Source organism: Mytilus trossulus, chromosome 11, assembly GCF_036588685.1.
Source record: "Mytilus trossulus isolate FHL-02 chromosome 11, PNRI_Mtr1.1.1.hap1, whole genome shotgun sequence".
In the NCBI taxonomy this organism is placed as follows: Eukaryota; Metazoa; Mollusca; class Bivalvia; order Mytilida; family Mytilidae; genus Mytilus; species Mytilus trossulus.
The window spans coordinates 639,386-711,474 of record NC_086383.1 but is presented as its reverse complement, the minus strand read 5'-3'; the positions used below and the strand labels follow the sequence as shown (position 1 = coordinate 711,474).

At 34.3% G+C, this 72,089-nt stretch overlaps 2 protein-coding genes across 2 annotated transcripts in view; both read left to right on the top strand.

The window, feature by feature from the left end:
- Positions 1–39,541: 39,541 nt before the first annotated feature.
- On the top strand, positions 39,542–65,998 carry LOC134691546 (C-type mannose receptor 2-like). The gene is made up of 9 exons (XM_063552113.1): positions 39,542–39,662; positions 40,005–40,090; positions 40,960–41,053; positions 43,373–43,545; positions 45,109–45,140; positions 62,363–62,457; positions 63,546–63,625; positions 64,209–64,302; positions 65,877–65,998. Exons 1-9 carry the CDS (start codon positions 39,542–39,544, stop codon positions 65,996–65,998), a joined length of 897 nt encoding a protein of 298 aa, XP_063408183.1.
- Positions 65,999–71,948: 5,950 nt separating this feature from the next.
- LOC134691545 (uncharacterized) overlaps positions 71,949–72,089 on the top strand; it is a 2,124-nt gene continuing 1,983 nt past the window's right edge. Inside the window, exon 1 of the mRNA XM_063552112.1 lies at positions 71,949–72,089. This exon is cut by the window's right edge and continues 841 nt beyond it. Within this exon, the coding sequence (XP_063408182.1) occupies positions 71,949–72,089 (141 nt within the window).

Below are 72,089 nucleotides of genomic sequence, written 5' to 3'. Positions count from 1 at the left end.
TTAATCCATTCAAAGTCACCGGTCGGTGGATAGCTACTCATATCCCATTCATACATGTTATCGGTATCCGCATATATCAAGTAGTTGGTGGAATTGTCGGCATTGATTCCTTCGACATAAGGGTTGTTGACTTTGGCAAACCGCTGCGTCGCGACTGTTATCCCACCTCTGATCCCTTTTCAAGCATCAGAAGCATATCAGGGTACGAGATAATTTTAGGTTTCACAACTGTTACGGTAGTTTTCAATGTCGCATCATAGGCAAGTATTGGTGCTGTTAGGTACCACGCGGGATTAAGTTCCTAATACTTCAAGTATACATCTCTGAAGTTCTCAAACACATTGCACAGCAGGAGTACATCCATATTTAGATACTAGTACAAGTCATGATACTCTCTCATGCTTGTGATATCCATCTCTTTTCACACACTTGCTGTGCGTATTAGTTCATAGTCTGCATGGCTTACTCCCTCACCGGTGATGGTATTGTAGAATTCTTACTGGTTGGCAACTCGGTCTCCTGGAGATTTTCAAACCCATCCACATAGTCATAAGGGTACACACCCTTTCGCAAGAGTAAACATTCATCAAGAGACTTCCCCGGCGCGTCAACAGCTTTATCATTACCTTCATCCATGACTTTATTGACTCTATGTGAGCACATTGTCCTGGTTGATAGTGCTGCCATTGACCTCCAGCGATCCAAATTTAATACATTGTCTTGTCAGCGAATCGAACGCTGCCATCAATGCTTTTTCGTCTTGCTCGGATTACTCAAGTTGCTTGAACCCCATCCATATAATCAACAGGGTACACACTCGCAAGAGTAAACTTTCGTCCATGGCCGTCAACTGGTATATCATATGTCTGGTGAAGGTGATTTTACATCACTTGACCTCCTTGACATTCTATGAACAAACGGCGAGCACCCATGAACATATTTTTGGTGGCACATTGTCCTTGTAAAGCATGATACCGTCAATTACAAGTGTTTCAACTTCAATATCCTGTTTTGTCAAGTAATCAAACGCCACCGTAAGTGCCTTGTTCTTCAAACTACAAATTACATACTAGTAGTTCACCGTACTTCCATCGATGTTGTAGTCGGTGCCCTTACATTTCTTACATTCCTTTGAGTTTTTCGCCTGCTCATAAAGGTACGGCTGCAATTCAACAATATAGTCTGTGATATGTCTCACTCCTGATACCATTTCGGATCCTTTAGTGCAACCTTGGCCTGCCTCCCACTCAGTCCCATTAATGATGGCCGAAAGATGTGCCTTGGCATAGTCCCAGACATTTCCCGTGTATACAATCTTATCTGCCATGTACCTTTCGCAATGCAGGCGTCGAGCCCGGCGCAGTTAATACCATTGTCGTGACATTACCAGGATAGCTATGTAGGTTGGACACTTCTGCGCAAGGTAGCCCTGCATGAGTGTCAGATGTGCGTTCTTGTCCAGCTTCTTCCCTTTGATAAGCCTGCTTTCCAGCCCACAATATACGCGGCATGACATAATGTATTCTAGATAACGCCTGTTTGTGACCTCGCGCAGTGTGATTTTTCCAACCGTTTTTGGACTCCGCGGGTATCACCCGGTACAATTCGGGATCAAACGCTCCTCTACCAAAAACCTTCCGATAATTCTTGAAGGCTGCTGTTGGGCTTGATTTAACCATGCTATTCAGACTCGCAATTATAAATTTGAGACTGTCCAAACCTCAAACTCTGATGGAGGGGTTTCATTTCCCCGTCTTTGATCTTGTACTCGCTCACCTGGAATGTCTTCCTAAACGAAATTTACTTTTCCTCCGAATTTGGAATGCATGTGAGCTGCCCCGGTGTCGATTCCAGGTTCTTAATGAACAGATAACTATCATACCCGGCCAAATTTTGAAAAATACAGGTATACACTTTGACATTTTGTACTTCAGGTTACACTTGTTAGGTGTTGCGCCCCTGTATTTCGGTAAAGTCGCAGTTATCCCTCATCTTGTCATCACCAAGCGAACACAACCAGCGCTGCGTGGCCACCTGGTGGTTTTCTTGTCCTCTTTCGTCAAGACCATATGCTTCATAATATAGTTTAATGTGTAAAGGCCTTGATTTTCTTTCTCAATGCATTCAATAAAGACCTGTGCCACATCTCGCCCGGCTTTTGCATGATATACAGAACTGGTGCCTTGGTATACACGTTGTCGTCAAAGCATTGGATGTGGTAGCAGAAACACGAAGGCGTGTGCTTTTGGTAGGCTTTCGTATGCATGTGGTTTATCAATCCTAGTTTCAACCTTCTCGGTTAAATACTAAAATACCACGACAGGGACTCCTCTCAAGTGAGTGTTGTCAAATGCCTGGTAGGTCCCTTCCTTGATTAGCTTGGACAACTCGATCTTAACCGCCTTGTGGTTGACGCAACACTCTTTGTGGGCCTCCAGGACTTCTTTAATGTAAACTGGTTCATGCACCTGTAGCACAGGTGGGTCTCACAAGTGTGGACCGAAGTCTGGCTCAACACTAGCCAAGACTTTTTTATCAGCAGCAAGTTGATGTCTCTCTCCCGCTGTTCGCTAACGTCTGATATGCGCAGCGGGTATACTTCATTGTCGTTAATTTATAATGCATTGACTGTCAGGGTTGAATTGAAATTCTAGAACTTATCACCACCCTTGAGGCTGACCGAGAACTACATCTTTTAGGTATTAAATGCTTCTTTCAATGCTTTCGTTGGCGGATATCGACAGCCTGCTAATACCTTTCAACCCAAGTTTTTTTGTCTGGGGTTTCGGACGACGCTGATATCTAAGGTTGGTTTCTTTTGTTAAAATCAACTCAACCAACTGATCTTTCCTAAACCGGAAGTACCATCAAAGGTGGTTCCTTGTGGTAATACCTCACAGGGCTTTGACATTTTCAACAACTTACTCCTTGTCCGCTATTGGATCCATTTCTTCAATCCAACAATAAAAAAGATCAATTTAGGTTACCCCAACCACCGTCCCTAATTCAATTTATTAGACACAATTTTTTCGGTCCTAAAAATCATATCTTAACCCTGTGAATCCTACCGTCGGTGAAAGTCGTGGTAATCATACCCAGTGCGCCAGGATTTTTCATACTATAGCTTTCAATTTGCAAAGTTCGATTGGTAACGTTGCCAAGACGGTGGACTAAAATACCTACCCTAATCTTAAAAAAGCTGTCAAAATTCCCTACGGCAATACTTTTTTTACTCACTAGAAGCAAATGATAGGTTATGGTAAAATGGACCAAAAAGGTCCAGATGGGACATCTCATGGTGTGTTTTAAGCATGGGTCCAAAGTTAGATTTAAAAAAAAATGCTTACCCCAATTTTTAAAAGTGTGTAAAAATTCCCTACGGCAATACTTTTTTAGCCACTAGGTGGAAATGGTAAGTAATGGACTAGGGTCCAATGGGCCAAAAGGTCCAGGTGGGACAACTCATAGTTTGTCTTCACCATGGGTCCAAAGTTAGATTTTTTAAAAATGCCGTACCCCAATTTTTAAAAGAGTGTAAAAAATTCCCTACGGCAATACTTTTTCAGCCACTAGGTGGAAATGGTAGGTAATGGGCTAGGTTCCAATGGGCCAAAAGGTCCAGGTGGGACAACTCATAGTTTGTCTTCACCATAGGTCCGAACTTAGGTCTTAAGGGTCATTATGCCTTCCCCAAATTTTCAAAAGTCTGTCAAAATTTCCCTACGGCAATACTTTTTTACCCACTAGGTGCAAATGATAGGTAAGGGTCTAAGGTCCAATGGGTTAAAAGGTCCAGTTGGGACAACTCATGGTTTGTCCTCACCATGGGTCCAAAGTTAGATTTTAAAAAAATGCCGTACCCCAATTTTTAAAAGAGTGTAAAAAATTCCCTACGGCAATACTTTTTCAGCCACTAGGTGGCAATGGTAGGTAATGGACTAGGTTCCAATGGGCCAAAAGGTCCAGGTGGGACAACTCATAGTTTGTCTTCACCATAAGTCCGAACGTCTTAAGGGTCATTATGCCTACCCCAAATTTTCAAAAGCCTGTCAAAATTTCCCTACAGCAATACTTTTTTACAAACTAGGTGCAAATGATAGGTAAGGGTCTAAGGTCCAATGGGTTAAAAGGTCCAGGTGGGACAACTCATGGTTTGTCCTCACCATGGGTCCAAAGTTAGATTTAAAAAAAATGCCGTACCCCAATTTTTAAGAGTGTAAAAAATTCCGTACGGCAATAATTTTTCAGACATTAAGTGGAAATGGTAGGTAATGGGCTAGGTTCCAATGGGCCAAAAGGTCCAGTTGGGACAACTCATAGTTTGTCTTCACCATAGGTCCGAACTTAGGTCTTAAGGGTCATTATGCCTACCCCAAATTTTCAAAAGTCTGTCAAATTTTCCCTACGGCAATACTTTTTTACCCACTAGATGCAAATGATAGGTAAGGGTCTAAGGTCCAATGGGTTAAAAGGTCCAGGTGGGACAACTCATGGTTTGTCCTCACCATGGGTCCAAAGTTAGACTTTAAAAAAATGCCGTACCCCAATTTTTAAAAGAGTGTAAACAATTCCCTACGGCAATACTTTTTCAGCCACTAGGTGGAAATGGTAGGTAATGGGCTAGGTTCCAATGGGCCAAAAGGTCCAGGTGGGACAACTCATAGTTTGTCTTCACCATAGGTCCGAACTTAGGTCTTAAGGGTCATTATGCCGACCCCAAATGTTCAAAAGTCTGTCAAAATTTCCCTACGGCAATACTTTTTTACCCACTAGGTGCAAATGATATGTAAGGGTCTAAGGTCCAATGGGTTAAAAGGTCCAGGTGGGACAACTCATGGTTTGTCCTCACCATGGGTCCAAAGTTAGATTTTTAAAAAATGCCGTACCCCAATTTTTAAAAGAGTGTAAAAAATTCCCTACGGCAATACTTTTTCAGCCACTAGGTGGAAATGGTAGGTAATGGGCTAGGTTCCAATGGGCCAAAAGGTCCAGGTGGGACAACTCATAGTTTGTCTTCACCATAGGTCCGAACTTAGGTCTTAAGGGTCATTATGCCTACCCCAAATTTTCAAAAGTCTGTCAAAATTTCCCTACGGCAATACTTTTTTACCCACTAGGTGCAAATGATAGTTAAGGGTCTAAGGTCCAATGGGTTAAACGGTCCAGGTGGGACAACTCATGGTTTGTCCTCACCATGGGTCCAAAGTTAGATTTTAAAAAAATGCCGTACCCCAATTTTTAAAAGAGTGTAAAAAATTCCCTACGGCAATACTTTTTCAGCCACTAGGTGGAAATGGTAGGTAATGGACTAGGTTCCAATGAGCCAAAAGGTCCAGGTGGGACAACTCATAGTTTGTCTTCACCATAGGTCCGAACTTAGGTCTTAAGGGTCATTATGCCGACCCCAAATGTTCAAAAGTCTGTCAAAATTTCCCTACGGCAATACTTTTTTACCCACTAGGTGCAAATGATATGTAAGGGTCTAAGGTCCAATGGGTTAAAAGGTCCAGGTGGGACAACTCATGGTTTGTCCTCACCATGGGTCCAAAGTTAGATTTTTAAAAAATGCCGTACCCCAATTTTTAAAAGAGTGTAAAAAATTCCCTACGGCAATACTTTTTCAGCCACTAGGTGGAAATGGTAGGTAATGGGCTAGGTTCCAATGGGCCAAAAGGTCCAGGTGGGACAACTCATAGTTTGTCTTCACCATAGGTCCGAACTTAGGTCTTAAGGGTCATTATGCCTACCCCAAATTTTCAAAAGTCTGTCAAAATTTCCCTACGGCAATACTTTTTTACCCACTAGGTGCAAATGATAGTTAAGGGTCTAAGGTCCAATGGTTTAAACGGTCCAGGTGGGACAACTCATGGTTTGTCCTCACCATGGGTCCAAAGTTAGATTTTTAAAAAATGCCGTACCCCAATTTTTAAAAGAGTGTAAAAAATTCCCTACGGCAATACTTTTTCAGCCACTAGGTTGAAATGGTAGGTAATGGGCTAGGTTCCAATGGGCCAAAAGGTCCAGGTGGGACAACTCATAGTTTGTCTTCACCATAGGTCCGAACTTAGGTCTTAAGGGTCATTATGCCTACCCCAAATTTTCAAAAGTCTGTCAAAATTTCCCTACGGCAATACTTTTTTACAAACTAGGTGCAAATGATAGTTAAGTGTCTAAGGTCCAATGGGTTAAAAGGTCCAGGTGGGACAACTCATGGTTTGTCCTCACCATGGGTCCAAAGTTAGATTTTTAAAAAATGCCGTACCCCAATTTTTAAGAGTGTAAAAAATTCCGTACGGCAATAATTTTTCAGACACTAAGTGGAAATGGTAGGTAATGGGCTAGGTTCCAATGGGCCAAAAGGTCCAGGTGGGACAACTCATAGTTTGTCTTCACCATAGGTCCGAACTTAGGTCTTAAGGGTCATTATGCCTACCCCAAATTTTCAAAAGTCTGTCAAAATTTCCCTACGGCATTACTTTTTTACCCATTAGGTGCAAATGATAGGTAAGGGTCTAAGGTCCAATGGGTTGAAAGGTCCAGGTGGGACAACTCATGGTTTGTCCTCACCATGGGTCCAAAGTTAGATTTTAAAAAAAATGCCGTACCCCAATTTTTAAGAGTGTAAAAAATTCCCTACGGCAATACTTTTTCAGCCACTAGGTGGAAATGGTAGGTAATGGGCTAGGTTCCAATGGGCCAAAAGGTCCAGGTGGGACAACTCATAGTTTGTCTTCACCATAGGTCCGAACTTAGGTCTTAAGGGTCATTATGCCTACCCCAAATTTTCAAAAGTCTGTCAAAATTTCCCTACGGCAATACTTTTTTACCCACTAGGTGCAAATGATAGGTAAGGGTCTAAGGTCCAATGGGTTAAACGGTCCAGGTGGGACAACTCATGGTTTGTCCTCACCATGGGTCCAAAGTTAGATTTTTAAAAAATGCCGTACCCCAATTTTTAAAAGAGTGTAAAAAATTCCCTACGGCAATACTTTTTCAGCCACTAGGTTGAAATGGTAGGTAATGGGCTAGGTTCCAATGGGCCAAAAGGTCCAGGTGGGACAACTCATAGTTTGTCTTCACCATAGGTCCGAACTTAGGTCTTAAGGGTCATTATGCCTACCCCAAATTTTCAAAAGTCTGTCAAAATTTCCCTACGGCAATACTTTTTTACCCATTAAGTGCAAATGATAGGTAAGGGTCTAAGGTCCAATGGGTTAAACGGTCCAGGTGGGACAACTCATGGTTTGTCCTCACCATGGGTCCAAAGTTAGATTTTTAAAAAATGCCGTACCCCAATTTTTAAAAGAGTGTAAAAATTTCCCTACGGCAATACTTTTTTACCCACTAGGTGCAAATGATAGGTAAGGGTCTAAGGTCCAATGGGTTAAACGGTCCAGGTGGGACAACTCATGGTTTGTCCTCACCATGGGTCCAAAGTTAGATTTTTAAAAAATGCCGTACCCCAATTTTTAAAAGAGTGTAAAAAATTCCCTACGGCAATACTTTTTCAGCCACTAGGTTGAAATGGTAGGTAATGGGCTAGGTTCCAATGGGCCAAAAGGTCCAGGTGGGACAACTCATAGTTTGTCTTCACCATATGTCCGAACTTAGGTCTTAAGGGTCATTATGCCTACCCCAAATTTTCAAAAGTCTGTCAAAATTTCCCTACGTCAATACTTTTTTACCCATTAGGTGCAAATGATAGGTAAGGGTCTAAGGTCCAATGGGTTAAACGGTTCAGGTGGGACAACTCATGGTTTGTCCTCACCATGGGTCCAAAGTTAGATTTTTAAAAAATGCCGTACCCCAATTTTTAAAAGAGTGTAAAAAATTCCCTACGGCAATACTTTTTCAGCCACTAGGTTGAAATGGTAGGTAATGGGCTAGGTTCCAATGGGCCAAAAGGTCCAGGTGGGACAACTCATAGTTTGTCTTCACCATAGGTCCGAACTTAGGTCTTAAGGGTCATTATGCCTACCCCAAATTTTCAAAAGTCTGTCAAAATTTCCCTACGGCAATACTTTTTTACAAACTAGGTGCAAATGATAGTTAAGGGTCTAAGGTCCAATGGGTTAAAAGGTCCAGGTGGGACAACTCATGGTTTGTCCTCACCATGGGTCCAAAGTTAGATTTTTAAAAAATGCCGTACCCCAATTTTTAAGAGTGTAAAAAATTCCGTACGGCAATAATTTTTCAGACACTAAGTGGAAATGGTAGGTAATGGGCTAGGTTCCAATGGGCCAAAAGGTCCAGGTGGGACAACTCATAGTTTGTCTTCACCATAGGTCCGAACTTAGGTCTTAAGGGTCATTATGCCTACCCCAAATTTTCAAAAGTCTGTCAAAATTTCCCTACGGCAATACTTTTTTACCCATTAGGTGCAAATGATAGGTAAGGGTCTAAGGTCCAATGGGTTGAAAGGTCCAGGTGGGACAACTCATGGTTTGTCCTCACCATGGGTCCAAAGTTAGATTTTAAAAAAAATGCCGTACCCCAATTTTTAAGAGTGTAAAAAATTCCCTACGGCAATACTTTTTCAGCCACTAGGTGGAAATGGTAGGTAATGGGCTAGGTTCCAATGGGCCAAAAGGTCCAGGTGGGACAACTCATAGTTTGTCTTCACCATAGGTCCGAACTTAGGTCTTAAGGGTCATTATGCCTACCCCAAATTTTCAAAAGTCTGTCAAAATTTCCCTACGGCAATACTTTTTTACCCACTAGGTGCAAATGATAGGTAAGGGTCTAAGGTCCAATGGGTTAAAAGGTCCAGGTGGGACAACTAATGGTTTGTCCTCACCATGGGTCCAAAGTTAGATTTTAAAAAAATGCCGTACCCCAATTTTTAAAAGAGTGTAAAAAATTCCCTACGGCAATACCTTTTCAGCCACTAGGTGGAAATGGTAGGTAATGGACTAGGTTCCAATGGGCCAAAAGGTCCAGGTGGGACAACTCATAGTTTGTCTTCACCATAGGTCCGAACTTAGGTCTTAAGGGTCATTATGCCGACCCCAAATGTTCAAAAGTCTGTCAAAATTTCCCTACGGCAATACTTTTTTACCCACTAGGTGCAAATGATATGTAAGGGTCTAAGGTCCAATGGGTTAAAAGGTCCAGGTGGGACAACTCATGGTTTGTCCTCACCATGGGTCCAAAGTTAGATTTTTAAAAAATGCCGTACCCCAATTTTTAAAAGAGTGTAAAAAATTCCCTACGGCAATACTTTTTCAGCCACTAGGTGGAAATGGTAGGTAATGGGCTAGGTTCCAATGGGCCAAAAGGTCCAGGTGGGACAACTCATAGTTTGTCTTTACCATAGGTCCGAACTTAGGTCTTAAGGGTCATTATGCCTACCCCAAATTTTCAAAAGTCTGTCAAAATTTCCCTACGGCAATACTTTTTTACCCACTAGGTGCAAATGATAGTTAAGGGTCTAAGGTCCAATGGGTTAAACGGTCCAGGTGGGACAACTCATGGTTTGTCCTCACCATGGGTCCAAAGTTAGATTTTAAAAAAAATGCCGTACCCCAATTTTTAAGAGTGTAAAAAATTCCCTACGGCAATAATTTTTCAGACACTAAGTGGAAATGGTAGGTAATGGGCTAGGTTCCAATGGGCCAAAAGGTCCAGGTGGGACAACTCATAGTTTGTCTTCACCATAGGTCCGAACTTAGGTCTTAAGGGTCATTATGCCTACCCCAAATTTTCAAAAGTCTGTCAAAATTTCCCTACGGCAATACTTTTTTACCCATTAGGTGCAAATGATAGGTAAGGGTCTAAGGTCCAATGGGTTGAAAGGTCCAGGTGGGACAACTCATGGTTTGTCCTCACCATGGGTCCAAAGTTAGATTTTAAAAAAAATGCCGTACCCCAATTTTTAAGAGTGTAAAAAATTCCCTACGGCAATACTTTTTCAGCCACTAGGTGGAAATGGTAGGTAATGGGCTAGGTTCCAATGGGCCAAAAGGTCCAGGTGGGACAACTCATAGTTTGTCTTCACCATAGGTCCGAACTTAGGTCTTAAGGGTCATTATGCCTACCCCAAATTTTCAAAAGTCTGTCAAAATTTCCCTACGGCAATACTTTTTTACCCACTAGGTGCAAATGATAGGTAAGGGTCTAAGGTCCAATGGGTTAAAAGGTCCAGGTGGGACAACTAATGGTTTGTCCTCACCATGGGTCCAAAGTTAGATTTTAAAAAAATGCCGTACCCCAATTTTTAAAAGAGTGTAAAAAATTCCCTACGGCAATACCTTTTCAGCCACTAGGTGGAAATGGTAGGTAATGGACTAGGTTCCAATGGGCCAAAAGGTCCAGGTGGGACAACTCATAGTTTGTCTTCACCATAGGTCCGAACTTAGGTCTTAAGGGTCATTATGCCGACCCCAAATGTTCAAAAGTCTGTCAAAATTTCCCTACGGCAATACTTTTTTACCCACTAGGTGCAAATGATATGTAAGGGTCTAAGGTCCAATGGGTTAAAAGGTCCAGGTGGGACAACTCATGGTTTGTCCTCACCATGGGTCCAAAGTTAGATTTTTAAAAAATGCCGTACCCCAATTTTTAAAAGAGTGTTAAAAATTCCCTACGGCAATACTTTTTCAGCCACTAGGTGGAAATGGTAGGTAATGGGCTAGGTTCCAATGGGCCAAAAGGTCCAGGTGGGACAACTCATAGTTTGTCTTTACCATAGGTCCGAACTTAGGTCTTAAGGGTCATTATGCCTACCCCAAATTTTCAAAAGTCTGTCAAAATTTCCCTACGGCAATACTTTTTTACCCACTAGGTGCAAATGATAGTTAAGGGTCTAAGGTCCAATGGGTTAAACGGTCCAGGTGGGACAACTCATGGTTTGTCCTCACCATGGGTCCAAAGTTAGATTTTTAAAAAATGCCGTACCCCAATTTTTAAAAGAGTGTAAAAAATTCCCTACGGCAATACTTTTTTAGCCACTAGGTGGAAATGGTAGGTAATGGGCTAGGTTCTAATGGGCCAAAAGGGCCAGGTGGGACAACTCATAGTTTGTCTTCACCATAGGTCCGAACTTAGGTCTTAAGGGTCATTATGCCTACCCCAAATTTTCAAAAGTCTGTCAAAATTTCCCTACGGCAATACTTTTTTACCCATTAGGTGCAAATGATAGGTAAGGGTCTAAGGTCCAATGGGTTGAAAGGTCCAGGTGGGACAACTCATGGTTTGTCCTCACCATGGGTCCAAAGTTAGATTTTAAAAAAAATGCCGTACCCCAATTTTTAAGAGTGTAAAAAATTCCCTACGGCAATACTTTTTCAGCCACTAGGTGGAAATGGTAGGTAATGGGCTAGGTTCCAATGGGCCAAAAGGTCCAGGTGGGACAACTCATAGTTTGTCTTCACCATAGGTCCGAACTTAGGTCTTAAGGGTCATTATGCCTACCCCAAATTTTCAAAAGTCTGTCAAAATTTCCCTACGGCAATACTTTTTTACCCACTAGGTGCAAATGATAGGTAAGGGTCTAAGGTCCAATGGGTTAAAAGGTCCAGGTGGGACAACTAATGGTTTGTCCTCACCATGGGTCCAAAGTTAGATTTTAAAAAAATGCCGTACCCCAATTTTTAAAAGAGTGTAAAAAATTCCCTACGGCAATACCTTTTCAGCCACTAGGTGGAAATGGTAGGTAATGGACTAGGTTCCAATGGGCCAAAAGGTCCAGGTGGGACAACTCATAGTTTGTCTTCACCATAGGTCCGAACTTAGGTCTTAAGGGTCATTATGCCGACCCCAAATGTTCAAAAGTCTGTCAAAATTTCCCTACGGCAATACTTTTTTACCCACTAGGTGCAAATGATATGTAAGGGTCTAAGGTCCAATGGGTTAAAAGGTCCAGGTGGGACAACTCATGGTTTGTCCTCACCATGGGTCCAAAGTTAGATTTTAAAAAAATGCCGTACCCCAATTTTTAAAAGAGTGTAAAAAATTCCCTACGGCAATACTTTTTCAGCCACTAGGTGGAAATGGTAGGTAATGGGCTAGGTTCCAATGGGCCAAAAGGTCCAGGTGGGACAACTCATAGTTTGTCTTTACCATAGGTCCGAACTTAGGTCTTAAGGGTCATTATGCCTACCCCAAATTTTCAAAAGTCTGTCAAAATTTCCCTACGGCAATACTTTTTTACCCACTAGGTGCAAATGATAGTTAAGGGTCTAAGGTCCAATGGGTTAAACGGTCCAGGTGGGACAACTCATGGTTTGTCCTCACCATGGGTCCAAAGTTAGATTTTAAAAAAAATGCCGTACCCCAATTTTTAAGAGTGTAAAAAATTCCCTACGGCAATAATTTTTCAGACACTAAGTGGAAATGGTAGGTAATGGGCTAGGTTCCAATGGGCCAAAAGGTCCAGGTGGGACAACTCATAGTTTGTCTTCACCATAGGTCCGAACTTAGGTCTTAAGGGTCATTATGCCTACCCCAAATTTTCAAAAGTCTGTCAAAATTTCCCTACGGCAATACTTTTTTACCCACTAGGTGCAAATGATAGGTAAGGGTCTAAGGTCCAATGGGTTGAAAGGTCCAGGTGGGACAACTCATGGTTTGTCCTCACCATGGGTCCAAAGTTAGATTTTTAAAAAAATGCCGTACCCCAATTTTTAAGAGTGTAAAAAATTCCCTACGGCAATACTTTTTCAGCCACTAGGTGGAAATGGTAGGTAATGGGCTAGGTTCCAATGGGCCAAAAGGTCCAGGTGGGACAACTCATAGTTTGTCTTCACCATAGGTCCGAACTTAGGTCTTAAGGGTCATTATGCCTACCCCAAATTTTCAAAAGTCTGTCAAAATTTCCCTACGGCAATACTTTTTTACCCACTAGGTGCAAATGATAGGTAAGGGTCTAAGGTCCAATGGGTTAAAAGGTCCAGGTGGGACAACTAATGGTTTGTCCTCACCATGGGTCCAAAGTTAGATTTAAAAAAAATGCCGTACCCCAATTTTTAAAAGAGTGTAAAAAATTCCCTACGGCAATACCTTTTCAGCCACTAGGTGGAAATGGTAGGTAATGGACTAGGTTCCAATGGGCCAAAAGGTCCAGGTGGGACAACTCATAGTTTGTCTTCACCATAGGTCCGAACTTAGGTCTTAAGGGTCATTATGCCGACCCCAAATTTTCAAAAGTCTGTCAAAATTTCCCTACGGCAATACTTTTTTACCCACTAGGTGCAAATGATATGTAAGGGTCTAAGGTCCAATGGGTTAAAAGGTCCAGGTGGGACAACTCATGGTTTGTCCTCACCATGGGTCCAAAGTTAGATTTTTAAAAAATGCCGTACCCCAATTTTTAAGTGTAAAAAATTCCGTACGGCAATACTTTTTCAGCCACTAGGTGGAAATGGTAGGTAATGGGCTAGGTTACAATGAGCCAAAAGGTCCAGGTTGGACAACTCATAGTTTGTCTTCACCATAGGTCCGAACTTAGGTCTTAAGGGTCATTATGCCTACCCCAAATTTTCAAAAGTCTGTCAAAATTTCCCTACGGCAATACTTTTTTACCCACTAGGTGCAAATGATAGGTAAGGGTCTAAGGTCCAATGGGTTAAAAGGTCCAGGTGGGACAACTAATGGTTTGTCCTCACCATGGGTCCAAAGTTAGATTTTAAAAAAATGCCGTACCCCAATTTTTAAAAGAGTGTAAAAAATTCCCTACGGCAATACCTTTTCAGCCACTAGGTGGAAATGGTAGGTAATGGACTAGGTTCCAATGGGCCAAAAGGTCCAGGTGGGACAACTCATAGTTTGTCTTCACCATAGGTCCGAACTTAGGTCTTAAGGGTCATTATGCCGACCCCAAATGTTCAAAAGTCTGTCAAAATTTCCCTACGGCAATACTTTTTTACCCACTAGGTGCAAATGATATGTAAGGGTCTAAGGTCCAATGGGTTAAAAGGTCCAGGTGGGACAACTCATGGTTTGTCCTCACCATGGGTCCAAAGTTAGATTTTTAAAAAATGCCGTACCCCAATTTTTAAAAGAGTGTAAAAAATTCCCTACGGCAATACTTTTTCAGCCACTAGGTGGAAATGGTAGGTAATGGGCTAGGTTCCAATGGGCCAAAAGGTCCAGGTGGGACAACTCATAGTTTGTCTTTACCATAGGTCCGAACTTAGGTCTTAAGGGTCATTATGCCTACCCCAAATTTTCAAAAGTCTGTCAAAATTTCCCTACGGCAATACTTTTTTACCCACTAGGTGCAAATGATAGTTAAGGGTCTAAGGTCCAATGGGTTAAACGGTCCAGGTGGGACAACTCATGGTTTGTCCTCACCATGGGTCCAAAGTTAGATTTTAAAAAAAATGCCGTACCCCAATTTTTAAGAGTGTAAAAAATTCCCTACGGCAATAATTTTTCAGACACTAAGTGGAAATGGTAGGTAATGGGCTAGGTTCCAATGGGCCAAAAGGTCCAGGTGGGACAACTCATAGTTTGTCTTCACCATAGGTCCGAACTTAGGTCTTAAGGGTCATTATGCCTACCCCAAATTTTCAAAAGTCTGTCAAAATTTCCCTACGGCAATACTTTTTTACCCACTAGGTGCAAATGATAGGTAAGGGTCTAAGGTCCAATGGGTTGAAAGGTCCAGGTGGGACAACTCATGGTTTGTCCTCACCATGGGTCCAAAGTTAGATTTTTAAAAAAATGCCGTACCCCAATTTTTAAGAGTGTAAAAAATTCCCTACGGCAATACTTTTTCAGCCACTAGGTGGAAATGGTAGGTAATGGGCTAGGTTCCAATGGGCCAAAAGGTCCAGGTGGGACAACTCATAGTTTGTCTTCACCATAGGTCCGAACTTAGGTCTTAAGGGTCATTATGCCTACCCCAAATTTTCAAAAGTCTGTCAAAATTTCCCTACGGCAATACTTTTTTACCCACTAGGTGCAAATGATAGGTAAGGGTCTAAGGTCCAATGGGTTAAAAGGTCCAGGTGGGACAACTAATGGTTTGTCCTCACCATGGGTCCAAAGTTAGATTTAAAAAAAATGCCGTACCCCAATTTTTAAAAGAGTGTAAAAAATTCCCTACGGCAATACCTTTTCAGCCACTAGGTGGAAATGGTAGGTAATGGACTAGGTTCCAATGGGCCAAAAGGTCCAGGTGGGACAACTCATAGTTTGTCTTCACCATAGGTCCGAACTTAGGTCTTAAGGGTCATTATGCCGACCCCAAATTTTCAAAAGTCTGTCAAAATTTCCCTACGGCAATACTTTTTTACCCACTAGGTGCAAATGATATGTAAGGGTCTAAGGTCCAATGGGTTAAAAGGTCCAGGTGGGACAACTCATGGTTTGTCCTCACCATGGGTCCAAAGTTAGATTTTTAAAAAATGCCGTACCCCAATTTTTAAGTGTAAAAAATTCCGTACGGCAATACTTTTTCAGCCACTAGGTGGAAATGGTAGGTAATGGGCTAGGTTACAATGAGCCAAAAGGTCCAGGTTGGACAACTCATAGTTTGTCTTCACCATAGGTCCGAACTTAGGTCTTAAGGGTCATTATGCCTACCCCAAATTTTCAAAAGTCTGTCAAAATTTCCCTACGGCAATACTTTTTTACCCACTAGATGCAAATGATAGGTAAGGGTCTAAGGTCCAATGGGTTAAAAGGTCCAGGTGGGACAACTAATGGTTTGTCCTCACCATGGGTCCAAAGTTAGATTTAAAAAAAATGCCGTACCCCAATTTTTAAAAGAGTGTAAAAAATTCCCTACGGCAATACCTTTTCAGCCACTAGGTGGAAATGGTAGGTAATGGACTAGGTTCCAATGGGCCAAAAGGTCCAGGTGGGACAACTCATAGTTTGTCTTCACCATAGGTCCGAACTTAGGTCTTAAGGGTCATTATGCCGACCCCAAATTTTCAAAAGTCTGTCAAAATTTCCCTACGGCAATACTTTTTTACCCACTAGGTGCAAATGATATGTAAGGGTCTAAGGTCCAATGGGTTGAAAGGTCCAGGTGGGACAACTCATGGTTTGTCCTCACCATGGGTCCAAAGTTAGATTTTAAAAAAATGCCGTATCCCAATTTTTAAGAGTGTAAAAAATTCCCTACGACAATACTTTTTCAGCCACTAGATGGAAATGGTAGGTAATGGGCTAGGTTCCTATGGGCCAAAAGTTGCATAAGATTCAATGGGCCAAAAGGTCCAGGTGGGACAACTCATAGTTTGTCTTCACCATAGGTCCGAACTTAGGTCTTAAGGGTCATTATGCCGACCCCAAATTTTCAAAAGTCTGTCAAAATTTCCCTACGGCAATACTTTTTTACCCACTAGGTGCAAATGATATGTAAGGGTCTAAGGTCCAATGGGTTAAAAGGTCCAGGTGGGACAACTCATGGTTTGTCCTCACCATGGGTCCAAAGTTAGATTTAAAAAAAATGCCGTATCCCAATTTTTAAGAGTGTAAAAAATTCCCTACGACAATACTTTTTCAGCCACTAGATGGAAATGGTAGGTAATGGGCTAGGTTCCTATGGGCCAAAAGGTCCAACTGGGACAACTCATAGTTTGTCTTCACCATAGGTCGGAACTTAGGTCTGAAGGGTCATTATGCCTACCCCAAATTTTCAAAAGTCTGTCAAAATTTCCTTACGGCAATACTTGTTTACCCACTAAATGATAGGTAAGGGTCTAAGGTCCAATGGGTCAAAAGGTCCAGGTGGGAAAATTTCACCATATGTCCAAAGGTAGGTTTCTTTTATAAATTGTTGATTTTTATTTTCCGTGCACACCATACATTAAGTACAACAAATAAACCTTTCGTATAATCAACTGTGAGCGAATTCCGCTTGTTCAGAAGAAGAATCTTTTGTCAAAACAAATTTGTCTGACAAAAAAATTGCAAAGCACGAGTGCAATTTTCTATTCTTGTAATGCAAAACTATTGATACTTTTTAGGAACTACTTGACAGTATGCCGAGACTATGGAAAGCTATTTCTTACAATGTCACAAAATTGATTTCTTATCGAAAAGTCGATGTCATGTAACAACAATTTTGCCAGCATTTAAATAAGTACATAGCTATTGTTCATACACTATTTAAAAGTGCGCGCAGCACGCTGTTTGGTATATGAAAATTGAATTAAGTAATGAACAGGAAATTACATATTAATTTGAAATAAAAAAACATTAAATAGTGTCGTCGGCTGCTCATTCTTATATAAAAACAGATTATATTGTGATTATATGATTGATAAAAACATTTAAAGTACGTTTGAATCTTATGCAACTTTTGGGTTTATAGACATATCTGAAAACTGGCTGCTAGCGAAGTGGCTGCTAGCGAGTGGCTGCTAGCTTGAGCCTGGTTTCAATGTTTGAACGTAGTTTTCAATTTAGACTTGTTAATATGTTTCGTTTGGGCTTGTATCATATTTTCCCTCCAGTATATATGACCCGTTTATCCTATTGACTCTTAAAATTCAAGAGTCTATCTAATAAGGAGGGTACATTCTATAAGGCCTTCCAAATACCGTTTCGATCCCTAACATCACTAAAGAGACATTTATTGTCGAAATCCGGATCGCATTCGTTCGTTGATAGATAAAGGAAGATGCGGTATGAGACAACTCTCCATCCAAATAACAATTTATGTTTGCACCTGTCCTAAGTCAGGAATCTGATGTACAGTAGTTGTCGTTTTTTTATGTAATATATACGTGTTTCTCGTTTCTCGTTTTTTTATATAGATTAGACCGTTGGTTTTCTCGTTTGAATGGTTTTACACTGGTAATTTTTGGGCCCTTTTTAGCTTGTTGTTCGATGTGAGCCAAAGCTCCGTGTTGAAAACCGTACATTGACATATAATGGTTTACTTTTTTAAAATTGTTATTTGGATGGAGAGTTGTCTCATTGGCACTCACACCACATCTTCCTATATCCATTATAGGTTAATGAATGCATTCTTTCAGTTATTTATTCATTCAGTCTATCAATTTTTGTTACATTTGCAATTCGAAGCTGAAACCACAAGTTTTGCTTAAATCAGACAAACAGGTATTCTCGTTTTGTTATATTTGTCATTCAATTAAACGTATCTGTTTTATAACTATAACAATTTACTGTATTTGTGATCAAACTTGATAATACCTTTGTTGTAAAAAGTAAAATCACAAAAATACTGAACTCAGAGGAAAGTCAATACGGAAAGTCCATAATCAAATGGCAAAATCAAATAACACAACGCGTCAAAAACGAATAGACAAGAACTGTCATATTCCTGACTAGGTACAGGCATTTTCAAATGTAGAAAATGGTGGATTAAACCTGGTTCTATAGCGCTAACCCTCTCTCTTTAATAACAGTCTCATCAAATTCCGTTATATTTACATGATGCGTTAAATAAACAGTCACAATAAATAAAATAGTCAAAATATGGGTACATCAGTCATCATAGAGTTTTCAATACTGTTTCATTGTGGAATTCTTCTAAAGAGGTCCACAAACGATAAAGATGACGGTTTGTCTCCTCTTTGATCAGGTTTGTTGCCTCTTTGTCACATTTCTCAATTTCATTAGTAGTAAGTAAGAGAAAGACGACAACAGGGAATATTTCATCTAAGTATTTTGAACTAAATTCAGAATTATTCACTGGACGTTAAGCAACCAAAAATCAATCAATCAATCAGAATTATTTAAAAAAAAGACTAGAGAGACTATTAACAATTTAAACTAATTATAGATAAAGTCTATCAGGTGGTATTTCCTTTGAGTTTTGTGAAAAGTAAATAAAAATCTACAGTTTCAAGAGCGGCTCAATTAATCATTAAATATAGATTTGCATATGGAAGGTTTTGGGATGATATGCATAACACCACTCAAGTTAAGATATCTATTCGTAATACTAATCAAGCGTAGGAAAAGAGGTAAAATCTGTTCTTTCGGGACAAATCTTAACTGCGTACGGACCAATAGCTCTTAGTAAATGTGAATACACTTCACCCAGCACTCGGATCATTAAAAACAGATTCTTTTTTTTTTTTACATTTGTTGATTTCTGACAAAAGTTATCGATTTTTTTATGAACGAAAGTCCGGAACTTTAGATAACACATTTGATATCGATTTTTTGAAATATTCAAATAACTGGTATTTCGTGTTACAGGTGGAAGGACAGATATTGAATGGACAGATTGAATGTTATTCTTCAGAAAATATGAATGACAAAAGAACTATAGCTTGAATATTGTTTGGTTAAACTTTCGAATTCAGTGAGGGAGTACCGCACATTGTACCTCTTTGTTTTTCCTATTAAATTCAGATACATTGTTATCCATAGTCAGGTTCGGATGGATATCTATAGTAGATTATATTGACATGGTGATATATAACACCTGTTATGATTGGATATATATTTCCCGCCTTTAACACTCGAGGAATCCTTGGTTGTGGCAGGGTTCCTAGATATCGACTCGATATCACAAATGTTTTGACGTCAATCCAATCAAATTTGAATGTTCACATATTCAGAGTAGGGGCCTTGTTCTTCCATTAATCTAGAGACCTTACTCTGCAAAATTATTTAACGTTCATATGGAACTCTAGTCAGAACTCGAGTTCCATCCGATCTTGGCCCATAAAGAGTTCATGTCAAGATATGTATTAATACGCTGACTGGTGAAGCGTTGACTTTGATTCTCAGTTCTGGTTGCTCAGTCAATTTTTGTCAGTATATAACATGTATAAGTCAACTATCGTACACTTTTGAGGTTTGGCAAGGTATAGAACAACGTATAAACTTTTTTTTCTTTCGGAAAATGCTTGCACCAAGTGAGGAATATGACAGCTCTATTAACTTGTTCCGTTGATTATACACGTAACGTTATAATTTCTATTCTATATATATGCGACAATATATTACTTTGTTAGCTTAATATATATTTTATGAGCTCCCAAGTGTGGACACAGGTCAGATTGGATAGTATGTTTGGATGCTGTGTGGTCTTATACACATTTTTTTGCGCACACAATACTATTTTTGAGATTCTTTGTCGTTGTGCTGTGTAATAATGTCTGCAATTCAGAGTGACACATCAGTCATAATAGATTTTGTAAGGCTTTATTTTTGACATGAGGTTAGATTACATGAAAAGTATTTCAATTCTTGCAAATATCATCAATTATGTATAGTTTTGTTTTATTGACATTTGACGTGATAGGCAGGAAGCATCGTTTTAATCATCGTTCGAAAACACTGTAGTCCACATGAGGATTTCATTGCATTCATTAAAGGAAAACAAATGATTCATAAATTTTCTTCACATAAAAAATATTCTTAATCATTGTTTCGTTAATGCTGAATTACGTTGTGGTTCTTTGAAAATATATAATTGAACATGTGTTATACTCAGTTTTATCATAATTGTTATTGGTCAAACTTGAATATCTTCTGTAGATACGAAAGACTTTTACTGTTGCTTTGTACCATTTTTCTGATTTCTAAATCAATTGATCCGGAAGTATATCGATTTTAATTTTCGTAATTGTAAGCTAATTCTAGTTTTAAAATTGCCTCAGGGATTGGGTTTTGGTGAGCAATTGTTTGTAATCAAGGTAGGTATAGTGTCCGACTAGAATCATGTTTTTTTCGAGTGATTTGATGGGGCTTTTTTCAGTGTGACCACTTTTTTTCGAGTGAATATGATTAAAAAATGTAAACAAACATACTTCTTTTCTATCAAGACGGGATATAGAAGCTTGCGTTTGATCTGCAAGGTTATACAAGATATGTTAGTATTTGAGATATAAAAATAGTGTCCTTCTGACATTGCTTTTCGTTTAAAAAGTTAAATTTAGCCTTAAAATGCTTTTATTTCAAATAAAGTCATTTTCTTACACATACCAATGCAAATGTCGACGGAAATGCATACATGGAATCTATATATCCTTAGATAAACATATTATCCTTAGATAAACAGATACTTTACAAAAACTATTGTGATTGCATTGAAAACAACATGTTGAGATAAATTGAGTTTGTCATGTCCGGGTTTTTTCAAGAGCAGTCGGGCTTCTTCGAGTGTTTCCTTTTTTATCGAGTGATTATACACATTTCGTATAGCTAAAGATGTTATGTGTTCACGTTTAAAAACAATTAGTCCAGTCAATATAGCATAAATTGATCCCAACCTTAAAGTAGTTGCAACAGAATATTTTAAAGTTTTCATCTTTATCATTATACCCCAAACATACACACAAAAAAGTCCGATGAAATATTACTTCAGGAAGTCTTAAAAAATATGATTGAAAATTGCTATGGAGATTTGCATTGAAAAAGGGAGATAACTCTGCAAAAAAGGCAAAAACATCAATAAAAATTGAAACAAAATTACAACTTTTACCGTTTCTAATTAACAGAATGCATTGATTGTTGATATTTTATAGCCATCTTTAAACGCTTAAGGCGTTTTCATATCTTTTATCAAGCATCAAACTAAATATCGTATTTCCATACAATTTATGTAAACGTCATTGTTATAGATAAGTTTATTGTATGATTGAATCGTTTCTTATGTATACCTATATGGTCCAAAATTGGGTTGCCCTGGGTCAATTTATTTTCGCCACCTCTTTCGCCAAAATAATATTTTTTTTTCGCTACTTTATTACTTTTTTCGCCAAGTAACATAAATATATCTTTCGTTTAAAATTTCTACCAACACCGGTATCCCACAACTAAACCGTTAGTGTTCACGTTTGAATGGTTTTGAACTAGTTATGTTGGGGTCGTTATAGCTTGTTGTTCGATGTGAACCAAGGTGCAGAGTTAAAAGGCCTTTACCTATAATAGTTTACTTTTATAAATTGTTATTTAGATGGCAAGTTGTCACATTTGCACTCAAACCACATCTTCCTATATCTATCATATGGTCTGACCATACGCGTACAGTTTGACCATATGCGTATACGCATATGATCGTGACCATACGCGTATGGTCCAAATACTCATATGGTCCGGAACATAAGCATAGATAATTTGAATTGAGACGTGCATACATATATAGTAAAAGATGAGATGTATGTTTGTTCTTAAAAGAGTATACATCTTAGATATCTTATTAATTATTAAATAACAACTGTTATATCCCTGAAGAGGTACATGCATTTCCTGATGTAGAAAATGATGGATTGAACCGGGTTAAACAGCTAGCTTAATATCTATTTTGTATGACAGTCAATTAACATTACAGTATATGAGTTATTTTTATTTGTTCTGTTGATTAAGAAGGTTTAATTTATAAGCCGATATTTAAAAAGCCTGTTTCTGGATATATACAGAAATAAAATATATATCTTACGACGCTATACTATTTTGTAAACTCAATATATTATGTGTGGGCTTAATAGACATTTGTGCGCAAACATCAATACTGTTTGCGCATACATTAATATTTTGAGTGCTTTATGTCAAAACATTGTGGGGTAAAAATAGAATTAATGCGCTAGCTTTAAATACAGTGTGTGCACAAATTCATATGGAGTTACATTAAATTTCTTTTCGTTGAGACTTGGGGTTTTCCCCTGTGATACTATTTATAAGTTCAAGGTTGGTTAGTGAGAGTAGTTGTATAACAAGTTCTTGTTTTGGTTATTTATAATATGTTGGGTTATAATGTTATTAAACATTGCTTACTAGAAAAGAGCACCGAAGTTACTGCGAGCAACTAAACCTAAATCTAGAGTTTTGTTTTATTTATTATACCAAGGATTTAGTAAAAAAATGTTTTAAATTCGAACGAGCATGGCGAGGGAGAATTTAATGTTCCATATACATGTGGGAATGCTTTCTAGTGGATCCAGTTTAGCTGGAATCCTCAGTCATGATGTGTCTTACATAATTTTATTTTGACACGAAGTTAGATTACAGGAAAAATATTTCAATTTCAGCAAAACATCATTAATAATGTATAGTTTTTTAATCGACACCTGAAACGATATTCTAGAAACTTCGTTTTAATCATCGTTTTAAAACATGATGTCCCACGTGAAGTTTTCGTTGTATTCATGGAAGAAAATAAAATGAATATTGATAATAAAATCCGCCTTTTAAAAAATATACATTATTGCTGAATTAAGTTCAGAAAAAGTAAAACTAAATGAAAATCTTTTGTTCAGAACTGTTATACTCACTCAAATCAAAACAGCTACACATCAAGTTTGAGTTTCTTTTGAAGGAATGTTTCTTGTTTATCTTGAAATAGCTACAAATCAAAGTTGAGTTTCTTTTGAAGGAAGTTTCTTGTTTATCTTGAATCAGCTAAAAATCAAGATTGAGTTTCTTTTGAAGAAAGTTTCTTGTTTATCTATAAACAGCTACAAATCAAGTTTGAGTTTCTTTTGAAGAAAGTTTCTTGTTTATCTTAAAACAGCTACAAATCAAGTTTGAGTTTCTTTTGAAGGAAGTCTCTTGTTTATCTTTAAACAGCCACAAATCAAGTTTGAGTTTCTTTTGAGGGAAGTTTCTTGTTTATCTTAAAACAGCTACAAATCAAGTTTGAGTTTCTTTTGAAGGAAGTGTCTTGTTTATCTTAAAACAGCTACAAATCAAGTTTGAGTTTCTTTTGATGGAAGTTTCTTGTTTATCTTAAAACAGCTACAAATCAAGTTTGGGTTTCTTTTGAAGAAAGTTTCTTGTTTATCTTAAAACAGCTACAAATCAAGTTTGAGTTTCTTTTGAAGGAAGTGTCTTGTTTATCTTAAAACAGCTACAAATCAAGTGTGAGTGTCTTTTAAAGGAAGTTTCTTGATTGGATTAAAACAGCAACAAATCAAGTTTGGGTTTCTTTTGAAGAAAGTTTCTTGTTTATCTTAAAACAGCTACAAATCAAGTTTGAGTTTCTTTTGAAGGAAGTGTCTTGTTTATCTTAAAACAGCTACAAATCAAGTTTGAGTTTCTTTTGATGGAAGTTTCTTGTTTATCTTAAAACAGCTACAAATCAAGTTTGAGATTCTTTTGAGGGAAGTTTCTTGTTTATCTTAAAACAGCTAAAAATCAAGTTTGAGTTTCTTTTGAGGGAAGTTTCTTGTTTATCTTGAAACAGCTTTAAATCAAGACTGAGTTTTCTTTGAAGCAAGTTTCTTGTTTATCTTGAATCAGCTAAAAATCAAGATTGAGTTTCTTTTGAAGAAAGTTTCTTGTTTATCTTTAAACAGCTACACATCAAGTTTGAGTTTCTTTTGAAGGAATGTTTCTTGTTTATCTTAAAACAGCTACAAATCAAGTTTGAGTGTCTTTTGAAGGAAGTTTCTTGTTTATCTTGAAATAGGTACAAATCACAGTTGAGTTTCTTTTGAGGGAAGTTTCTTTTTTTTTTTTTTTTTATCTCGAAACAGCTTTAAATCAAGTTTGAGTTTCCTTTAAAGAAAGTTTCTTGTTTATCTTGAAACAGCTACAAATCAAAGTTTAGTTTCTTTTGGAGGAAGTTTCTTGTTTATCTTAAAACAGCTACAAATCAAGTGTGAGTGTCTTTTGAAGGAAGTTTCTTGTTTATCTTCAAACAGCTACAAATCAAGTTTGAGTTTCTTTTGAAGAAAGTTTCTTGTTTATCTTGAAACAGCTACAAATCAAAGTTTAGTTTCTTTTGGAGGAAGTTTCTTGTTTATCTTAAAACAGCTACAAATCAAGTGTGAGTGTCTTTTGAAGGAAGTTTCTTGTTTATCTTCAAACAGCTACAAATCAAGTTTGGGTTTCTTTTGAAGAAAGTTTCTTGTTTATCTTAAAACAGCTACAAATCAAGTTTGAGTTTCTTTTGAAGGAAGTGTCTTGTTTATCTTAAAACAGCTACAAATCAAGTTTGAGTTTCTTTTGATGGAAGTTTCTTGTTTATCTTAAAACAGCTACAAATCAAGTTTGAGATTCTTTTGAGGGAAGTTTCTTGTTTATCTTAAAACAGCTAAAAATCAAGTTTGAGTTTCTTTTGAGGGAAGTTTCTTGTTTATCTTGAAACAGCTTTAAATCAAGACTGAGTTTTCTTTGAAGCAAGTTTCTTGTTTATCTTGAATCAGCTAAAAATCAAGATTGAGTTTCTTTTGAAGAAAGTTTCTTGTTTATCTTTAAACAGCTACACATCAAGTTTGAGTTTCTTTTGAAGGAATGTTTCTTGTTTATCTTAAAACAGCTACAAATCAAGTTTGAGTGTCTTTTGAAGGAAGTTTCTTGTTTATCTTGAAATAGGTACAAATCACAGTTGAGTTTCTTTTGAGGGAAGTTTCTTTTTTTTTTTTTTTTTATCTCGAAACAGCTTTAAATCAAGTTTGAGTTTCCTTTAAAGAAAGTTTCTTGTTTATCTTGAAACAGCTACAAATCAAAGTTTAGTTTCTTTTGGAGGAAGTTTCTTGTTTATCTTAAAACAGCTACAAATCAAGTGTGAGTGTCTTTTGAAGGAAGTTTCTTGTTTATCTTCAAACAGCTACAAATCAAGTTTGAGTTTCTTTTGAAGAAAGTTTCTTGTTTATCTTGAAACAGCTACAAATCAAAGTTTAGTTTCTTTTGGAGGAAGTTTCTTGTTTATCTTAAAACAGCTACAAATCAAGTGTGAGTGTCTTTTGAAGGAAGTTTCTTGTTTAATTTGAAACAGCTACAAATCAAGTTTGAGTGTCTTTTGAAGGAAGTTTCTTGTTTATCTTAAAACAGCTACAGATCAAGTTTGAGTGTCTTTTGAGGGAAGTTTCTTGATTGTCTTAAAATAGCTACATTTCAAGGTTGAGTTTCTTTTGAAGGAAGTTTCTTGTCTATCTTGAAACATCTACAAATCAAGTTTGAGTTTCCTTTGAAGAAAGTTTCTTGTTTATCTTGAAACAGCTACAAATCAAGTTTTAGTTTCTTTTGCAGGAAGTTTCTTGTTTATCTTGAAACATCTACAAATCAAGTTTGAGTGTCTTTTGAAGGAAGTTTCTTGTTTATCTTAAAACAGCTACAAATCAAGTTTGAGATTCTTTTGAGGGAAGTTTCTTGCTTATCTTAAAACAGCTAAAAATCAAGTTTGAGTTTCTTTTGAAGGAAGTTTCTTGTCTATCTTGAAACATCTACAAATCAAGTTTGAGTTTCCTTTGAAGAAAGTTTCTTGTTTATCTTGAAACAGCTACAAATCAAGTTTTAGTTTCTTTTGAAGGAAGTTTCTTGTTTATCTTGAAACATCTACAAATCAAGTTTGAGTTTCTTTTGAAGGAAGTTACTTGTCTATCTTGAAACATCTACAAATCAAGTTTGAGTTTCTTTTGAAGAAAGTTTCTTATTTATCTTGAAACAGCTACAAATCAAGTTTGAGTTTCTTTTGAAGGAAGTTTCTTATTTATCTTGAAACAGCTACAAATCAAGTTTGAGTTTCTTTTGAAGGAAGTTTCTTATTTATCTTGAAACAGCTACAAATCAAGTTTGAGTTTCTTTTGAAGGAAGTTTCTTATTTATCTTGAAACATCTACAAATCAAGTTTGAGTTTCTTTTGAAGGAAGTTTCTTATTTATCTTGAAACAGCTACAAATCAAGTTTGAGTTTCTTTTGAGGGAAGTTTCTTGTTTATCTTGAAACAGCTTTAAATCAAGACTGAGTTTTCTTTGAAGCAAGTTTCTTGTTTATCTTGAATCAGCTAAAAATCAAGATTGAGTTTCTTTTGAAGAAAGTTTCTTGTTTATCTTTAAACAGCTACACATCAAGTTTGAGTTTCTTTTGAAGGAATGTTTCTTGTTTATCTTAAAACAGCTACAAATCAAGTTTGAGTGTCTTTTGAAGGAAGTTTCTTGTTTATCTTGAAATAGGTACAAATCACAGTTGAGTTTCTTTTGAGGGAAGTTTCTTTTTTTTTTTTTTTATCTCGAAACAGCTTTAAATCAAGTTTGAGTTTCCTTTGAAGAAAGTTTCTTGTTTATCTTGAAACAGCTACAAATCAAAGTTTAGTTTCTTTTGGAGGAAGTTTCTTGTTTATCTTAAAACAGCTACAAATCAAGTGTGAGTGTCTTTTGAAGGAAGTTTCTCGTTTATCTTCAAACAGCTACAAATCAAGTTTGAGTTTCTTTTGAAGAAAGTTTCTTGTTTATCTTGAAACAGCTACAAATCAAAGTTTAGTTTCTTTTGGAGGAAGTTTCTTGTTTATCTTAAAACAGCTACAAATCAAGTGTGAGTGTCTTTTGAAGGAAGTTTCTTGTTTAATTTGAAACAGCTACAAATCAAGTTTGAGTGTCTTTTGAAGGAAGTTTCTTGTTTATCTTAAAACAGCTACAGATCAAGTTTGAGTGTCTTTTGAGGGAAGTTTCTTGATTGTCTTAAAATAGCTACATTTCAAGGTCGAGTTTCTTTTGAAGGAAGTTTCTTGTCTATCTTGAAACATCTACAAATCAAGTTTGAGTTTCCTTTGAAGAAAGTTTCTTGTTTATCTTGAAACAGCTACAAATCAAGTTTTAGTTTCTTTTGAAGGAAGTTTCTTGTTTATCTTGAAACATCTACAAATCAAGTTTGAGTGTCTTTTGAAGGAAGTTTCTTGTTTATCTTAAAACAGCTACAGATCAAGTTTGAGTGTCTTTTGAGGGAAGTTTCTTGATTGTCTTAAAATAGCTACATTTCAAGGTTGAGTTTCTTTTGAAGGAAGTTTCTTGTCTATCTTGAAACATCTACAAATCAAGTTTGAGTTTCCTTTGAAGAAAGTTTCTTGTTTATCTTGAAACAGCTACAAATCAAGTTTTAGTTTCTTTTGAAGGAAGTTTCTTGTTTATCTTGAAACATCTACAAATCAAGTTTGAGTTTCTTTTGAAGGAAGTTACTTGTCTATCTTGAAACATCTATAAATCAAGTTTGAGTTTCTTTTGAAGAAAGTTTCTTATTTATCTTGAAACAGCTACAAATCAAGTTTGAGTTTCTTTTGAAGGAAGTTTCTTATTTATCTTGAAACAGCTACAAATCAAGTTTGAGTTTCTTTTGAAGGAAGTTTCTTATTTATCTTGAAACAGCTACAAATCAAGTTTGAGTTTCTTTTGAAGGAAGTTTCTTATTTATCTTGAAACATCTACAAATCAAGTTTGAGTTTCTTTTGAAGGAAGTTTCTTGTCTATCTTGAAACAGCTACAAATCAAGTTTGAGTTTCTTTTGAAGGAAGTTTCTTGTCTATCTTGAAACAGCTACAATTCAAGTTTGATTTTCTTTTGAAGAAAGTTTCTTATTTATCTTGAAACAGCTACAAATCAAGTTTGAGTTTGTTTTAAAGAAAGTTTCTTATTTATCTTGAAACAGCTACAAATCAAGTTTGAGTTTCTTTTGAAGGAAGTTTCTTATTTATATTGAAACAGCTACAAATCAAGTTTGAGTTTCTTTTGAAGAAAGTTTTTTTTTATCTTAAAACAGCCACAAATCAAGTTTGAGTTTCTTTTGAAGAAAGTTTGTTGTTTATCTTAAAACAGCTTCAAATCAAGTTTGAGTTTCTTTTGAAGGAAGTTTCTTGTTTATCTTGAAACAGCTTTAAATCAAGTTTGAGTTTCATTTGAAGGAAGTTTCTTGTTTATCTTGAAACAGCTTTAAATCAAGTTTGAGTTTCTTTTGAAATAAGTTTTTTGTTTATCTTAATACAGCTACAAATCAAGTTTGGGTTTCTTTTGAAGGAAGTTTCTTGTTTATCTTAATACAGCTACAAATCAAGTTTGAGTTTCTTTTGAAGAAAGTTTCTTATTTATCTTGAAACAGCTACAAATCAAGTTTGAGTTTCTTTTGAAGAAAGTTTCTTATGTATCTTGAAACAGCTACAAATCAAGTTTGAGTTTCTTTTGAAGGAAGTTTCTTGTTTATCTTGAAATAGCTACAAATCAAGTTTGAGTTTCTCTTGAGGGAAGTTTCTTGTTTAACTTAAAACAGCTACAAATCAAATTTGAGTTTCTTTTGAAGGAAGTTTCTTGTTTATCTGAAAATAGCTTCAAATCAAGTTTGAGTTTCTTTTGAAGAAAGTTTTTGTTTATCTTAATACAGCTACAAATCAAGTTTGAATTTCTTTTGTAGAAAGTTTCTTGTTTATTTTGAAACACCTTCAAATCAAGTTTGAATTTCTTTTGTAGAAAGTTTCTTGTTTATCTTGATGACCATTTTCTATCATGTCAGGTTCAATTGATCTGGTCGTAAAAAAAATATATCAAATCTCAACAAAAACAAGACAGTAAATAATTTTGAATTTTAAATAGTTTTTAATGGATTGGGTTCGGTCAGCAGTTTTAAGTAATATCTGAATCTTACAATTAATATTCTCGCCTACATAAGAGGGACGAAAGATACCAAAGGGACAGTCAAACTCTTAAGTCTAAAAGAAATTGACAACGCCATGGCTACAAATAAAAAAAGACAAAACAAACAAACAATAGTACACATGACAGAACATAGACAAAGAAAGAATAAACAACACGAACCCCACCAAGAACTAGGGGTGATCTCAGGTGCTCCCGAAGGGTTTAACAGATCCTGCTCAACATGCGGCACCCTTCGTGTTGATTATGTGATAAGAAATCCGGTAAAATAGTCTAATTCGGTAGGTCACATTCATAAAAGGGAAGGGTATTGTCGCTACGACGTAAGGAAAATATCCGATATCATTTTTGAAATGGTTATTTCATAACGGTCAACCAACTCGTGAAATTTACGAAGTGATGATTTCAACTTCACCATTTGGAACTTTGGTTTAATAGCTTCCTTGTGAGCAGCAACAGTCTACCAAGAAAATCACGACAGGAAAGGCAAGCACGGGAATAACGTATCAATTGGTAGATGTAAGCAGGTGCTGCTGACATAACAACGAAGATGTTCGAGTCCTGTTACTTGGAATGGCCCTAGTAAAATAAAAGACGTTTTATGACTTTATCTTTCCGGAAAATTCTGACCCTTATTAAACGTGTTGATTCAACGAAACTGAGAGCACTAAATATCAATGAGTTATACACAATAATTACACCAGGATTATAACCTCTTAATTTGTTCTGAAAATGTCACAGCTTCAAAACGAGCTATCATACATATCCAAGTTTACGATATGGATTGAGCTACAGGAAAAAAACGTTACAATTGCCGCATAAGCAAAAGCAGTTATAAATATTGACCAACTGTTAAACTTATAAAGAGAAAGCAATGATTCGCAAAACAAAAAAAAACAAAAGAAAAACGACAGTACACAATACAAAACACATAAAACTAAAGACTTAACAACAATGAAATACATAGTACGAATCATAAAAACCATAATCGTAGTGGTTACATATTTGTAACCTTTGTTACATTCAATGTAACTATAACATTGCTACTGAAATGAAAACCGCTAACCTTACTATCTACCGAAATTGTACATGGAGGAATGTTTGTACAATAAAACTAGTGTTCCCAATATATTTTTGTTGAAGCAGAGTTATGAGAGTTAATCCGGTCTGCACACAATTTTAGAGAATCGTGTGGCAGTCATGTGTTCTCGCGTATGGCCGAGTAAAGATAGAAGAGTGATCGAAGGTGGTCGCGAAGGTATCGGGTATTGGTCGGGTTGGTCTGCATTAATATAAATATACAAGTCACTGTGATCTGGAAGCGTTCGGGCATTGGTCGAGTTAATCTGGAAATGATCGGACATTAGTCGATCAAAGGTCGAACTCTCGGATAGAAAGTCAGATCGATGACGAGTAAGGTAGACTATCCCGAACATTCTTGTCGATTTAGTCTCCCGATCAAGTAATTTGTCTTGGTCGGGTTTGATCAAGTTGATCTGATTGGCAGTGTGAACCTAGCTTATGATTAGGGTCAAGTACAAATCAGTAGGGCTAAGACTGGGGTCGAGTAATGTTCTGAACAATTCAGACTGATCGGGTACAAATCAGGACAGTCGAGTACAGATATAGGCAATTTCAGACTATTACTGGTTTGTAGTGATATGTCAGTCATTTTTTAAATGTACTATTTTATTAGAATCTTTTTATTAATTATGCTTTGTGTGGAACTATTCGAAAGCGCTTTATGAGGCGCACGGGGTAACCTATTTTGTATACAAATATGAATTTCTGCGAGCAAACGGAAAACTTCTAGACTATTATCAGATTTGTTATGTGTTTCATTTTGTTCCTGTTAGTGATGTAAAAATATCCTGCCACGTCAATTCTGTGCGTTTGTTAGATACGCGTTCTGCTGTGTGTCGATCTGATGAATTCAGCCCTTTTCAGTTGATTTTTATAGTTTGTTCTTATGTTTTGCTGAAACACCACTATCACATTTTAGGAGAGCGCCAAATTCGTTATATATGCCTTCCATGAATGGGAGCATGTACTACTGAGTTTATTGTAGTTCATGTTTGTAATATTTGTTTCTCGTAAATTGTTAAGGTAATAATGTGACCGTAAAGCTTTTGTCATTTTTCTCTGTTAGGAATCTGTTGGTTCACTGAAAAAAATAAAACAGACGCGTTAAAACTACCTAACGATCACACATATGAAAGACAACTTACGAAAACGGAAACTTACCGGATAGAACGAATGTTGAGCGCTATCATCCAACGGACGAGTATCGCGTAGAAAGGACACCTAATGGATGCGTACCATTCTCCTTTCAACAGCTAGTAGGTTTATATTTGCAACATTTTAGATCAGTCTGGCCTGAATAAGAGTTGCTTGATAGTGAGGACGCGTTCTTACTCCAAGATCAATCAGGCATAATAAACATTCATTACTTTCGTGTAATCTGGTTTACCATAAATACTAAGCTTTTTTGACGCGAAATTTTCAATTTTAATTTACCCGTTTGTCAATCATGACGTATCCTTTTGATCAGTTATCCTTTTCTTCGTGTCTGTTTCACATCCATCCATTCTCCTTTTCATCCATTATACGTGCGCGTACGTATTTGATAAAAGTAATGCTTACAGCCACTTCACTCTAACTTTAGTGGATATTTGTCTCATGAGCAATCATATTCCAACTCTTTAATTTCATTTACAAGAGTGGTAAAATAACCAAATTTCAATGCACTTTAATAAACGACAAACTAGTTGCGACGTTATTTCAAATGCGCTAGAAAATCATAATTAAAAAGTCAAAGAGATTTATCGTTGCAATACAATAACGACGGAATTAATTTGAGAGTTCCCTTCATGCAATTATAGATTACACTCCTCTAAATTTAGAAAGAGAAAAGTCCTAAACAGAATTCCCCCTTTTTTCTTTTTATAGGAAGGCTTTGTCTTCTTATCATGTAAAATGCAGTTTTTAAAAGATTTATTTTTTAACTCTGTGTTTGAGGTGTACATGTATGGACTTTCAACTAGAAGAATAAAATATCAACAATTTCTATTTATATTTTTGGTATGTGGGTTTTTTGGTGTTGTGGTTAGTACGACATACTCATTGTTGCTTCTGTTAATGATATCAATTGCTATACCCTACGGTGGCAGTTATTACAATAATTTTACCCACTACCAAATTGCCTGCATTTACACAATAAAACAACTGCATTGTTTTCGTAAAGGCACAAAACAAGAAGGTAGACAATAAATATCAATTAAAATATAAAGTTTAATAGTATGTTTAAATAGATACAGGAAGATGTGGTGTGAGTGCCAATTAGACAACTCACATAACAATTTAAACAAAAGTAAACCATTATAGGTCATTGTATGGCCTTCAACACGGAGCCTATGATGTGCAAACATCTTTATATGATGTGCAAATATCCTTTTATGATGTGCTAACATCCTTATATGATGTGCAAACATCATGATATGATGTGCAAACATCATGATATGATGTGCAAACATCATGATATGATGTGCAAACATCATGATATGATGTGTTTGTGTCATTATATTATGTGCTTGTAATCTTATATTATGTGGTTTTATTTACTTCATTATATGATGTCGAAACGTCATTGTATGATGTGCTTTCATCGTCGTTATGGGAAATGGACAGGATTACGATTAGAATGATTACTGTCTACGTCATAACTGATTCCGATCTGCTTCTGCGGAGTAACCGTTACTACTAATTAGGATCAAATCTGTAGCTACCGATTGGAAAATCGTTGTGACTTGAGATAAACCTTAGCTTGTTAGTACCACGTTTTAAGATGCAAACAAATCACATCTGATATTGTTGGAAAATTGTAAAAATATATATGAATTGCAAAGTTTTGTTTAAATCGACGGTGGGGTCTTTAATAATAAGCATACGGAGTCTACAATACGGTTAATGTTATTAGATTGAAGAAATAATTCTTGAAGGTCAATGATCGTTTTAACGAGGGAAGGTATTGTATTTGTCAATTTCGGTATACCTAACGTTTGCTTTTTTTCTATAAGAAGTTAATACACGAATTTTATTATTTTCATTTATGTAAGTATTGCCTCGCTGATCATTTTAGTTGTTCGAGTTTCTCTTTATATATTCTCAAGATAGACACAAACAATTGGAAAAAAATCGGACTCTGATAGAGTAATGGCTCATATAAGGAACCGGTCATTTGTAACCAAAAAAAAAGAGGGGAAGAAATAAAGGGGGCCTTTCATTTTATCATTTTTGGAATGGAAAAGTGTCATTCAATTATATACAGTTATAAATTTTCCGCGATATAATGTAATGGCGAATTCTTCGTCAACCGTAGGCATCAATCGTTACGCCTCGTTCCGCTTACTCGAATTGTTAAAACCTGAAAATTTAGTTTCAACAATTTCTTCTAGCAGATAATTTTTCATCTGATGCTATTATTGAATGAAGGTGTGGTAAATAGTAATAAATAACGGCAATTCCAAAATAAGTTCCCTGAAGTCGCAAACAACTTTCAGTACTTTGATTAAATATGTTCTTGCCTATTCCTTGCAAGAAAAGGTTTCTCTATTATTAGTTATCAAGATAATAGCCAATAAAACAACAAAACTCTGAAGAGCCAAAATTGCCCAAAAAGAATCTTTGCTATAGAGTATAATTCAGACACACTGCACTATTTTTTCAATTTTTTTTAATCTATTATGTTTCCAGGATAAACGCAAAATATCAAAAGCCACTGCCGTAAATCTTCACTTTGAAAAAATTCAAAACACCATTCTCTATCTGTAAGAGAACAACAGGTCTCAGTAAAAAATAAATCAATGCAGTGTTTTAAGTTCATTTAGACACCAGATTACAGATATTATGCGTTTAAGCTTTGCTAACGTCGATATAAAAACGCTCAATTCCTTGGTTTTGTCGGATTGATACACACCTTAAAAAATATGAAGTCTGAAATTTCATTGGCTGATGTAATATATACAAGGACAGAACTTAAAATGACGTGTTGTCAGATCCGTGTATCCAAAGCTTAAACAGATGATTTGTACACTATATGTTAATAAATAAATGTGTTAGACATCGACTCTAGTGTGATGGAAGGAGCATGTGTATGTCCTTGTTCGAAATAATTTAAAAAAAACCAGTTTTTTTGTTTTTGTTTTTTTAAGTTACACCATTGTTTATTTTTTCCCTTGTTTTAAATGGAAACAAATTATTTCGCTTCCCTTCTGTAGTAGATAAAATCTCTTTCTAGAAATTTAGAATCAAACATTTACAAAACAACTGCCGTAAAAAAATCCGGCTCAGAGTGTCGGTCTAGTACAAAAGAGAGTTAATATTCATAGCATATATCAATTTGCCACTGGACCTCAAGAATCCACCCATAATCATCTATAGTTGAAACAGTGAAAAATATTCACAAAAACATGATAAAAAGCTGCACGTAAATGTAGTGCACCGAGTTCAGGTTCGTTCCATATCTCATTTAATCCATTTCGGGTGAAAGTGATTGGCGCTCGGTGGCGAGTGGTTACATTGTTATTTCGGGGCCTTTTATAGCTGAATATGCGGTATGGGCTTTGATCATTGTTGAAGGCCGTACGGTTACCTATAGTTGTTAATTTCTGTGTAAATTTGACCTCTTGTGTTGAGTTGTCTCTTTAGCATGTCTTTTTGTGTCGGAATGTATAAGTACCCGGCCACGTCCACTTATATTTTTGTCCATCTGATGAGTTAAGCCTTTTTCAACTGATTTTTATAGTTCGTTCTTATGTTGTACTGTTATACCACGGTTCCATGTTAGGGGAGGGTTGGGATCCCGCTGACATGTTTAACCCCGCCACATTATTTATGTATGTGTCTGTCCCAAGTCAGGAGCCTGTAGTTCAGTGGTTGTCGTTTGTTTATATGTTACATATTTGTTTTTCGTTTATTTATTTTTTACATAAATAAGACCGTTAGTTTTCTCGTTTGAATTGTTTTACATTGTCTTATCGGGGCCTTTTATAGCTGACTATGCGGTATGGTATTTGCTCACTGTTGAAGGCCGTACGGTGACCTATAGTTGTTAATGTCGATGTCATTTTGGTCTTTTGTGGATAGTTGTCTCATTGGCAATCATACCACATCTTCTTTTTTATAAGTAGTCGAACTGCTGTATCACTAGCATGTCAACACTTAGGTGTGCAAATCCTGCACGTGGCAGGTAAGCTCGACTTCAATCTTAATTGACCAAAATTGTCTGTTTCCAAACAAAGGTCAGGGGGTCTCTCCGGGCACTTCGGCTTTCTCCACCAATTTAAACTACTTGCAACGAAATAGCATAAAAGTGTTGAAAGTGGCGCTAAATAAGTCAATCAATCATCCATACCGGTATACGCATGGCCTCTAAATCTATATATTTAGTCTCACAAAGTCAATGTATGACATCAGTATACAGAGATAAAAATAATAACTATTTACAGTATATACAAAACAAGAAAGAGAGGTTTCAAAATTACTAAGCCAGCTGGAGGACAAAGGCACGTGTTTATATTTTGTTTTATACACGAACAAGCTGAAGTTGACATTTTACATAAATTTTATACATCCTTCCTGTTTTCAAGTTTTCTTACATGGCTTAAGGCCTTATCGGATAAATGTTTTTTGTCATATTAAAATTTCCCGTTTGAGTAACAACAATTCCCAAATTGTTTTATCATCTCAATGTGAGTATCATTGTATGAAAACCCACTAAGCCTTTTAGTTTGTCAACTTTACTTTCAAGTTCCAAGCCTTAAGTTACAATAATCATGGAAAGCATTGTGTTGAGTCTGCAGGTCCTGTGCTTTTTAAGCCAACAGCACCGTGTCATCTGCAAACAATATATATATAACAAATCACTTAAGATATGTTTTATTCTCTTTCCAGATCTTCTGGTATAGTTCTGTTAAGTCCTGTAATATTTTTAGTCATTAAGAAATTATTTTAGTCAATCAATAGTAAATAAAATAGGAAAGGTGATCAGTTTTCTTCTTGTCGAACACCACGCAAAGTATTCCGAATTATAAGTATACCACCGTGTATCATCGGTTCAGCGGATATAGCTTTATAGGTACTTCGAAGCGTGAAAACTATATACCGTACATTCATTTAACTATGCACCGTACAGAAGGATGTATGTGGTGAGCTCTACACAACGCTTCTTGTCGGAATAAAATTTAGAAAAATAACATATGTATAAAATATTCCAATGCCAATTATTGAAACAGCTATACTTGTTAAGCACAGACAGTGGCCTTCTATCAGAAAAAGAGTTGCAATGAATATAGAATCATATTGGATGAGACGAGTGCCAACTTCTTTGACAAGTATTTGCACATGTTTTTAGTTAGGGTTCTTGTTTGGGGCAAATAGTGAGACTTCTCTAATCACCAACCTACGACAAAGTCATTTCTTAAAACAACAAATATGTTTAGATTGAAGTACACATTGATATAATGTAAACAAACCAAAGATGTTCGTACCGTGTTAGAAGAAAAATCGACCACGACCCCTTGGTTAGTATCTATATCCGCTGTACCGATGGTACACGGAGATGCCAGCGAGTGGGCAAGTGTTGAAACAAAGAGTGATGACACAGTTATAAGGTGGACACAGTAATGACAAGGTTGATGCTTTTTTTTTTTTTTTTAAAAGAGACGAAACAGAGGAACAAAATGCAAAAGACGGGCGTCACCCCATTCATCTCGGTTGGAAAATAAAAATATTAAATACCCTAAATTTGGAAAAAGTGTTGCAAAGTGTGATTTTCAGTGTTTTTTCCCCCTTTTAACTCAATAACTGTATCGTCTATGTAAAATCTGTTGACATTACCGAACAGGATCAACATAAGTACCACAATGGGGAAAATCCGATCTAATCGGACGAAAAATTAAATCTAAAACACTTCATCAGGAATCAACCTCTTGTATCTCAGAAATCGTTGACGCTACTCCAAATCTGTTGACATACTCGTACTCATGTTTCAGAATGAATTTTATTAGCAATTAATAAAATCTCCATTAAAATAAGTTGAAACTAAACATTCTGTATATGCAAATATGTGCTCATTGTCGAAGACCGTACGGTGACCTGCAGTTATTAATTTCTGTGTCATTTGGTCTGTTGTTCAACAGTTGATAGTTAGCAAAGATACCATTTTTTTCTTTTTTACAATTACCCATAAAGACATTTCGCATTTTGCGGGCACTTCGTCGACTAAGCTTGCAGTCTTTGAAATTTGGTATTTTCCCACACAATTGGCGTTTTATGTGGAACAAAGATTGGTTCAAAGACAAATTAAAAGTATAAAACACTACATGTAAACTTCATATCACAAATATTTCCGACTTGGTATGGTTTTAGAGGAGTTATACGGCTCAACGAAATCGGTATCTTCCTTTAGTAGCATAGATTATATTATATACTAGATTTAATATCATTGTGCATATTCAATACTACATTATACATCTTACCATTTACAGATTAATATTATTCAATAACATTTTATAATACAAACCATCTCGCCATATTATGCCTTAGTAGATAATTTTATAGCTATTGTTATGAAATATTTTTGAAAATGACTGTGATTTCAATGGTGCCTTTTGCAATGAATAGAAATTAGAAGATGTGATATGAGAGTCACTGAGACAACTTTCCATCCAAGTCATAATTTGTAAGAGGAAACAATTATGATAGGTCATAGTACGACCTTCAACACGGAGCCTATGTTTAAACCGAATAGCAAGCTATAAAGAAATATGGGAGAGGACGTCTCTAATGTTGTTATAACTTGTGTCCAATCCCTTTTGCTACTTTTGCAAATAAGATATGTTTAAACTCAACTAAAGAGCTCTTAAATTTGTTTTATCCTTTTCTCTACAGCCGGGAATTTATTTAACTAGCTCCTGTATTAATTGATCTTAATCTTCAATCGAAATGTTTGAAACGTTGATTTTGTTAAATTGCTTTGTCTTATTTTCCCTTTGAATTGCACTTTCGCTAGCGATAGACACATATTTGAGCCGGGTTAATAGTTTACAGAAGCAGATCGGAATCAGTTATGACGTAGACAGTAATCATTCTAATCGTAATCATGTTCATTGACCATAACGACGATGAAAGCACATAATATAATGACGTTTCGACATCATATAATGAAGTAAACCTAACCACATCATATAAGATTACAAGCACATCATATAATGACACAACCACATCATATAAAGATGTTTGCACGTAATATAAGGGAAACTGCACATCATATAATGATATGTACACATCATATAAGGATCTTTGCACATTATATATGTATATTTGCACATCATATAAGGATCTTTGCACATAATATAAGAATGTTTGCACATCATATAAGTATATTTGCACATCGAATAAGAATGTTTGCACATCATATAAGTATATTTGCACATCACATAAGTATATTTGCAGATCATATAAGTATATATGCACATCATATAAGTATGTTTGCACATAATATAATGATGTTTGCACATCATATAGGAATATTTGCACATCATATAAAGGTGCGTGCACATCATATAAAGGTGTGTGCACATCATATAATGACAAGTGCACATCATATAAAGGTTAAAGCACAGCATATAAAGGTAAATGCACACCATATAATGAAAATGGTCATAACAAGACAGTGTTGGCGTTCCATACGAAAAACACGTATAAATTACATAAACCAACGACAATATATAGTCCATATTCATTTTTTTTGAAAATCAACAAAATAACTACATTGGCACTTCCTTAACTTATTAATAAACATGTTGTTAATTTTTTATTTTAGATATAACATGCATTTGTAGCTGTGGTATTAATGAAAAATGTGTTCATTGATTTCAGTTTGTATTCTAACTAAATAATTCATCGCAAGGTATATGTCTTTTTTTTATTTACATCATCTTTGGAGTTTTGCCAAAAAAAATCATATAAATCATGTTAATATTCTATTGAACCGAGCATTGTCAGTCTATTCGTCTGACAGCTAGCATTTATTTTTTTTCTTAAAGAAGGGAGTCAAAACCAAGTGTAACTTGTTTACTATGGAACTAATTACATATTTTCCATGGGCAATATCTGTCATCGCTTTGGTTTGGTCAAGTGAAACAAAGAAGAAGTATACGCTGAAATACGCCCAGAAAACGTTTCCTTTGTGGATCATGAACATTAAATTACCCTCTGTGGTGTCTTGTGCTGCGACATGCAAAATGCATCACATGTGTTCTTATTACAGCTACAATGGTGATGATAAACTATGTTTGATTCATTCAAACCGCGAAGAGGATACCACACTTATAACAGATTCAAAATGGCAGATGTACGAGCCAGGTAAAATGACATGTTATTCGTTTGCAAAATCTGTATGTTAGATATCTCTACCGTGCTTAATTATACACACGCATGACAAAAAAGAGGTCCCCTTGAATATCGCACTATAAAGGACCGTATCAATCAACAACATTCTATAAAAGTCAGTATCTTGGTATGGCATATTAAAGATATAACTTGTTCTTTATAACTATAATAATTATTTAGAAAAAAACAAAAGAACTGAATTATCATGGCAACCAACCAGTTTTATAACTCAGACTTTTCCAAGGCAAGGAAATGTAAAGAGACTCTACGGCCTGTAATTAGTTTTAAATATTGACAGGTATCTTTATATTTCAGTATTAAACTGTCCCCCTGATTGGAATTTGTTTGAAGGCAACTGCTACTTCTTCAGTCAAGACGAAAAATCTTGGGATGATGCTAAGGTTTGTATTGAAAATTTACAAAAATCTCACTATTTCCGTCTTAAACCAGTCACAAATCTATGACACTCATAATAGTTTCAACTATTCAATTGACATTTTCATATTTATTAGCAGCAATTTTACTATCTATCCCATTGTTTGGCGTATATATATCTGACTTAATTTTACCACTTGCATGTTCAAATCATATTCTTCATTAGTCTGCTCTTTGCTTCTAAAATTGCTGATAGAGTTATCAATTAAATGGACTGAATAGACGCAAAAAACGTGTTATAGCCAAACCAATGTCTAGTTGAGAAATACGACGAGTCTATATATATATAGCTATCTTTCAACTGTACAAAAATTGGCTGATAATAACGGGTTGCCTAAATGTAAAGAATATGATATAAAATTTAATATAGATAAAAAAGAAATAGAGATGTTTTGTATATAAATTTAAAAGAGAAAAGAAATGAGGAAGTAAAAACTCTCATTTATATGAGGATGCAACAATATAACCAACTAAAAAGGCAAACAATGAATAGTCTTTATGGTGTTTTCGAGATATAAGCCATTGGAAATTTGTCGGGAAATGATAATCATTTAATTGTCTTGCATTAAACAAAATTGGCTCCGTATTTCTTTTAAGATCTTTAAAAAAAATTCCAAAGATTTTATAAAAATTTTAAATATTACTTTTTAAACTCTATGTAATTAAAGTATGAAAAGAAACAAAGGGATTGCTGGGCAAAATGTGTAATTGCACTACATAGCTTAAACAAGAGGATTCCGAATATCTGTCAAATATTTAAAACAAGAGGAACAGGCATTTTTAATACATTAGAAAGGAGTCCATGCTTTGATTAGTTGTATTTGCAAAATTACAGGTTTATTGCGTAGAACAACAAAGCATGCTGGTAGAGGTGATGTCCGAGAATGAGAATAATTTCTTGAAAGGAAAGGCTGCAGAACACCAATCATGTATGTATATTTAACATGCTAAAACAAATAAAAATATTAAACAATGCTCAGTTTTTATATCGGGATTTACATTGAAATAGCTCCCATATTTTGCTGTTTTAACAGTTTACTTAAAGGAACGGATATCTTTCTCCTTTAATTATAGTACTAGTTTTAAGGAAGACGAGTTCGTTGATGTATTCTGCACTCATTCGGTTTTAGGTGATTGGACACTGTAACTTAAGGTTTTGTGATTTTTTTACTTGTACGTATCTTAACCTTCTTAACGCAATTTTGTACGTTATATTTAGTTGTCTTGGTATATCTGTAATTAGGGCCCCGCCGAAAAGGCGGGTCGCCCTATAGTGATCAGTCTGTCCGTCCGTCCGTCCGTCCGTCCGTCCGTCCGTCTGTCCGTCCGTCCGTAACACTTTCGTGTCCACTCCATATCTAGAGAACCATAATGATTTCATACTTTATACTTTACATGTATATTAACCACCACCAGAGGGTGTGTCATGATGTATGTACAACTTCCTAGGTCAAAGGTCAAGGTCAAAAACTTTGGTTTCAGTTGACAACCCTGTGTTCTTTGGTGAAGATCGTGTCCGCTCCATATCTAGATAACCGTTATGATTTTATACTTAATACTTAACATGATTATTAACCAACACCCAAGGGTGTGTCATGATGTATGTACAACTTCCAGGGTCAAAGGTCAAGGTCAAACCCTTTGGTTTCAGTTGACAACCCCGTGTCCTGTGGTGAAGATCGTGTCCGCTCCATATCTAGATAACCGTTATGATTTCAAAGTTTATACTTGTCATCCATTTTAACCACCACCAGAGGGCGTGTCATGATGTATGTACAACTTCCTAGGTCAAAGGTCAACGTCAAAAAAACTTTGGTTTCAGTTGACAACCCTGTGTTCTGTTGTGAAGATTGTGTCCGCTCTATATCTTGAGAACCATTATGATTTCAAATATTATACTTGACATCCATTTTAACCAACACCAGAGGGTGTGTCATGATGTATGTACCACTTCCTAGGTCAAAGGTCTGTCTGTCTGTTGGTCTGTCCATCGCTAACAAATTTGATCCACACTATATTTCGAGAGGACAGCTGTTATTATTTCATACTTTATACCTGACAAACATTTTCAACTTAACATATATATTAAATGTGTCATAATGTATGCATCCTAGATCAAAGGTCAGTCCGTTGGTCTGTCCATCCGTTCGTTGTTCTTAACAAATTGTGTCCGCTTTACCTCTCGAGAACCGTTAATATTTCATACTTTATACTTGGTGGGTCATAATATATTGAAGGCATAATTCTAAAAATATGTGACAAATATCAATTGGGCAGCATCTTTAAACATTGTTCAAACATCAATCCATATATCAAGAAGTCACCTTAGAGTAGTCAACAATGAGTTCACATCATGCAGTCATATCACTATTATACTATGAAAGTAAGTTGAGAATATTTATCAGTTTTAACTTAAAATCTTAGATTAAAATCACATGTGAGACTATGTAATAATTTCCAAATAATGCTTCATATCAGATTATCCATACAACTTATTTACCCCACATTATTGACAGCGGGGCCCAAAGAGATGGCTCCCATCTCAATGAAATCTAGTTATTTAAACTTCCATCATGATGGTTTTATTCATTAATAAATATTGTTGATTACGCTAGTCGTGTTATTGTTGTTCTAGCTTTTAACATGTTTAACAATGTTTAACGCGACGTTAGCATGTAGACAAATATATTGGTGTATGTTTATAACAATTGTCATGACATGTGCCCGGAAGCCTATGTTTTAACGAAATAGAATGATAAAGATTTTAATTGAAGCCGAAATATTTGAAAAATAGTCAAATAAGACGTATGATTTAAAGTAAAAAATAAATATGATAAGAAGAAAAAAGACTAATAGGTCCATACAACATAACACATTTTGTCAAATGCGATAAAAAAAAATATAAAAGAAATGAATCATAGATTCTGAAGGTATTGCATGGTACTAATTATTTTTCTATAAACAACTATTGTTTATTAAAACTCCATGTTGCTTGGTCTTGAAGGGAAGCAGTCTCATTAAAAATTATATTTCAGCTCCTTTTTTATACTCGTCTGAAATATTGATTCGTTTACCTTTTTGTCCGAAAATATTTATAATATATTTGCTGACGGACGATGAGCAAACAGGACATACATTCTATTTTGGGTTAACAATTTCTATTATCAACTATTCAGCCAGTAAAGCATACAGCCATTCTCAATGTTCTAGTGAATCATACAAATATGTGTTGATTATTTCTATTTCAGCTTTCTGGATAGGTGCAACAGATACTAAAACTGAAGGTGTTTGGTTATGGGGCACGAGTCAGACAGTGGTTACGTTTACTGACTGGAATAAACCTCCAGATAATCACAGAGGAAACCAGGATTGTGTACAACTTCAAAATTCAGAGGAGTACGGATGGGATGACAGCTATTGTGTAACTTTGAAAGTGTTCATTTGCAAAAAATCCACATTTTATTAGAAATATTCATTATTTGAAAGTCAATTTAAAAGTTTTGAAAAAAGTAAAATCACAAAAATACTGAACTCAGAGGAAAATCAATTTGGAAAGTCCATAATCACATGGCAAAATCAAAAAACAAAACGCATCAAAAACGAATGGACAAGAACTGTCATATTCCTGACTTGGTACAGGCATTTTCAAATGTAGAAAATGGTGGATTAAACCTGGTTCTATAGCGCTAACCCTCTCACTTTAATAACAGTCTCATCAAATTCCGTTACATTTACATGATGCGTTAAATAAACAGTCACAATCAATAAAATAGTCAAAATATGGGAACATCAGTCATCATCGTATAACAATTTAACAGGACACAACAACATCTACTTCTACGAACACATGGATTGATTTGAGTGTCTGACGTCAGAAAAATTATATACGTCACATAAATTTGTCGTTCAATGTGCATACAATAGTTATCAAAAGTACCTGGATTATAAAAAATCAAAAGTATGTAAGAATAAATTACAGAAATCAAACTAGTCCAAAAGTTATACATAGAATTTATGAGAATCCAAAACTTTTAAAAAGAAACAATTTAACAGGACACAAAAACCTATCCACGAACACATGGATCTACTTGAGTGTCCGACGTCAGAAAAATCACCAAAAAATGAAAGCCAATACAAACACATTGACGAGATGTATAAGTACCGAGCCACGTCAAACGGATATCACATAAAACCATTCAACAGTAAAAGTAATCTTAATAATAGAACAAAAACAAATAAAAGAACAGTAAAACATGTTGTTAAGATGATACACAACATCAGTACGCAGAATCTATACATCAAGACCATCGTGTATTATTTGAGAAGTTGATACGGAATATTTATCAACAAGGTCTTGGTACCTTCCGATGAACTTTTTTAGAAAAAGGACGAGACGTTCTTTGACATACCCCTGGTTCATCAACTTTCTACTCAGACACTGATGACGTTTTACAAAGTCTGAGTAGGAGCTGCAAGCTCTAGAATATCGAATAAGTTGGGAAATATATATCCCATATGCAGGTGAAGTTGGTATATTGCTACTAAGGTGGGGGAAATTTATAATTTCGAAATTAAAATCGTCTCGTTTGTCATAGATTCTGGTACTGAGATGACTGTGTAAGTCAAATTCGAGATATAAGTCTAAAAATGAGGCGAGGAAGCCGTGTCTGTTGTTTCTTTAATCTCGAGTTCTGGGGGATATATTAATGGAACCCAATCAGAAAAGTTCGGATTGTTTAAGGAAAGAACATCATCAATATATCTGAAAGTGAAATTAAATAATCTGGCTTCTTTGATCCTCTTGTTTTTGACAAGTGTCTGGAGGAACTCCGATTCATATGAAAATAAGAAGAGGTCGGCAAGAAGAGGCGCACAGTTTGTTCCCATAGGAATGCCGACAACTTGATAGCAACGCGTAACCATCGATAGAGGAAATGTATAAGTTTGAGAAATGTAAATATTGTGAATTCATTGCATTTCGTAGGATACCAATTTCCGTGGATCTCGTTTATGCAGGTAAACCTCAAATTTACTTCTTCAACGAATAACACAATTTTTATAGGCTGATAATAGTATGAAACGATTGTAAAAACCACGAAATCAAACATCCACAAAAAATCCACGACAATTGTTACCCACCAACAAATTCACAATATATCAGTAATTTTGTGTATAAAACAATATTTAGTTTTTCCTTTTCTAATATCCAGGATCGAAACAAACATTTTGGTCTTTTTTATATAGTTTTTTTTAATGGCAATCATACCACATCTTCTTTTTTGTATATTCAAGTAGTCAAGTAGAAAAAAAAAACAAAAAATGATTTAAAAGATACAGAACTCCAAGGAAAAATAGTAAACAACAGTTATATTTAGTAACTCTGTTCTGCCAAGGTCCCCTTCATTACAAAAGAAAGCTTTCTGTCTTCGGTAGACTTTATAGACAAAAAAATCCAAGTATGCATGCGCATTAACTAACTCAATTTGACTGTGACATGAAACTTTGCGACTTGGTGTCAAGGTCGTCAACAAGCAGCATGAGAACAAGATCGTCAACATGCAGCATGAGAACAAGACATTTTGTGTATTGCAAAATGATATACGAATCAAATTACGTTTTTTACGACATATTTCCATGTTGTATTTTTATTATGATATTTTTCGTCCTTGCTCCGTTTTCACTAATCTGAAAACTTCTTTATCAACCACGTTCATATCTAAAATATACATATATTACTGTATTAAGTTGCAGAGTAGGTCTGATTAAAAATTAAATATTATTTTTATTGATAATGATTTATAACCGAGTCCGTGTGCCGGTAGTCAACACTTCGATGTTGACATGAATATCAATATTGTAGTCATTTTTATAAATTTCCTGTTTTCAAAACTTTGAATTTTTCGGAAAAAAGGCAGAGATTACCTTAGCCGTATTTGGCATAACCTTTTGGAATTTTATATCCTCAATGCTTTTCAACTTTGCACTTGTTTGGCTTTATAAAGCGTTATGAACATCACTGACGGGTCTTATGTAGACCAAACGCGCGTCTGGCGTACTAAATTGTAATCCTGATAACTTTGTTAACTATACAATGTTAGGGTACTTTTTTTCGTAAGGAACTAATTTTCGTTCCTTTCGTGGATTGACCTATCCATGACTTAAAGTGTCCAATGGTATATAATAAGGGTATCCTAAAGCAAGACGAACAATATACTACTAGATGGAAATATCCCCGTGTAGGTTTGACTACATGGATACGGGTATTGTTTATTCCAGTTAGACAATACATCGAATACTGGGGAATCACTATTATTCGTTGGATACCAATTATTGTGGATTTTGTGGGTACATATACAAGTGAACAACACATGCAAATGTTTAACTAAAGACAAAACCAGTTTTTTGTGTGTTGAGATTTGCTAGAATACGAAATCAAAGACCAACGAAATTATTTTCCTAAATCCACGTAAATTAATCCCCACGAAAATAAATAAATCCACAGTACTAAAAAACAAACCATGACCTTCAATTAAAACTTCAAAGAAAAATCTACCCATTTCATCCTTGAAGAAAGATGAATTGCTCGACTGAGTTATTAAATTCTAATATATATTGTAGTGAGAGTAAGACTCCTTGTGATGATATGCAAGATGATATATAAAACGTTTTTTTCGCCTCATAATTCTGATATGAAATACATCATGTTGGGTTTGGCGTGCTTTCATCTCTTCAACTTAGTACATTATTTAGCCTTTTTACTTTTTTTATCCGAGCGTCGATAATGAGCCTTTTGTAAACGAAACGAGCGTCTGGAGCGACTACAATGTTTCAATCCTGTTTTAAGTTGATCTCTTTGTTGATCGCTGGTTAGAAAGTGTTAGCAATTTGCACTTTATGTATGCAACATTTAAATGGTTTACTTTTCAAAATCTTTCAATGAAGACAATTTGAAAAGTTTAGCTTATATCCGGAAGCCATCATTTTCTTTGATATTGTATGAGTTTTGTTAATTATGCAAGCGGAAAGTAAGTGAAATGTACACCTTCTATTGCAATGCCTCACAAATCAATTTCAACAGATAATTAAATACAAGAAAATAATTTCTAATGGTTCAAATTCTTCGCTTGCTTAAATTTGCCTAATAAATCCAAATTCCACGTATTTAAGAATCCAAGAACATAAAACTTTTGCTCAAACCACGAAAATTTGAACTTTCACAGTATAAGTTCATGTATAGGTTGGCGGCAAGGTTTATTTTTTGTTCTATCGAAAATAAGAAGGAATGGGAAAGACGGCATTCATTTCAAATATCGATGTTATGTACATGTATGCAAATGTAAAAGAAAACAAGTCTGTAATAAAATTAACGGTACCAATTTTCTTGCACCAGATGCGCATTTCGACAATACATGTCTCTTCAGTGATGCTCGTGGCTAAAATAGTTGAAATCCAAAGCTTATATAAAAGATGAAGAGCTATAATCCAAAAGGTCCAAAAAGTATAGTCAAATCCGTGAAAGGAATCAGAGCTTTGCATGAGGGAGACTCATTCCTTAATATATAATAAGTTATAATATTTTGTAACAGCAAATTTTAATAACACAAAAAATCCGTATTTTCATGCCAGTACCGAGGTACTGGCTACTGGGCTGGTGATACCCTCGGGGACTAATAGTCCACCAGCAGAGGCATCGACCCAATGGTAGTAATAAAATGCACGGTACCAATTGTCTTGCACCAGATGCGCATTTCGACAATACATGTCTCTTCAGTGATGCTCGTGGCCAAAATATTTGAAATTCAAAGCTTATATAAAAGATGAAGAAAAATGACTGTTCCGTTAAGGTGTCGGACCACCAATTAAATATCAATATCTGTTTAGCGAAATTTTGCAATTTTTACAGCTTTCTAAATATTTTACCTTACATTAAACTTTATAGAAACCGGGTATATCCTGAATTGTACATAAATCAGCTTTCTGCATGCTAATTTTCAATATAATAATATTTGTCTTTCACCAAAGGTTTCATTTCTGCAAGGGTTAGTTTAAGTAAACAAGGATACCAAAAGCACTTTTTTTGTGTCAGAGTAGGGCTACTTTTACATATGTTCTAAATTTGAGGGAGTAATTGGTGGTCTGACACCTAAAATTAAAAACAAAACTTTCTCAAGAAATCGTTATCGCTATATGAGAATTTTGTTATAATGACATAATTAGTTTGTTGACACTGCGCATCTTTTTGTACATATTGCTTGAAAACAGACTTAAGTTTGCAACTTCTTATCAACATATTTTACATGTTTATCAACTGAATGTTATTCTGCAATGTTTTGTCATAAACATAATCAAATCGTATTCAAATGTATTTGTATTTGTTTTGTATGTTTTACTGAATAAAGTAGATATCAATCAATCTATATATCCTCTTGTTAATTCATTACTTGATATTGTCAATAAGACAACTCTACATTAGAGATCAAATGACGCAGAAGGTAATGGTTCGGCCTTCAACAAGTATCAAAACTATAAGACGTATTAAACAAATAGATTTCAGAAGATATGGTATGAGCGCCAATGAGACAACTGTCCATCCAAGTCAATATTTGTAAAAGTAAACCTTTATATTGTCTGATTTATAATTGCAATTATATATAATTTTCATATCAACAGTACAACAACCTCTATCTATAACGTATTTGTAGATATAAATATATTTATCGAATCATGTGAGCTTTGTTATTATTGATGGCCCAAAATTAGCGGTTTGTACGCGTATGTAAAATTAAGAAAGTAATATTTGTTTAAACAGAGTATTTCAGCAATTTGATGATACTATAAATACCTATTTTCGAATTACTTAAGAAAAAGAAGTAGTGTCAAAATGCAAATGATGCAGATATGGAAATAAGAAGATGTGGTATGATTACCAACGAAACCTCTCTCAATCAGAGACCAATGACATAAGAGTAAACATATATAGGTAAACTATGAGCAAAAACCATACCACATAGCCAGCTTTAGAATACCAAGAAATGATAAATGTAAAACAGATCCACTTTTTCGGTTTTTTAATTTTAGTATCGATTGAAATGTGCTTGTCCTTGGAAAATTTGGTATGTGAAAAAGATGTATAAAACCAAAAAGACCAATGCTGACCCCTCAAACTTTTTTTTGTATTTCATAATTTATGAGGTTTTGTTGCTTTTCCATTCACCTGCAACATAGTCTATTTCCTATCTTACAATATCAACACAACTCATAAAAATGGAAATTCATTCACATATTTATATAAAACACCTCAACTTGTTAAAACAATTTTAAGCCAAATAGTAACAAAGGTCAACTTAAAATGTTTGAATTGGTGTTGTCGGATAGCCGATTTATTCGGTTCATAATTTCAAATACCAATAATTTTTTTTTAAAAGTTCATATTTGTGTTTAAGATTTTAATTTTCTGTGCAATTTAATTTTCTTAGCAAATAAAATTGAGAATGGAAATGGATAATGTGTCTAAGAGACAACAACCCGACCATAGAAAAAAAAACCAACAGAAGGTCACCAACAGGTCTTCAATGTTGCGAGAAATTCCCGCACCCGGTGGCGTCCTTCAGCTGGCCCCTAAACAAATATATACTAGTTCAGTGATAATGAACGCCATACTAATTTCCAAATTGTACACAAGAAACTAAAATTAAAAAAAAAAAAAGACTTACAAAAGCCAGAGGCTCCTGACTTGGGACGTTTAACTTATATTGCAGAGAAAGCTTTGGTTGATGACATTTTTTTCATGTTTACCAGTGACAGAAAACGACAGAAATCAGTTACAATATATGGCTAAACACTATCATAGAAGAAAACCAAAACCTACCACAATGTTTTACAAATATGAAGAGTCTAAAGTTTAAATGTCGATTAATGCAACTTGTTTACTTTATCCTTTACGAACAAGATCTGAAATAAGGAAACTAATATGATCATAATAAATTAATCCAACAACATGAACACAAATCTGACACAATTGCATGTTATACTATATAGTAAAATCATTGTGGTGTTGCATTTTTTATTCGATTTGTACGTTAACATTTATCTGAGATATCCGGAATGAACTTGAAATTGAGACAATGCGGTATATACAGACACTGTTTTCTTGTTATAAATAAAACACAACTATCATTCAATCATTCAATTAGTTTTTTCTCAAGATTCTTACTGCCTTCTATCATGTCTATGTAAGTTAAGAGATGAACAAACGCATCTATGTGAAAACGTGTATCTTTCTTTAGATAATTAAATGGCAAAATAATTAATACAATGTGTAAGTAAATAATTTTTAATTCTCTATCATCATCACCGACGTCTTTGTGTAATTTTCAATCAAAAAATTCCAGTACAATTTTCCTGTAAACAAGCCATTCAAAGAGCTGTTAGAACATAACTGAAACCACCAAGGTCCATTATTCTTAGCACAGTTGATACTGTGTACATGATTATCCCTGTCAACAGTATAGAACTTCATTCCGTTGCTGTAGGTTAATGAATCTCCTTAAATTGAAATATCATATACGATCATAGAACAATACATGAACGTTAACGATATTAATGGCACCAGATACGCACACACGTCTCCGTTTGTAATGTTTGTTATCGTAATTGCAGTTTAACATCAAATATATCTTAATATGTGTCAGTTATTTCTTTTGTTTAGAGGATACAAGCACGCTTTTGTTGAGGAAACACTCAGTCATAACAGTTTTTTCAGTGGTGAAATTGCTTATGATACATGTTTAACACAAATTGTCAATACTCTTAACAAGAGACGAAGTGACACATAACAGAATAACTTCCGGTCGACCTACGCTAATTTACCAATTCCATACTTCATATAGCCATGACAAATGTAAAAAAATGTAAACGAGACAATTAACGGCATAATTAATATAAAAATTAATGGCCGAAAAACAAATATGTAGCACAGCAACAATCATTAGACAATTACAAGAAAGTGGCCGCCAAAACCTACCCCTAAACCTGGGACTCAGTTTATTTGTTTTAGTACAACTGAAGAATACACTATAAAAATAAGTTAAAAAGGCTCATCAGATGGATACACATAGACATGTTTAGACTTGGACGGGTAATGTATGTCCCAATAAGAAAACGACACTTTGTCAAAGTCTTTTTTGCTAACGATACCAGTTTGATTGTACTATTCTGAATAATGACAATTAAAATATTTTCAATAATGCACGTGGTGAAAATTTTAAAAATCCGAAACCCAATAAAAGTATTACAGAGATGATCATACAAAAAGATAGAAAATAACACTTAACTGGACAAGAATGTTTTATTACAAGACACACACCTTTTTAAATTACAATGTACACTTAATGCTTCTTTGATTAAAAAAAAAACGTATAAGTAAAAGTATTTAAACAACTACAAAAAGTTTTGTTTCAATAATTAAAAAAAAACAAAACATACCATACTTTGCGATACAAAACAGCAAATAAAATCAGCTACATGTAGCACTATGATATTACAACACATTTTAACCGTCAATCACGATCAAACTCGCTATAGTCAGATTGCATTTTGATATTTTATCTCAAACAACAATTTTTTTATCTAAATTTTTGCTACCATCTTTGTGCTGTGATGACGCATCTTTTTTATTTACCTGCATTTAGCCATGTCCCTATATATTCAGGTTGTTCTAAAACATTACCACAATTAGACATCGTACACTGTAGTGATACTACTCCTTTTACAAACCTGTATTTCCACTATATCCCTAACACTTATACTTGAATGTTGCCAAAATCGTCATCTTACACTGTGGTATTTCATCGTAAACAAAAAATGTTTCACCTGAGTATGTCTTCAGTTTTCATTAAGATGGTGCATCTCCAACACAAATTTCCTTACCTGCAATTTCGTTTAAAATTGTTTTCACACATAAATTTTTGTATGTGCATGTTTTCAGCTATTGCGTCAAATAGTCGACTCCATTCTGAGGTTGCATTTCCAGCGACAAATATCTTACCAGAATTTCCGCCTTAACCCAAGTCGACAGCTTGTAATGAGATGGTCTTTCTTTTGTAACAAAAATGAAAATACGTGTTTCAAGTTTCAATCGCTTATATAAATTATTTAACCTGCATTTTCGTAATAACCTCTTATGGTCAGCTTGAGAAGTGATTTTAAATCGCTAGCACAAATTATCTTTATACTTGCCTTTCCATTACGAAATCCAATCGTGGCTTGAACTGGCATGTTGCATTTTAAACAACAAACTTCTTAACTGCATCACCGCTATTCCCTCCAATGGTCAGCTTGTACTGTGAGGCTGCATCACCAACAATAAATGTCTTATATTTAGCATACTTCTTGTTATTGTTTTTATCAGTGAAGTCTATTCTCAGCTCATATGAACCAGTGGACGTCAAACGGCGAATGTGTTTGTTGCCTCAATCAAACGTATAGCTATTACGCAAGGTGTTTTTATTTAACGTTTTTTTCAGTCATAACTAGCATAAACATTAGACGAATTGTTGAATTTAATATTTATTTTTCCTCCAATGTTTTGATAATGACGAGTTAACTTGCAACAAGTAACACAATAAATGAATAGTGGATGTCACGTGTATAAAGTAACAAGATTGCTATAAACGATTTTGTATGAGTGCATAGGAGACAACTCTCCATCCAAATAACAATTTATAAAAGTAAACAATTATAGGTCGAGGTACGAGCCAACAACAAGCTTTAAAGGGCCCCTAAATGTGAAATGTAAAACCATTTAAACGGGAAAACCAACGGTCTAATCTATATAAAAAGCGAGAAACGAGAAGCATGTATAAATTACATAAACAAACGACACTTACCTGAAATCCTGATTCATGACTTAGGACAGGTGGATATTTATGCCATGTTTATTTGTGATCACACTAATGACAATTAAAAAAAGATCATTTACTAATTTAAAAACAACCAGGTTTTTTTCTACTAGAACGCAATACATCTATCTATTTATTATTATTGAGTATTATGGTATGATAAATGACATTCGGTAGAACAAAGTGACAGACGATCTAATGATATGTTATAATGCATATTTATTTCCCTTGCCTGAGGGAGATATGAAGATTTGTTCATCAAGAATATACTCTTTCAAAAGTGAGAAAATCTGCACATCTCCCGAAGTAAAGGGAAATGAATGTTTCATTCCACTGCCTAAGATGTGTTTACTACTGAAACACAAAATATTGGCATACATCTCTTTGTTATCCGCTTGTTTTTATAACTAAACATGACATTAACATTGATAAACAGTACGGATCAAAAGTTATTTATTAAATCAGTAATTTTGTTTTAAAATTGGAGAAGATAATGATTTTTCTACCACTATTTAAGGATGTCTTTTTCTGACATTTAAGTCGTTGATTTCTCATTCTTGAATTATTTCCAAAAATGTGTAGTACATTGTACAAGTGGAAATTAGCAATGAACTCAAAACTCAAATCAAAAGTATTTTTTGAAGAAGAAATTTTTCAAAATTTAAAAGCAATAAAGTCAGTCTTTTAAATTGTTGATTGAACGCATATCATTTCAATAACTAAGTTATAAATGACTGAAAAAAATACCTATCTCAGAGATATAACTTTTTTCTTTTTCATATTTGCTAGATATGTATTGTATCAATCCTTCATAATAAAGAAATTGAAGGATATGCATTCTGTTCTTCAGAATGTACTTAGGTGAAACAAATACAGATTTTAAAATTGATACTTTTAGCCAAAACAATAACATAAGATAAGGGTTAAGGAGCATCTTTAAAACAAAATGATTTCAAAAATATGAAGATAAGAGACTGGCTCGAAGTTTGTCCTTATAATGCCTTGGTATTATTTAGGTTTCAAATCAAAAGAAATAAAATCACGAATCTGTTTATTTTTTGGTAAATGACCCTTTAGGAGCTATCATGTGTTATATGAAAAGATAAATTGATGTTATGGGGCAAACTATTTTACCTTGTATCGTAGGAAAAAAAGGGGTCAAAACATCAGACACATTCTAAAACCTCACCTAAGTACATCTCTAATATAGAGAAAAATCCAATATTTTCAAAATTGACAGCTTGGTAAATTTGACAGTAAAAAGCATCAAAATGGGATGAAACTGTCATAAGTTAACACCTATATTTGTACCAATAGTTTTTTCTAAGTTAAATATATTCCGATTGGTCCACTTCCTCATTATTGAAAGAATGAAAAAAAAGTAATTAGTAACTATGATTTTCCTCCAAGATAATAATTCAAAAAGGAGTAAAAATCCATCAAAATATGAAAATCATCAAAATGGGTACTTTGAAAGGACCATTGTAGAAAGGGAAGTGCAGTCCCGACATTTCAGATGGGGAGTATGAAGATTCGTTAAATTACCCGTGGCATAGTCTCAACCAATAACATGTGGTTTAAACTGTCAATATGTAAATGCATTGGAGAAATACTTATTGATTATATGTTATACATACCAAGCCAATAATCTCAATTGACGTTACCGAACCCGTTTCGCAATCTGTCCAAATTCTCTGGAAGTTAAAAGAACCGCCATATCTTCTCTGGATTATCTTCAATGAATTGATAAAATAAGACATGTAGACAAGAATATTAAACCAAAGCAATATATTTAGATATTTGATTAAACTCGTACCTCAACATTTTACCAACAACCAGAATTTATAAAAGGAAACAGCATTGAGAATATCAGAGATGTTAATATTTTTCTTAATTCTACTGCCATTTGTAAGATCTTGTTTTAGTCTGTCTTTCTAAATGATTTAATAAAAGTATACAAGTCATCGGTGAAATGAGACGGGCGCTAATAATGGCGTCTAATAAAATTATTTTTGTTAACATAAACAAATACACAAGTGTCTAATATATCCTTGATAGTCGTTATCATACGCATCAAATATGTCATGTACTAGTATGTGGATAAAGACTAATTAAATGTTGATGTTGTATACATAAATTTAATTTACAAACCTTGAATTATGAAAATATATCCACCTTCAGAGATCATTTCTGTGCATTATTGTTTTGATTTCTCTATTATTATTATTGTCCTTATCAGCCAAACAATTATCATAGTTAACTTATGTTTTCTCATTTACTATGTATAGTTTTATAATTTATGGAGCATATTTATTAAATGTGTATTTGTGTATACTAGAGTACAGTCTATTAAACAATATTGCAATATCGAAAGGCAACGGGCGTTTATTTCCCTATGCTTTGAATCGCACGCTTTCATGTGGTCTTGCACTATATTATATAATCATTACTCACTGTATTAAAGACCCAGTGTTGGCCTTCGTCTGTTCTTTGGTTGGTTTGTTGTCTCTTTGACACATTGCCCATTTCCATTCTAAATGTTATCATTACATAATACAAAAACAATAGTATATAAGCAGACGCAATAATTAGTTAATGAGAACAGTTTGCATATTCGATAAAAAAAAAAACAAAAAAAAACAACCTTACCGTCCATCCCTCACCGTCTGCATCTATGTCACAATAAACTTTTACTCCTTCTGTTTTCGCATGAAATATTAGGTATACACCGGCGTTTGCTTTAAACTGCTTCATCTCGGTACAGTCCATCGTAGAACGTCCACATGTCACTGCAATTTATATTTAAAACATTTGTACGAACACATATATAAAAGGAAACCAATATCCATTTCTATCTGTGTCCTTCTTTTGGTTAAAAACAATGATGATAAATATGTAGATATACTTATCATTTTAATTCTCCTGTTTCTTCTTTATTTTTATACCCTACAATAAAAAGACATACTGACAATTATAAATAATCTACCTGGGACCATTATACTAACATAGTATGTGTTAAATTTTACTTACCTTTTACTTCATATGTCAACAATTTGATAATCCTTAAAATTTCTTTTTCCCAACGAGACTTTATAAAATAAATAGGCAATATGTTAGCCTCATCTTTTGGTTTATACTCTATTTAAGCAAAATTGTGTATGTGTATGCCTTTCGATGGGAAGAGAGTGTATATCAACATATTCTATATCCCTTTTTCGAAACGAATTTTTGAGATAAAACATTCATATTCATGACTTACAGTATTTCTCATTAAGTATGTATATATTGTCACAAATAGGCTAAACAAATGTTCAAATAATTACACGTCCAGTGGAAGTAAAACACATTGATTCTTTGATAGCCACTAGATTGAAATTTACCATTTGCTCCAATCATATATGATTGATATATCTCCCCACTAACAAATGTATTTACTTCAACTTGTATTGTTGTTCATATGATGAGTTAAGCCTTTTTCAATTGATTTTTATAGTTCGTTCTTATGTTGTACTGTTATACCACTGTCCCAGGTTAGGGGGAGGATTGGGATCCCGCTAACATGTTTAACCGCGCCACATTATTTATGTATGTGCCTGTCCCAAACCAGGAGCCTGTAATTCAGTGGTTGATGTTATTTTATATGTTACATATTTTCTTTTCGTTGATTTTTTTTACATGCATTGGGCTTTGCTCATTGTTGAAGGCCGTACGGTGACCTATAGTTGTTAATGTCTGTGTCATGTTGGTTTTTTGTGGATAGTTCTCTCATCGGCAATCATACCATATCTTCTTTTTTATATACATATATACATTACGCTTTAATCATTATACTGACCTTCTAGGATTCATTTGATGTCATCATTTAACTGTTTGTTACTACATTCTTATACACCGCCATATATATAATAAAAAAGACAGAATTCAAATATTGTTCAGACAACACGAAAAAGATATCCTTATAAATCCGACGCAAATAGTATTGTCATCAGTGATTTTCAATTTCTGTTATATTTCATTTAGATGTTGCGAATATATGAATATAATGTAAAAAATAAATAAAAATAGAATGTCCTTGTTTTGGTATTTTACAATTTGTGTTGCAGGTGGTAATCGGTACCTGATCTACATGAGTCGTGATGTTGTTATTTGAATAAAACACTTTTGGTCTACGCTATTGTGTCGGGTGTATCTGATTGATGTCGGCTGACAGAGGGCACATTCTATAGTGTATGTACAAGTCTATCTTTTCCTCCTAATGATTTTATTAATGTTTGCTCTAAGGTTGAATTCTTTTTGATGGTATACTAAAATTTTATTGTATCGATCTTTTTGTTTTAATTTTCAAAATCTTTTAACTTTGCGATTTTGACAAGATATTTAAAATATAAAAAATAATAATTTTTAATCTTTAAAACATCAGATAAATGTACTTACTTTCGAGTATGGATTGTCTATCTTTCTTCAGTTGTGCAACGTCTCTATATTCATTATCATCCAAACATATTCCTATAAATATAAGTAGTTTTGATGTTTCAACATGATTGTTGTACTGTTAACGAAATAAACATCTAATAATTGTGCTTAAAAATTAAGATATTCGTTATAGTAATTCCAAAAGTTTAATGTTACAGATTTATGTTATTGCTTCTACTTATCTCCGACACATATACCCTCTGACTAATGAACCTAGGTGATTAAAGGATAAAAACGATGAGTTTTTTAATAATAAAGACATCAACCACTTTTCAAGCAAAACAAAAACTCATATAATTTGTAGAAATCAATTCAAATTAACGAAGAATGATCAAATATACCAGCAAAAACTACGAGCTTTTGGTGTTTTTATGTTTTTTAGTGTGTTGCTTATGAATTTTATATTCTCCGTAAAGGACGTTGATATGATCTTTTGTTTGCACAAACCACATGTAGGAAAGAGACCGAGAAGAACAAAGGAACATTCCAGCTCATAAGTCGGTAATAAAAGGATAACACCATGGTTAAATGAGAAAAAAAAAAAATGTATGAATAGTCTAGGGTGTTAGCTCTGTGAATACTTATTTTACTAGGTAAACGAGCTACAAGCTTTGCATTACAAGTTTTACGTGTTAAATATAAAAGAAAAACATCACTATAGATGTGACAAAATTAAATAGAACATTAATATATTTTCAAAGCAGTAGTGTTTTTTTGTTAATAAAACACAGTGATTTTGTTTATCATCTTTAAATATATTTTTAGCATGTAATGCATATCTGATTAGCTTAGTGTCATATACATGTAAGGACTGATTTTTTGAAGTTATGTTGTTTAGATTTTAAAAAAAAAACATGATGCAAGAGTTGTAGAAAATGCAAGCTTTCACTAGTAACCCAAATTTAGCTTAAACGGACAAAAACGTGTTAACGCTATTTAAATGAGATTAATTGTCATTTGATAAAGATTGACAAAAAAATAAAAAATATTTTAAATTCATTTCAATTTATTTCAATTCATTTTAACGCCAATCAAATAGATTTTTTTGCGGTGAACCAATTGAAATCAAGTTAGTGGTAATGTACGTCAAACTAATAGGCCACGCCACCGTTAAACTATTTCAAAATGGCATCAATTCGTTTTTTTAAAAACATCGTTGAGACCAGAGCTTTGTATAGTGTATAGGTAAATCACTCAAGCAAAACAACTTTGATTTTCATATTTTATCGAATTTAGTTAAATGCGTTATATTAAATGGAAAGTCGCATGTTTTACAATTTTTAACAAATAAATAAACAATACACGTGACATTTAAGAAATTTAGATAAAACATTAAAATATTGATGCACGGTTTAAGACATGTAAAGCTGTTGAAAATAAAATAGTAGGATGTATAACATAATTTGAATTTGCCAAAATGCAGTAGATCTTTATCTCACAAATTTAAATTTTAACAAGCGTTAGCAAACAATTACCTCTAGCTTTCCACTTCAAAGTAACCAAGGACGGCAAAGTTACCTTGTTACTCGTGTAAAATGTAAACTAGTATAGGTCAATGGGGTTTACAATGTTTTTTTGTTGTTGTGCTGTCTAATGTCTGCAATTCAAAGTGATGCACCAGTCATACTTTAGTAATAGATTTTATAAGGATGTATTTTGACATGAGGTTAGATTACATGAAAAGTATCTCACTTTTTGCAAAATATCATTAATTATGTATAGTTTAGTTATTGACACTTGACATGATTATCAGGAAACTTCGTTTTAATCCTCGTTCAAAACCACTGTAGTCCATATGACGATTTCGGTGCATTTATTAAAGGGGGGAAAATGATTTATAAAATAATTTTTTGTCACATAGAAGATGAACATTATTGCTGGATTTGTTTTTTTATCTATCGATTTATGAATTTTGAACAGCGGTAAACGTCAGTGATGAATCTTTTGTAGACGAAACGCGCGTCTGGCGTATATACTAAATTTAGTTTTGGTATCTTTGATGAGTTTATATACAACTGTTGCCTTTTTTTTTTATATCTTCAATACGAAAGACCGTAACTGTTTCATTGTACCATTTTTCTGATTTCTATATCAATTGATTCGGAAAGTATATCAACTTTAGTCTTTGTAACTGTAAGCTAATTCTAGTTTAAAAGTGATGCATCAGAGACTGGGTTTGGGTCAACAGCTGTTTGTAATGTCCACATTTTTGAACGAATATTCAGGCCCCTGTTAATACCGAAAGTCTCTTAACCAAAAGAAAAATGAATTGATAACAACTGTCATATATCTGACTTGGTACAGGCATTTCCTGATGTAGAAAATGGTGGATTGAACCGAGTTAAACATCTGGCTTAACATCTAACATGTATGACAGTCTCTTGACATTCAAGTATACGGCAGTTGTTTTTTTGTTCGTTCTGTTGATTTAAAAGGTTTTATTTTTTTAAACGGATTTTGTCATACCCTTTTTCTGGATCTATGCAGACACAAAATATATATCGTGCGACGCTATACTATTTCATAAACTCAATATATATTTTGTGGGATCTATAGATATTGTGTGCGCAGACATCAATATTGATGTAAAAACAATGTTGGGTAAACATGAAATTTGTGCGCTAGCTTTAAATGAAGTGTGCGCACAAATTCATATGAAGTTACAGGTTCCATACACATGTGGGAGATCTTTCTAGAGGCTCCAGTTTAGAGGGAATCGTCAGTCATAATGTATTGACATAGTTTTATTTTGACACGAGGTTAAATTACAGGAAAAATATTTTAATTTCAGCAAAATATCATCAATAATGTATAGTTTTTTAATCGACACCTGACACGATATTCTAGAAACTTCGTTTTAATCATCAGTTCGAAAACATGATGTCCCACGTGAAGTTTTCGTTGTATTCATAGAAGAAAATAAAAGGAATTTCATTAATCAAATCCGCCTTTTAGAAAACAGTTTCTTTTGAAGGAACGTATCTTGTTTGTCGTTTTGACCATTTTAGATGACTTCTGGATAAATTGATCTGGTATTAATATATAAAAAGAATATCAGACCTCAACAAAAACAAGACAGTAAATAACTTTCAATTTAAAATAGCTTCTTTATAGATTGGGTTCGGTCAACAGTTTTAAAATATATCCTACAAATTGATAAGATGATAAATCCCTTACTCATAGTTACGTTGTTAAAAAACTTTCCACATATTGTTGCTGACTAAAACTTAATAAATTCAATGTCTTATCATCGTTTTTTTATAAAATTTAGATATTTCTTTATAGATATATCAGTCATTTTTAAATGTGCAATTTCATTAAAGTCTTTTTATTAATTATGCTTTTTGCGGAACTATTTGAAAGCGCTGTATCAGGCACATGATGTAATCTATTCTGTATACAAATATGAATGTTTGCGAGCGAATGGACACCGTCTACACAACTATCAGACATGTTATGTGTTTTTTTGTTCCTGTTAGTGATGTAAAAATATCCAGTTACGTCCATGCTGTGCTTATGTTAAATACGTGTTCTGCTGTTTGTCGATCTGATGAGTTCAGCCCTTCTCAGTTGATTTGTATAGTTTGTTCTTATGCTGTGCTAAAACACCACTGTCACATTTTAGGAGAAAGGGTGAGTGCCAAATTCGTTATATGCCTTTCATGGATGGGAGCCTGTAGTACTGAGTTTATTGTAGTTCAAGTTTGTAATATTTGTTTCTAGTTGTTTCTAATTGTTGAGATAATAATGAGACCGTAAAGCTGTGGTCACTCCTAAACGAATAGATCACGCGAAAGGACGCTGAACGGATTACAAACAAGTTTTCCGTAAACAAATGTTTTTCCAGTTAAAAATCCGTTGCTTTATTGAAAATAATAAAACAGACGCGTTGAAACAAATGGCTAACGGTCACACACATGAAATGTAACTTACGAGAAACGGAAACTTACCGGATAGAGATAATGTTTAGAGAGAACATCAAACGGACGAGTGCCGCATAGAAAGGACACCTAGCGGATGCGTTCCTGGTTAAATGAAAAACATAAGCGGAACAATAAAGGCGGCAATAATTTCAACAATTCTTTTATAATTTTGGTATGTGGGGTTTTCGGTGTTTTGGTTCGTACGACATACTAATTATGGATTATGGTAAGGATATCAATTGCTATACCTTACAGTGGCAGTTACAATTATTTTACCCACTACCAATTTGCCTGTATTTACACAGAAAACCCCTGCATTTATTGAATTCGTAAAGGCACAAAACAAGAAGAAAGAATGTACATATCAATTAAAATAAAAAGTTTTATAGTATGTATGTAGTCCATATTCATTTTTCTAAAAAAACAAAACGAATCAACAAATGAACAAAATAACAACATTTCCTATTTTTTTCATCACCATATTGTTTTTTAATTTTAGATATAACATGCATTTTTAGTTGTGGTATAAAGGAAATATTTGTTCATTGGTTTCAGTTTGTATTTTAATAATTCATGGCAAGGTATATGTTTGTTTTATATCTACATCTTCATTGGAGTTTTGCCAAAAAAAAATTCCATATAAATCATGTTAATATTCCATTGAACCCAGCATTGTCAGTCTATACGTCCGACAGCTAGCATTTATTTTGTTTTGAAAGAAGGGAGTCAAAACTAAGTGTTACGTGTTTACTATAGAACTAATTACATATTTTCCATGGGCAATATCTGTCATCGCTTTGGTTTGGTCAAGAGTAACGGTAAAGACGTATGTCCTGAAATATGACCAGAAAACGTTTCCTCTGTGGGTAATGAACATTAAATCCCCTTCTGTGGTGTATTGTGCTGCGACATGCAAAATGCATCACATGTGTTCTTATTACAGCTACAATGGTGATGATAAACTATGTTTGATTCATTCAAACCGCGAAGAGGATACCACACTTATATCAGATTCAAAATGGCGGATATATGAGCCAGGTAAAATGACATGTATTTCTTTTTTGTGAACAACTGTGTAAGATATCTTTACTGTGTCTAATAGCAGGATAAGGGAGTACCCTTGAATACATTACACACAGTATAAAAGATCTCATTAACCAACAACAACTTATAAATGTTAAAACACAATTAGTTGTCAAGGAAGCCAAACTTGGTACAGTCATGCATTAGCTTTTTTGGAATATCAATTAACTAAACAAATATATTTTTAAAGACCCGACGATTCCTTTGAATCAAGATAGAAACACAATGTCTACATCTCTGTTATGATTAACAGGTTTACTATTGCTTCAAATGGCAACAAAAAAGGCTAATTCAGTTTACTTTTAATAAACTTATGTGTTAAACTGCCTTTTGATTGATTTAACCCATTTTAATTGAAATTCTAGTGTCTTCCTATGTTGTGATGTTACACTATTGTTTCGGGTAAGGGAGAAGTTTAGAACATATTAAAAATGTTTAACCCAGTGCATTTGTTTGCAACTTTTCTACGTCAGGAACCTGATATTCAGAAGTTGTCGCTTGTTGATGTAGTTTCTTACTTTAGAAATGTATTCCACGTGTCATTTTTGGGTCCTTTATACTTTTAGTACTTATACTGTATTTTCTGTTACAAATTGTGATTCGGAAGAAAGGTTGCCTCAGTAACAACTATACTATATCTTCTTATATCTGTGTATGTTAATAGAAGTCGTGTTTTTCTTCGGATGAATGAGATTGGAACTAGAGGATTTTTTTCGGAGATATAACATGTATAATGAAACATTTCTCTTGTTTTTCACTTCTTAACACCATGAGATTGTGAGACAATTATTTTGTTAATGCAGTAATTGAATATTTTGTCTTGGTCAAAGTTATTTGAAACACTATTCATGTTCTAATATTAGTCCTTATAATTCTTCGGTACAAATCGTTTGACAACACAAAAGAAGTGAATAACCATAGCAACAAACCATATTTTATATGGATTTGATTTTGTTTAAAGCTAGGATGTTTTAGGGCCAGAATTGAAACATACCTGAACTCTTCTTTCATTTTTAATACTGACTAGTATTGATTTATTTCAGACTGTCCTCCTTCTTGGGATTTGTTTGAAGGCAACTGTTACTTGGTCAGTCAAGACCAAAAATATTGGCATGATTCAAAGGTTTGTATTGACCCTTTACAAATATCTAACTAGTTCCTTCTCGAGCTAGTCTCATTTCTATGACAACTATACTAATTTCGACTTTCAATATACACTTTCCCATTGATCAGCAGCAACATACTATCTATCCCATCTTTTGACGTATACATACACATACACATATCTTGTTTAATTTAATTAAATGCATGTTCAGACCATTTTTTTAATTACCAGTAGTGTGCTCTTTCTTCCGAAATCTGCTGAATAGAGTTGTGCCTTAGATTGATTGAATCGACGCAAAATAAGTTTTACTGTGAAACCAAAGTTTGGTAGATCATACGTGTCTATTTCTCAACTATACAAAAAAGGGATAGAGAATAATGGGTTTCTAAAATATAAAGAATAGAGAATAAAGTTCAATATATATAAAGAATACAGACATTTGATATAAAAAAAAATTAAAGAATAAAGAATCGAGGAAGTGAAGACCCTCATTTATGTGAGGACTACAACATCCAAAGTGTGATTATTTTGAGATAAGACCTTTTATTAAAATAAATGAAAGGAGTCCATATTTTGATTAAATTAATCAATAATATTACAGGTTTATTGTGAGGAACAACAAAGCATGCTGGTAGAGGTGATATCCGAGAATGAGAATAATTTCTTGAAAGGAATGGCCGACGAAGACATGGCATGTATGTATATCTAATATAAATAAAATCTTGAATTAGTGTTCAGTTTTTATATGGGGAGAAAAATTAAAATATCTTTGAATTTTTTTTCTGACTATTATACTGATGATTGAAAGGAACGGATATATTTCAACTGTAATACTGGATTTTGGGAAGACGAGTTCGTTGCTATCTTTTGCATTTAATAGGAATTAGGTTATTAAACTCTTTACCTAAAGATTTTGTGTTTTCAGATGTTAAAACTTCTACTTCTTTTAACCTTCTTAACCCAATTTATGACGTAGTCTTATTTATCCTGATACGACTGCAATTATTACAACTTGTATCATGACAGTTTTATTCTTTAAGAAAATAATAAAATACTTTTGCTTTTGTCAATCGTGTCAGTGTTGTCCTTGCTTTAAACATGTTTAATCCGTCTATTGCATGTAGACATATCAATCAGTGTACATTTACATGTATTTGTATTTATAACAATATTCATGAAGGTTGCCCGGGAGCATATGCCAACATGAAATCGACTTGATAAAGAGGGTATTGTTTTATTTTTATTGTTTAAATTAAAGCCGAGATCTTTGAAAATAGTTAAGTTAGACGTATATTTTCATTTTTTTAAACTCTTACGTTGTGTAGTAAAAAAGATATAATAAGGCTGATAAGTCCTCACGACATTTTGTCAATTGCGATAAAATTTAAAAAAACAAAATGCATCCTGAGAGTATTGCATGGAAGAACGTAGTCCACTACAGGTTAAAAATTCAGTGTACTGGGGGAAAAAGCTAACTTAAGCGGTAATTTGTAATATTTTCTTTATTTGGAAAAAGATCAAATATCTTCTGGTGCAAATATTGAACAATAAATCTATTTCTACTAAACTGTATGATTTTTTTTAATGTATTTCAAGCTTTATTAAAGCAGTTGTATAAACAAGATTAATAGACAGATCTACATACAATGTGATTTCTATTGTTTTTAAAAGTTTACTGTGCAAACATCACAACAGAAACGTTGATGCAGGGGCATAGACTTTTGTCCCAAAATTTGTTCGACCGAATAAAATTCTAACTTGTTTTATAACTCGTTTGCCGTGGTAAAACTATTTACCCAATCTAAAATCAATATCTTGAAGCATGACGAAAAAAAGTGCGAACAACTGATTAATTGTATGAACTATCGCAGACCAAGGACCATACATTTGACCGGATCAAACTTCAAACTCGATCTGTAACTGGTCATATACCGGGTAAGTGTCTCCGGGTCGAATCCGCCCTGCAAATCCCCACTCAGTCAATATGTTCAGCAGTCTAATTTTCTGGCAAATGTTGTTGATCGTATTTCCATGTCCCTTGGTCTTGAGGGGAAGCTGTCTCATTCACAATCATATATATACTCGTCTGATATATGTATTTGTTTACATTTTCATCCGAAAATATGTATAAGATATTTACCAACGGACGATGAGCAAACTGGAGATACATTCTATGTGGGGATTGAAATTTCTGTCATTAACTTTTCAGCCAACAAGGCATGCAGCCATTATAGTTTGACGTTCAAACATCTTTATCTTTATATTGCAGTTTATTGGATTGGTGCAACAGATATTGACACGGAAGGTGTTTGGATATGGGACAAAAGTCAGACAGTGCTTACGTTTACTGGCTGGTTTCCAGGTCAACCAGATAGCAATTTTAATAATTAGAATTGTTTACAACTTGTGAAGAAATTTGGGTACAAATGGGATGACTTTCCATGTGAACGTTTGCACGCTTTTATTTGCGAAAAGCCGATATTTTCTTAGAATGTTCATTATTTGAAAGTTAATTTACATGTTTTGATAATCAAGCAACGGGTGATAATCGATAGACAATAGAGGAAATCTGAATACAAGAATATCATTTATCTTGTGTACATAAACAAAAAAATTCTTAATATCCAGGCTCTTTACAAAAATAGAAAAAAAAGTATTTTAAAAGTGTAACACAAATACAGAACTCCCAGGTAAAATAAAAAAGATAGTCCATAACAACTGACAAATTCAAATATTAGACTTTATCAACCAAGAGAATGAATTGTAAATAACTGTCATATTCGTCACTTTGTTCAGGCAAGGGTCCCTTCATGACAACAGAACATTTAACGTCTACAAACGTGGACATTAAAGACCAACAACCTTTTGTTTATGCACATAAGCCTATTAGAAATACACAGTTTGACGGTGACATAAACGCTCTATGAGTTGTGTCCAGCTTGGCATGATCGCCTATGAGACAACTCTCCATCCAAGTCACAATTTGTAAGAGTAAACCATAAATACGACCCTTAACACGGAGCCTTGGCTCACTCCGAACAGCAAACTATGATAAAGGGCCCGAAATTGACAAGTGTAACACCATTCAAACCGGAGAACTAATCGTCCAATCTATATAAAAAACGAAAACTGAGAAACACTCATGAACCACATTCTTATTGTTTTTGATTCTGAAAATATGTTATTAGTAGTGGCTTCCTACACTGTTGTTTTTTGAAAAACCAAAAAGCCAAGCAAGTTCAAAAGTTACATTCAGTAAGTGTACGTTTTTATTTTTGTATATTTGCCTATTTTAAATATCTCCATAGCAAATATGCGCGCACATATCTCTGAATTTGAATTTTAAACCATTGTCATTTTCAACTATTTACATAAACATTTTTTTTTACAAATTATCTTAACAAATGCGAGTCCAATCTAATGAATGGATAATATAATAAATGGGCATAAAGTAAAATAAATCATTTGATTGGGACTATTATTTTTTTCCTTCAATACAAGTGTATACTAACATTTGCATCTGTTTCTTTACAAATACAATTGTATTTAACTAACTATGTTATAATGTGTCAGTGTGAAATTATCAGAAAATGGCCGTGATATTCTGGAACAATGTTGAGATCTGTCGTCGAATAAAATTACAACTATCAAAGTGTCAGCGGAATGAATTCCTGATATATTTTCGAGTTTTAATGAATAAAACAAGTTCTATATTTGGTATAAACTAATTGACTGTTAATTGAGCCAGTCCATCTTACTTGATATCATTTTGTAGTTCAGTGGATAATATAATAACTTTGGTGGTCATATCCTTTTCTAAGTTATTGCAAGTAAGATGTCGAAAAAGAATTGTATGATTGTACGGATAACATGTCAAACTGACCAGGTTCAATTTCACATGGCATCATTGTCATAGTTCATTGATTCATCTGTAAAAGTAAAGTCCTTGATTATGTCCCTTTTGAAGATACTATAAATACCGATTCTTGAATTTATTCATCAATTATACAAGGAAGAGTAGTGTCAAAATGCAAATGAGAAATATATGGAATTATAGTCAATTCATCCCCTTATCATTTTGTACCCTGGCAAAAACCATTTCGTACCTTGATCATTTCGTTCCTCAAGAAATATTAACATGTATACCATGGAAGATTTATATGTATGCCATTTCGTACCTCATTGAAGGCCAAGGCTACGTGTTGTAGGCCGTACATTGACCTATAATGGTTAACTTTTATAAATTGTTATTTGGATGGAGAGTGGTCTCATTGGCACTCATACCACATCTTCCTTTATCTTTATCTTTAACATTTCGTACCTCATGGCAGGTTTGTATGTGTATTAATTAAGGACAAACTATGCAAACAAACAAAGTGTAGTTATAACTATTAAAGTTTTCAATGGCTGCTTAAACAAACCAATAATCGGTCTTTATAGATTTTTTACGTCCATAGGCATTCTTAACTCTATTTATTTTATATTTTAAAAAACATTAAAATCATGAAAAACAATAATATGATACGAAATAGTTAACATGTATTACGTCCATGAGGTACGAATTGGTATATGCATTATTGGTCCATAGGGTACGAAATAGCTGATTATGCGGTGTGGGCTTTGCTCATTGTTGAAGGCCGTACGGTGACCTGTAGTTGTTAATCGCTAGCATTTTGTGTTTATGACAATGATAGTAAATTGCAAATTTCTTTTTTTTTAACATTCATAAAATTTTTATTACACCTTTTGCTGTTTTAACAAAATACTTTAATTACCTATTTTTGTAAATAATTAAATATTTATTGATATCGACGTTAAAAGTTTAATATAAATTGACAGCGATACGACACAAGGTTGAATAAAAAACCCATTAATTAAACATATAAATATCCGATAATGGGGCCCATATGCATGGTTCAAGAGGAAGCAGATTAACATCTTTAACATTTGCCTTGACAACATCAGATCCGATGGGACTGCAAAATGTATTCTACATGCAGTTGGTTTGACTGGTGTGTTTTTAGCTGATATTCATTGTGCTTTAAAACCTCTAAAAAAGATGTTAACTCCTTTGCTCTTAAACAGTTTCATAGTAGTAATCCCGAATTCCAGCGTTTCAGGAACATATATTGTAGAGTATACTGTTCACTGGGAATAAAACCTTCCAACAATCAGTAACAAATGAAAAGCAACATTTTTAGTTAATATTCCATTCGATATGGGTTTCAATTCGGAAATGAGGACTTCATATTTCCCTATCTCTTTTAACTGATTATGCGGTGTGGGCTTTGCTCATTGTTGAAGGCCGTACGGTGACCTGTAGTTGTTAATCGCTAGCATTTTGTGTTTATGACAATGTTAGTAAATTGCAAATTTCTTTTTTTTTAACATTCATAAAATCTTTATTTCACCTTTTGCTGTTTTAACAAAATACTTTAATTACCTATTTTTGTAAATAATTAAATATTTATTGATATCGACGTTAAAAGTTTAATATAAATTGACAGCGATACGACACAAGGTTGAATAAAAAACCCATTAATTAAACATATAAATATCCGATAATGGGGCCCATATGCATGGTTCAAGAGGAAGCAGATTAACATCTTTAACATTTGCCAGAAAACTAACATTTTCCTTGACAACATCAGATCCGATGGGACTGCAAAATGTATTCTACATGCAGTTGGTTTGACTGGTGTGTTTTTAGCTGATATTCATTGTGCTTTAAAACCTCTAAAAAAGATGTTAACTCCTTTGCTCTTAAACAGTTTCATAGTATTAATCCCGAATTCCAGCGTTTCAGGAACATATATTGTAGAGTATACTGTTCACTGGGAATAAAACCTTCCAACAATCAGTAACAAATGAAAAGCAACATTTTCAGTTAATATTCCATTCGATATGGGTTTCAATTCGGAAATGAGGTCTTCATATTTCCCTATCTCTTTTAATTTTGTTTCAATATTTGGAAATAGTTCAAAATATAATTATTTTTTTTAGCAAATATATAAAATTCCTACCTCATTTTACTCAAAAAGTAGCACATGGAGGTATATTTTTATGACACATTTGATTTAATCAGGCACAAAATAGCCTATTTGCAAAAGTGTACAACTTTCAGTAAGTATAAGTTTTTTTTGCATATTTGCCCATTTTAAAAATCTCAAAAGCAAATAAGCCCACTTCACAATTAAAATTTAAAACTATCGTACTCTATCGTCGTTAATAATGCCATGTAAGCAAGGACAATCATTATTATTTTATAAAGGAATTTACGTTTTGGATTACCCAGGCGTTTAGTATTTTTGTATTTTAAGGCATTAGCACCCGTTGCTAATATTGTCACATGCTTTATGGGTTGTCAAGGTTAATGCAAGGTAAGTGAAAAATTACAAATGCCACAAGTCCAATCTAATGAATGAATGATATAATAAATTTGCATAAAGTATAATAAATCATTTGATAGGAACTGTCTTTCTAATCAATACAAGCGTATAATAAGTTTATCTGTTTCTTTACAAATATAATTGTATTAAACTTTGTTATAACGTATGGCAGTGTGAGATTGTCAGATAATAGCTGTGATATTCTGGAACAATGATGAGTTCTGTTATTGAATAAAACTCACAACTATCCAAGTGTCAATGGCATCTCTGCATGATTTTTTTTAGAATTTCAATGAATGAACCAACTACTATATTTGGTATATAAACTAATTGCTAGGTGAGCCTGTCCATCTTAATTGCTATCATGTTGTAGTTCAGTGCATACTATACAATGTTGGTGGTCATATCCTTTTCTATTTTTTTGCAAGTAAGATATCAAGAAAGAACAGTTTGATTGTACGGATTCAGACACGGTTCAGTTTAACATGAGTTCACTGTTTCATCTGTAAACGTAAAGTCCAAATGCAAATGAGCCATGTATGGAATTATAGTAATTTGGTACCCTAATCATTTCGTACCCCCATTTTGTACCCCCCATTTCGTACTCTGGGAAAAACATTTTGAATCCTGACCATTTCGTACCTTGACCATTTCGTACACCAAGGAATATTAACATGTGTACCATTTCGTACTCATGGACGATTTATATGTATGCCATTTCGAACCTCATGAAAGGCTACGTGTTGAAGGCAAAACATTGACCTATAATGGTTTCTTTCATAAATTGTTATTAAGATAGAGAGTGGTCTCACACCACTTCTTTTTATATCTATATATTCAACATTTCGTTACTTATGGAAGGTTTGTATGTAGACTATTTCGTATCTGATACTGTTAATGACTATAAAACAGTTGCAGATATGTATTTCTTTGTTGGATAATTATCCTCATTTTTCTAGATTTTAACAATTAATTAAGGACAAATCAGGCAAACATACAAATTGTAGTTATACGTATTAAAGTTTTCAATCGCTGCTTATCACACCTATCATCGGTCTTTATATATTTTTTACGTCCATATGCATGCATACTTCTATTTATGTTATATTTTAAATTAAAAATATGATACGCAATAGTTAACATGTATTACCATATGAATACGTCTATGCGGTATGACATGGTAGATGCATTTGGTCCATAGGGTACGAAATGGATATTATCACGGGTACGAAATGGTAAATGTTTGTTACGAAATGACAAATTTTAGTACGATAATGCAGAGGTACGAAATGGTCTAGGTACGAAATTTCTTCTCATATATGAACATAATATGATGTTGTATGATTACGAACAGGCAACCCTTCATCAGAAACCAATGACATAGAAGTATACATCTGTAGGTCACCGTATGGCATTCATCTAATAAGCAAAACCTATACCACATAGCCAGCTGTAAAACAACTCTTAATGATAAATGTAAAACAGATCCAATTTTTCGGTTGTTAGTTAATATAAGTATACGATTAAAATATGTTTGTCCGTGGAGAAATTTGGTAGTTGAAATAATATTAAAAACAAATTAGGCCATTGCTGACCTCTCGATCTTGTTTGTTTTTTCATAATTTGTGACGTTTTGTTGCTTTTCCAATCAGTTGCAAAAAAGTCAAATTCCTAACTTACATTATCACCACTACTCATAAAAACGCGGATTCATTCACATATTTGTATCAAGCACCCAAACCTGTTACAACATTTTTTAGCCAAATGGTGTGGTAACAAGGTGATTTAAAATGTTCAAACTGGTGTTGTCGGATAATTGATTTATTCATGTTATTCTGTTCATAATTTCAATTACCAATAAAAACCAAATGCATATATTTGTTTTTAAGATTTCGATTTACTATGCATTTTAAATTGCTTAGCAAAGTACGTTTAATTGATATTGCAGAAAAATGGCGGACAAAATACCACACTGTGACATCTGCAGCCTTCGTGATATCTTTAAACCAGCTACTGTTTGGTGCTCTGAATGTGATGAGTCAATTTGTCCCGAATGTCAAGAGCACCATTGTCTTAGTAAAGCTACCAACGGT

Bases quoted from the DNA above. Each gene is read 5' to 3' on its own strand.
- LOC134691546 (XM_063552113.1), top strand. From the start codon at position 39,542: ATGCATCACATGTGTTCTTATTACAGCTACAATGGTGATGATAAACTA. The intron at 39,663-40,004 runs GTAAAATGACAT...TTTATATTTCAG, and splicing joins ATGGCAGATGTACGAGCCAG to TATTAAACTGTCCCCCTGAT. The intron at 62,458-63,545 runs GTAAAATGACAT...GATTTATTTCAG, and splicing joins ATGGCGGATATATGAGCCAG to ACTGTCCTCCTTCTTGGGAT.